Source organism: Ochotona princeps, chromosome 2, assembly GCF_030435755.1.
Source record: "Ochotona princeps isolate mOchPri1 chromosome 2, mOchPri1.hap1, whole genome shotgun sequence".
NCBI lineage: Eukaryota > Metazoa > Chordata > Mammalia > Lagomorpha > Ochotonidae > Ochotona > Ochotona princeps.
The window spans coordinates 17,282,461-17,353,046 of NC_080833.1; the positions used below are offsets into that span (position 1 = coordinate 17,282,461).

A 70,586-nucleotide genomic window follows, 5' to 3' on the forward strand; every position below is an offset into this window, starting at 1 on the left:
TAAGACAACCCACCAGACCACACTGCCGTGGGATAGTTCACTTCTATCCAAGAGGCTTGCCAAATGAGGACATTATCCCACAGGATGCAGTGCCATCTAGTGACTCCAGTGTGAGATTCAGAAAACCCCAGAGTGTATAAACAGGTGGAAATCTCATGGTTCCGCAGCTGTATATATTGAAGATAAATTCACCCAAACTTTTCCTTCCTCTTAGCGCCAAGAGAGTTCTGGCCCTCATATAGTTAACCTAGGTGAATTTGATCTCTATTAATTGCAAAGCAACAAGGAAAATGTCAAGCAATTAGCATTGACATTAGAACACAGAAAACGGAGAATTAAGATGGCAGAATAGGATAAGGACATGTTTAAGATGAAGAAATATTAGCCAGTGTAAAGCTGAGAAGGCACATTCCAGGAAATAGGAGAGGACAGAACGACAGCATAGGGGTACCTGGAGACTGACAGACACGGGAAAGCAGCGGACACAATGGTGTGGTGTTGTAGTGACCAATATCCCAGCGGCATTCAATTGAGTGGCGATCTGAACTGCACCAGCAGCTGGAACTCTACCATCAACATGGTGGGAAGGGTCGGGAGCTCAGGAGGTGGACCCAGACAAAAAAACAAAAACAAAAACAAAAAAACTGCCTGTCCTGCTGGTCTGTTTGATTTGACCAGGAGCAGAGACAGAGTGGCAGATCCCAGGAGGGCAGTGCAAGAACGGGGTGGATTTCACAGTCCGCCCCCTAGAGCAGAATTGGGCACCATTTTGTGTAGGGAGACAATGGCTATGGGACAGGATTGCGCATGAACTGAGCTGGGAGTGAATTGATTCTGGCTCAGTGAACTGCAACAGCATGGAATCCTACAGCTTCCACCCCAGACAAGTCCAGGTAGCCCTCAGACCTAATGGCCAGCAGATAAAGAACTCCACGAGTGACATATCAGGCACCATTTTGTACAGTGCGGCAAAAGCTTTAAGACTACAGGGACAACAGTGAGCTGCGTATGTGCTGAGCTGGGTGAGAATTCACTGAGCTCAGTGCATTGCATTGGCCTCACAGGGAAAATAACACCAACTATGGCATTGTACGGGTCAAAATAGGTCCATGTAGCCCCCTAGACCTAACGGTCAACAGGTTCCGGCAAGATGAACACCACCAACAACCTAGCTATCTCTCTAATCCTGGGAACTGCTCCAACCAGAAGTGGGAGAAAAGTTTGTACAAACAATGGTGCAGCCTCAGCACAGTATTATAGGAGGTGGAGACTGGTGAGCCAGGAGCTGGGGCTATGGAGACCAAGGTGGAAATTTTTTTTCATTTTTTTATATTTTTGACAATCTTTACATAGTTAATTAGGGTAAAAAGGTTCAAGGGCTATAGGAAAGTAGGTAAGACTATTATTTCCATTTTGTTTCCTTCACGTATCTGAGGTAAAGGGGGATATTGAGGGAGAAGCCCCACCCAGTTTCCCACCCACCCCAGGTCCCGGATGTGGGGCATGCTCCGAGATTCTTGCTCAAGTGGTTTTGATAGTTCACCAGTTATGAATCGCTGCCAATCTCGCCACTCCAAGCACGATGAGGTCATTGAAGGATCCACTGATTGACATAGTCCATCATAGAGTCTCCGTTTGCCCAGTATTTTGCTGCCAACATATAACTGAGGTGGTTGGTTGACTTGTTCTGTCTTCTGTCTTTTCTTGGTTAGGGTTCTGAGTCCGCCATTTCAATTGGGGAGATCCCCAAAGAAACTTTGTCTGAGGTGTTTCCAGACCAGATTCTAGTATGTACTAGCAAGTACAGGGCCCGGCATAGTCCATCACCCCGATCAGCTGGTGGTTGTAATTGCTGGGTTGGTTCTGTTTTTAGCCCCGACTTCCACTGGAACCACTGGGTGTTGCAGTCCAGCCTGGTTCTACCCAGCACATTCTCGGCCCTTACATCAACCAGTGGGAGCTGCAGCCTAGTTGGAGCAACCCACAATAACCCCCTCCAGGCCCGCCCCCTACCTTGGTTTGCCAGTATGTGAATATGTGTAGCAGTACTCCACTCTGTCCCACATCCCATTCGGTTCTCGTACGTGTCAATGGGTATTAAAGCTTAGTTCCATCTAACCAGCTCAACTATCCAGCCCTCATGGATGTTGTTGGGTGTCTCTCTGTCTAGCCAGCCCAGCCCCCGTCCTAGTTTTTGTGCCTTCCCATGGGAGTGGTAACCCAAGAGGGAGGTGCCCACTATTTCCCTCCCAGGCCTCTCCCACTCCTGGATTATGCACTCTCCAGGTGGTTCTGGCATTTAACTTGACAGAATTAGCCCCCAGTGCCAGCCTCTCCCAGCTGATGCTGCGGCTAAGCCCAACCATCCCTCACCCACTCTAATTTTGTTTGCACCAGTAGGAATAATCCGCCCAGCCTGGCTTTTCCCTAATCTAGGCCACATGAGGCCCATAGGTGTTGTAGCCCTTCCTGGTCTAGTCTGCCCCCATCCCAACTCATGCTCTCCAGTGGGAGTAGCTTTCCAGCAAGGGAAACCCCCCCTTATTCTCCCTGCCAGCTCTGCCCCCTCCCTTCCTGGTTCTCACACGGGCTGGTTGGGCGCTACAGTCACATCCGGTATAGGCAACCTCACCTTGGCATTCCGTATTGTACACTGGTTTTTGTTGCAACTAAACCTGGCTCGACCCACACTCTGTTCTGGTGTTCGGATTTGCCAGTGGATGACATGAACTGATTCAGCCTGGTCTGCCCCCGACCCATGCCAAATGTATGCCATTGGGTAACTTTCCATGGCCTGCTCTGGGCTGTTTCCTTTCATGCTTCTTACACTTACCTGCAGGGACTGTGTCCTGCCAGAGGAGTTGCCCAGGCTCCTCTATCAGAACCTTTCCCAATGCCAGATTTTGCACATACCAGGAGGTCCATGAGCCAGCCTTACTCAGTTCACCTCCTGTCCTAGCAGGAACAGTGGCTTTTCCTGACTGCCATTCAAACCAAACTGATTCTTGTTGGATGTTTCAGCCCAGCCACAGCTCATCTCTATCCACATACAGCTCACACATGGCTCAGTAGGGATTGAGACCTAGCCTAGTCCATCCCACATCTACCCTGGTCCTCCAAAACACCACACGGTGTTGGAGTCTGGCCCAGCTTGGTACATCCATTCCCAGTCTACACTTGTGCCAGGGGAGACTACAACCATTTCCTGATTAGAATGCAGCCCCCACTCCAGTCCATGCACCCTTGGTGGGAACCTCAACCCAGTTAGGGTGTCCCCTTAGCTCCCCAACTGGGCCTGTTCCCAGCCATAGATCACGCGCATGCCAGTGGTTGCTCTGACTCAGCTTGGCTCATCCCCTCACCTGTCCCGACCTCTGCCTTAGACACTGTGGCTTCGTGTCCCTGACTCACGCAGACCAGTAGGTGCAAGAGCCTAGCTCGACATGACCTGTGTTCCATCCTGGTTTCTAGTTTAGCTTGTGGGCTAAGGTATGCTCAGTACTGTCTGGTACACCCTGTTCCATTACCAATTCACAACAGCCAGCTGTTGGAGCTACTTTGCCCAGCTTGTCTGACTCCCAGGTCTGGAGCACATGTTCACCAGTGGGAGCTATGTCTCACCAGGGGAGTTTCCCAGGTTCTTCCACTTGATCCACTCCCAGATCCAGTTCTCATACATGCCGTTGGATTTTAGACCAGTGCCCGGCTAAGTCTGGCCTTCCATTTAGCCTTGTATGAGCTGGTGAATGTTGCAGCCCGGCCCACCCCACACCCTATTCAGGATGCACATTCGGGTGCTGCTGCCTTGACCAGTCCAGACTGTCGTCAGTTCCTTTACCTGTGAGTGATGACAGGCTCCTGGGTCACACCTAACTTAGTCCATCACCATCCCAGCTCTTGAGCTAACCAGTGGGGTTAGAATTTCTACAGGGTTTGGCCCACACATCCCCCACAGAATCTACCCCCGGATATGGTTCTCGAGTGCTAGTTAATGTCATGACCCTGCCTAATGTGACACGTCTGCTGATCCATCATCATGTCAAGTAATAGGATATGATCCTGCTGGACAAGCCCCAAGCCTTAGCTTTTGCATGGACTGGTATTCGGTGCTCAGCATTGTTCAGTGATTACAAGTTCTTCAAAAGAAGAGTAACTGTCATTGGGAATCTTTAGGATTGATTCACATCCCAGAAGCACAGTGGATTCAACCTGGAGCTACCTAAGCAGCGATTCAAAGAACCAAAACCCCAGAGCTCCCAGCCGGGCGGCCAGCAGGCAGAGCCTGGCGCCAAATGGCACCCGGGGACAGCTTACGACATGCACATGGTGGCTGGAGTCAGGGATCCCAGCATGAGATGCCCCAGCCTGAGACCCACCAGCAGCCAGCAGGCTGCAGGAAGTTTAAACTCCCAAGCCCAAGGTGGTGCCCCTCCCCAATCCCATCCACCCCTCAATGAGGGCGGCAGGTGGGCCCCAGGCCCACCCAGCCCCGGAGACTTCCCCCCTCTTCCCCCCCTTCCTTCCCTCACTCTGAAGGGAGCAGCCCCTGGAGCCCAGGCAGCCCATGCACGTGGTGGCTCCAAGGTGGAAATCTAACATAGGAACCCAGACCTGGAACTCGCTGGAACTGACTGTGAACAGAGTCGTGTACCAACCACAATAAGTAAAATCGAATTGCAGACCTGTGTGTGACACAACTTGGAAACCTGCCCCAAGGAGAAGACTCTGCTAACCAGAAGTACAAAGACCAAGAGCAAAAGAAGAGACAGAGGCACAATGAATATTACTGAAGACTCCCCTGTAAATGAGAAAAAGCCTTTGCCAACTTCAGAGTTCACTGAGGAACATATCTAGAAAACGGGAGATACAGAATTCAAAAAATTTGTTATAAAGCTTCCTATCAACAATGTGAAGCACGTAATATAGGAGTTTAAGGAATTTAAGGAATATGTCACACAGGAAATGAATCAAGTGAAACCTAATATATCAGAAATTAAGAATACAGTGGACCAAATTATAAGTACAGTGGAGAATCTCCAAAATAGAATGAAGGAAGCAGAAGAAAAAAAATCTCAGAATTGGAAGGTATTTCCTTATCACCAGGGGGAAACAAAAAAGCTGGAAGCAGAGCTGGGTCGAGCTAAAAAAAAGTATTCAATAATTGAAAGACACTATTCAAAGGCCAAATATAAGAGTTATGGGAGTCCCAGAAGGTGCAGAAAGATAAGCTGGGTTTAAAAATTTATTTAATGAGGAGGGCCCGGCGGCATGGCCTAGCAGCTAAAGTCCTCGCCTTGAACGCCCCGGGATCCCATATGGGCACCGGTTCTAATCCCGGCAGCTCCACTTCCCATCCAGCTCCCTGCTTGTGGCCTGGGAGGGCAGTTTAGGAAGGCCCAATGCTTTGGGACACTGCACCCGCGTGGGAGACCTGGAGGAGGTTCCTGGTTCCTGGCATCGTATCAGCCCATTGCGGCTCACTTGGGGAGTGAATCATTGGACGGAAGATCTTCCTCTCTGTCTCTCCTCCTCTCTCTGTATATTTGACTTTGTAATAAAAATAAATCTTTAAAAAAAATTTATTTAATGAAAAAATAAGGGAAAATTTCCCTAATCTAGAGAAAGAATTGGGAAACAAGATCCAGGAGGGGCACAGAACTCCCAACAGGGATCTTCACCATGACACATGTAATCAAACTCTCTTCAATAGAACATAAGGAAAACATCTTTAAATGTGCATGTGAAGGGCCCGGCGGCGTGGTCTAGCGGCTAAAGTCCTCGCCTTGAAAGCCCCGGGATCCCATATGGGCGCCGGTTCTAATCCCGGCAGCTCCACTTCCCATCCAGCTCCCTGCTTGTGGCCTGGGAAAGCAGGAGAGGACGGCCCAAAGCTTTGGGACCCTGCACCCGCGTGGGAGACCTGGAAGAGGTTCCTGGTCCCGGCATCGGTTTGGCGCGTACCGGCCCGTTGCGGCTCACTTGGGGAGTGAAACATCGGATGGAAGATCTTCCTCTCTGTCTCTCCTCCTCTCTGTATATCCGGCTTTTCAGTAATAATAAAATCTTAAAAAAAAAAAATGTGCATGTGAAAAAAATCAATTGAGATATAAAGGAATGTCAGTTAAATTCATAGCTGATCTCTCACAGGAAACTCTATAGGCCAGAAGAGAATGGAGCAACCTATTCTCAAAACAAAATATTGTTGGCCCATGATAATGTACCTAGTAAAGCTTTCCTTTGTCTTTGAAAATAAAATAAAATTCTTCCACAGTAAATAGAAGTTAAAAGAATATGCCTCTTCCAAGCCTGCCCTACAAAGAATACTTTAAGTATCCTTGACAGAGAAGAGGAATACCACTCACCAAAACCAAAGGCAAATGTAAAAAACATCCCAGTAAAATAACAGTTGACTAAATAAATTAACCCATTGCTAAAATGACAAGACCAAATTACCACCTCTACATATTAACCCTGAAGGTAAATGGATTAAGCTCATCAACCAAATGTCATAGATAAGTAGACTGGATTAAAAAAAACAAAACCCATCTATTTGTTGCCTACACAAGACATATCTCATCAACAAAGATCAGTGGAAACTATATCGCATGGATTTTGATTTTTTTTTAGTTTCATCTCTTCAAAACACTTTCTTTCTCATTAAATTCTTCACTGACCCATATATCATACAGCAGCATTATTTTCTTCAAGAAAGTTCTTGATTTTCTTTTTGATTTCTTCAGTGACACATTAGTCATGCAGTAGCATGTTATTTAACTTCATGGTGTTTTTATTTTTTTCTCTTTTTTTTTTTTTTAAGATTTTATTATTATTGGAAAGCCGGATATACTGAGAGGAGGAGAGACAGAGAGGAAGATCTTCCATCCGTTGTTTTTCACTCCCCAAGTGAGCCGGAACGGGCCGGTGCTGTGCCAATCCGAAGCCGGGAACCAGGAACCTCTTCCAGGTCTCCCATGCGGGTGCAGGGTCCCAAAGCCTTGGGCCGTCCTCGACTGCTTTCCCAGGCCACAAGCAGGGAGCTGGATGGGAAGTGGAGCTGCCGGGATTAGAACCGGCGCACATATGGGATCCCGGGGCGTTCAAGGCGAGGATTTAGCCACTAGGCCATGCCGCCGGGCCCTCCTCTTGTTGTTGATTTTGTTTTGTGGCTTTTTATTTAAGAGGCTGTACAGTAACTGTGTAATGGTGACTATCATATCCAGAAGCATGTTATTTAACTTCATGGCATTGTAAATTTCTATTTTTCTTCCTGTTGCTGATTTTGTATTGTGGCTTTTCATTTAAGGGGATGTAAAGTAAATGTGTAATGGAGACTATCATATCCAGATGTGAGGCTACAATGCAGTATGTATCTCTACTTCCAGATCAAAGATGAACTCCCAATGAAACTGTTAACTATATCTTGACAATAGGATGCTGGGCTCTCTGCCATTGTCTATGCCCGCAATGATGGACAAATGACTGTTTATGAAGAACTATACTATCATAATAATACAGGGGAATTCAGCGTGGGAGGGGACTTAGGATGGGGGAAGGGAAAACTCAAGGTCTATGGAACTGTATGATAAAATGATAATAATAATAAAAAATGAAGTAAAACAAAACAAAACAAAAAACACACAGGAGGCCATGAGAAAATCAGGAAATCTAAAGCCTCTGTTGAACAGGTTGTGGCTGCACAGTGCCTGCAGGAATATTCCTCGGCTGTAAAACAATGATTACTAACCCTGCACCATAATGCTAGACTGAAGCAATTCAGCTCAAGGCTTTACTCATACCTGTTGTTGGATGCCCACACTTTCCTGGATAGAGGTATATTCTTGACCTGCACAGAGGTCATGGCCTGGAGGGTAAAGCAGCCGCCTGGGATGCTAGCATCTCATATGGACACAAGCTCATGCCCCGGCTGCTCTGCTTTGGCTCTAGCTACCTATTAAGGCACCTGAGAAGGCAGCAGAATATGGCCCAAATTCTTGGGCCTCTTCTACCCACGTGAGAGACCTGGTTGGAGTTCCAGGTCTGGCTCAGCCCGGACCATTGCAGCCATCTGGGGCATGAACCCGTGGATAAAAGATCTTTAATTTATCTATCTATCTATCTATCTATCTATCTATCTATCTATTTGAATGCTGGGAGGAGGTGGGTGGAGAGAGATCTCCCATCTGCTGATTCACTACTCAAATGGCCACAATGGCTGCACCTGCATGGGTGACAGGGGCCCAAACACTCCAGCCATCATCTGTTGCTTTCCCAGGTAGATTAACAGGAAGCTGAGTCAAAAGCTGAGCAGCCAGGACTCAGTATTCTGAAATTGGATGCTGGCATCATGAGCAGCACTCTAACAGCTGTGTCGCAACCCTAGCCAGATCTTCCGTTCTGATGGAACACCAACACCCCTCACTGTTGCATTTGTCCAGTGCGTGTGCTGCCTGCGTAGCCTCTTAGAACCTATTTGTCAAACTCTGAGGACAAAAAACAAAGAGAAACATGGTCTCTGCTTTTCAAGAATGTATCCTATGAGGTAGAGAAATATACCATGGATCATAGGTAGAATAAGGAACCCTGTTTCCTATAGGGGGATAACTAAAAGATATCAGGCTAAAGTACTGAGTCACATCAAATGAAACTGCTTCCTGGAAGAAGTCACTTCCAAACCAAATTCGAAAGGAGAACCAGACCTATCCAGACCCAGAGTTGACGGTGCACAGGCCAGAGGAAGGGGGCTGGCAAGGAGGAAAGAGTGGTTTCAGACTAGGCAGACAGAAAACGCATGGCCGACCCACAGAGAGAGAAACAACACAGTCCCTTCTAGGTATAGATGCAACAAGCCACTGACTTCGGTGTTTTGAATTCACACTTACATTGTGGCCAAATTCCCAGATGTCCACTGTCCCCTACCCCAGATCCTCACTGCTAGCATTCATATCCTGGTGTCGTCCCCTCCACCACTGAACAGGATAATCTGTGTGGTCACTAGGATGTTGTGATAACTCTGGTGTGTGACTTTGGGGTGTCAGGTCAATGAAGAACCTGGTGGTTTTCAGGTTGTTTTCTTTGGGACCATTTGCTCTGGGGGAAGCCAGCTGCTAGTCATTGTGGGCACTCCAGCGACCCCATGGATTGGTCAATGTGGCAAGGACTTGACCTCCTGCCAGTTGCCATGTGAGTGTATGTCTTGGAAACATTTCCCAGCCCCCACCAGACTGCAGCTGTGGCTGCATCCTCCTGACAGACTCAGACCAAACTCAAATGACCCCGACTCCTGATGCACAGAAACAGTGTGAGACAACAGATACTTGCTTTGAGTTATAAAATTGGGGGGGAGGGGCAATTTATTACACAGGAGTAGGCGACTGTGACACTCACTTATGTGCTTTCAAAAGCATCCTCCAGAGCCAAACACAAGTTTCTACCCACCAATCATTGTCATAACAGCTACCACATTACTTGGTAAGATCATGCTCCATTTTTGAGGTGTTTCATTAAGATGGTTAATTCTATTACATCCAGGAGTCACAAAAGCAAAGTTGTAAAGGGGCAAGTGGCAGAAACAAAACTGGAGACTACAAAGAGGAAAGTGGTTTACAAAATTTATGAAAACATGGCCTGGCATGATGGCTTAACTGGCTTAATCCCCCCCCCTTCAAATGCGAGGATCCATTATGAGTAGTGGATCATGTCCTGGCTGCTCTACTTCCCATCCAGCTCCCTGCTTGTGACCTGGGAAAGCAGTGGAGGATTGCCTGGGTCCTTGGGCCCTGCACCCATGTGGGAAACCCAGAAAAGCTCCTAGCTCCTGGGTTTTGATCAGCTCTTTGGCCATTGTGACCATTTGAGAAGTAAACCAGCAGACAGAAGATCTTTCTCTGTTTCTCCTCCTCCCTGTAGATCTGCCTTTCAAATAAAAATACATTTTAAAAAAATTTCTAGCTGAAGACAGCTGTTTAAGTTGCCTGTACCTAGCCAAGTATTAAACTGCTGGGAGAAAAGTAGCCAAGGCTGATGGGCATTTTGGGTCTGGTTAATGCTAAGTTTGTGGCAGCATAATTGCCTATTCTATTTTATTTATTTATTTATTTGTTTATTTATTTATTTATTTTATTCCAAAGTCAGATATCCAGAGAGAAGGAGAGACAGAGAAGAAGATCTTCCGTCCAATGATTCACTCCTCATGTGGCCACAATGGCCAGAGCTGAGCCAATCCAAAACCAGGAGCCAGGAACCTCTTCCAGGTCTCCCATGTGGGTTCAGGGTTCCAAGGCTTTGGGCCATCCTCGACTGCTTTCCCAGGCCACAAGCAGGGAGCTGGATGGGAAGCAGGGCTGCCAGGATTAGAATCAGCGCCCATGGGGGAACCCAGCACATTCAAGGGAAGGACTTTAGCCACTAGGCCACTGTGCCGGACCCTCTGTTTTTTTGTTTTGTTTTGTTTTTGTTTTTGTTTTTTTGTCTTTTATTTTCATTGGAAAGTCAGATATAGAGAGAGGAAAGGCAGAGAGTAACATTTCCTATCTGCTGGTTCACTCCCCAAGTGGCAGCAATGGCCAGAGATGAGCTGATCTGAAGCAATAAGCCAAGAGCTTCTTCCGGGTCTCTAGGTCTCCAGGTTTCCTGTGCAGGTATAGGGTCCTGGGGCTTTGGGCCATCTTTGACTGCTTTCCTAGGCCACAAGGAGGGAGCTAAAAGGGAAGCGGAGCCACTGGGACACGAACAAATGCCCATGTAGGATCCTGGTACATGCAAGGTAAGGACTTTTGCCATTAGGCTATTGTGCCAGGTCCTCATTTTTTTTTTTTTTATATGTGGGGAAGGTGGGCAACACCCTGACGCTACATGTCACCTGGCCCCAGACATGGGGACTGCAGATTTCCCTGAGAAGGGAGTCTGGTGATATATAGGAATGGGAATGGCTAAGGGCATGTTTGACAGGGATGAATGACTTCTGGGGGCTTCCATAGATTGTTCCACTGCACTCACAGGTAGGTGAGAGAGAGCTAAGGCAGGGTGGTTTAGAGGGGGAAAACCAGGCCCGGCGGCATGGCCTAGTGGCTAAAGTCCTCGCCTTGAACATGCAGGGATCCCATATGGGTGCCGGTTCTAATCTTGGCAGCTCCACTTCCCATCCAGCTCCCTGCTTGTGGCCTGGGAAAGCAGTTGAGGACGGCCCAGAGCCCTGGGACCCTGCACCCGCATGGGAGACCTGGAAGAGGCTCCTGGCTTCAGATCGGTGCAGCTCCAGCAATCGTGGTTGCTTGGGGAGTGATCATCGGACGGAAGATCTTCCTCTCTGTCTCCCCTCCTCTCTGTATATCTGACTTTGCAATAAAAATAAACTAAATCTTCAAAAAAAAAAAAAAGTAAAAAGAGCCAGGACAGTGCAGCATTTTCATCAGAAGAGACTTACTCTGTTAGCTTAGCACAGACACCGGACAGCATTGGTTCAGCAGCAACGAGAACGAGCAGGGCTGAGCGCCTGGCACAGGATATGGTGACCTCCCCCGTGGTGGCAGCAGGTGGAGAATATCACCAAGCATGTGTCCTTCGTGAAAACAAAGACAGGGCTCTCGAGGCTGGCCAGAAGACTTTGGTGAGGCGCAGAGTTCGGTCTGATCGTGCCAAGTTCTTGGCGTCTCCCAGGTGTCCGCACGCAGAAGGCAGCTGGCCTCCATCTTGGTGAACTTGAAGTTCAGGACAGGCACTGCCTGTGGCACAGCACCTGACACTTGTAAGACCCCCAAGTGCAGGTGGAGTCCTGCCTGCCCCTCTTCCCATCCATCTCCCTGTTAATGTGCCCTCGAGCCAGGGGAAAGCATGGGATGATGGTTCCAGTCTTGGGCCCCAGTCACCCACGTGGGAGACACGGATTTGCAGGCTCATGCTGCGGCCTGACCCAGACCTGGCTGTTGAAGGCAACTGGGAAGAGAACCATCAGATAGGATTCTTTCTCTGCATTTCGACATATGTATATAGAACATCTGTAATAAGTCAGAAGCCTGCGATGGAAGCCCACAGGGCTAACGGGGCACTTAAGGCCCCCAAGGGTGGCACAACCGGGGCCAAGGGAGCTCAGTTCTGGCGGTTATTCTCAGAAGACGGCCGGAGAAGGCGTTATGGGAGAGGAACACAGGCTTCCTTGGAGTAAGAGGCCAGAAGCCCCAGTACTCCTAAAGGCTTCTGAGGTGGCAGGGCTGGGGCTCTGCAGGCCGCCGTTCAGTCACCGCTTGTCACAGCCCCAGGACCGCGGGCCTCACTCGCCCCTTAGTTATTGGGCATTTCTAGTTTTTATTTACACAGCTCTGCTCCAACCCTAGTAACCGTAAACACGCCCAACGCACGTTCTCTCAACTTTTTACAAAGACGGCGGAAGGCCTCGGGCTCCTAACTTGCACGCAGGCCGCCTTTCCAGCGTCACTCTGAGGTAAAAAACCTTTTTTTTCCTTTCCCCTTAATCGGTCTATGGAACCACCCACCTCCCCGGGCGGGAGGCCTCCTGAGCTACGAGTCGGACGATGGGACAAGTCACACAGCGAGAACAAGGCTGATCACGCGCCACAAAAGGATTCGCGGGAGGGACGACGCGGCGACGCCCCCTAGGGCTCCCCATTGGCTGCGGCTGCCAGCTCGCCGCTCTCATTGGCTGCCGGGGGAGTCTCGCCTCAGTAGAAGCCCGCTCGGCCGGCCGCCGGCGTGCGCACTGAGCAGGCGCGGCCTCGTGTCGGCGGCGGGGGCGGACGGCGCGGCGCGCGCTGCGTCCGGGCGCTCGGCTTTTCCTCTGCGGGTCCCGCCCTCCGTCGCGCTGGCGCGGTGCAAGCTGGGATAGGGAGCGATCTCCGAGCGAGGCGGCAAGATGGACGCGGGATTCTTCCGCGTAAGTAGAAGCGCGGGGATCTGGGGGTGGGGAGAGGAGCGACGGGTCGGAAAGCGTCGGCAGGAGGCTTCCACTCGGGGGCTGGGTAACCTGCCGAGGGAGGCTTTCGGAAATCCGGAGGGTTCCCGGTGCCGCCGGACGCTCCCCCACACTCAGCCCCGCGCTGCGGCGGAGACCGGTGCGCCCCTGCGCAGTCTCCTCCTCCGGGATCGTCCCCCTCCTTTACGCGGTGGCCGGAAAATGGCGGCGGGTATGGGTTGAAGCGCTCCGTCGCTGCCGGCGAGTCCCGGGCCTGCGGGCCGAGCCCCTCGCCGGACGCCAGGGCCTGGGGCCTAGCGGCGCCGCGAGGAGGAAGTCCGTAGGGGGAGGCCCGAGGTGACCGGCGACGGGGAGGGACCCGGCGGGTGCGGCCTGGGGTGGCCCCGCAAGCAGCCCCTGGGTGGGGAGAGCGGAGCAGGAAGCCCCGTGCAGAAGTGGGGGATCTTTGCTTGAGAAAAGCGGGCGTCTCTTCCTCCCGATGCTGATCCCTCGCGAAGGCGCCGGGTCAGAGTTCGCGCCAGCTCCCGCCCAATTTGATAGCCCGGCGGGCAGGAGGATTGGGATCGTCTGGAGTGGGACCTAGGAGGGCGGACGGTGCAACGGGCGTGGATCGGCGCCTTCCCGGGACCCTCCTTCCCAGTCCCCTGCAGGCGGGACGGGGACCTCGTTCTCGGGCCCAGCTCGTCGTGTTTGCACCGACTTTGCACGGGGTCTGCAGGCTCCCCCCCCCCCCCCCGACTGTTGTTGAAAGCCAAGATCTCCCACTTTGTGTCGTCTGGGGTGGCTCTTTCCAACCCCCTGGCGGCTTGTACTTTGCAGTTTGCAGTTTTTAAAGGAACAGTTGGAGAAGGGGAAGCCGTCACTGCAAAGGGTGCTTTGGAACTTTAACTAGCTGTAGCGTCCCAGCCGTTTTCTCATCAGAAGCTGCAATATTGTTCCCGGCCTTGACCCCGAGCCCGTTATTTGAATGGTCTCAGGTCCTGTAAACAGCCATAGTTATTTATGGAATGATGATTTTAAGGGTGCTTAACAAATCCCCCCCCCCCCCCCCGCTGATGGGGCGGGGCCATCAGCTATCCATTTTGTAATTCCCATTAGAAGTATTTTGTAGTAAATGGTCAGTATTTCCTGTGGTGTAAAGTATTTCAAAACAAGTAAAAGCCCGTTTTTTTTTTAAGTGGCTAAGTAAATTCTAAATTGAGTTTGCTTTTGAGATTGTAAAAGCTGTGAAAGTGGGTTTTTTTGGTGTTCGTGTTCTGTGTGCGGCATACCTGAATTTACATGGAAGGTTTTGGGGCAGCTGTCTTTCTAGTCCACTGTCAACCCAGATCATAAACTGATGAGTTAAGATCAGTGTTTTTTTCCATTTCCTATGTTCCTGTCACACATCAGGTACCTCACATGTATCATTTCTGGTGGACAAAATGGCCCTGCAAGATAGATTTCAGTGTCCCTGTTTTGGCAAATCAAGAGATGTCCTCAGGTTAAGTAACTTGCTCTGAGAGGCTGTGGCTGGTAGTGACAAGCAGGGATTCTAATCCAGGTTCTTTTATCTTCCCAAACTCTGTTCTTGATCACTTTCCAAGAAACTGGTCAACTCAGTGAACCGGTCAGTACCTTCCTGATCACATAACCAGTAATTAACATGCTTAATGGGGCCAGAGAAACAAGAATGACAGAAGACTAAATACTGATCGCTTGATGATCTAACATTTACCCAAGTTCTTCAGTGTGATTGGGTTCATTAAGGCAAAACTCATGCTTTCCGTGCATTTCGAATTCTTGGAGTAGCAGAAAACAGGGTGCTCCTTTAATTCGCGTTGTCACAGACACGTGTGCAAGCGTTCTGCTGGCTTCAGAAGAGGAGGAAACTTGTTTTACATATTTAAATTAAAGCTTTGCATATCTTATTGTAGACAAGCTGTGAAAAGTGTTTGCTGTAGCCACAAACTGCTGTGCTTGTCTTTTTAATTTTAAAGTGGTCTGGCTTTGAAAGTTGGGGCAAGGTACACATTCTGCATTTATGCATATTATGTGTTGGTATTTTTTGATTGTGAAAGTCCTGGCCATTGTTAGTTGATAAAAGGCTAGAACTTGACCTTGTACCCTTAGGAAATTGTGTTTGTATTCCTGCAGGGGACAAGCGCGGAACAGGATAATCGATTCAGCAATAAACAGAAGAAACTACTGAAGCAGCTGAAGTTTGCAGAATGCCTAGAGAAAAAGGTATCCTTCTGGATAAGACAATTTTTCCTTAGTTGACTAACACATTTTGGGATTCTTGGAGATGCAGTGTTACCTGAGTACTAAAGAGAAAATTCAGTGCTGAACATTTGCCATCTTTACCCACACAGACACTACCAGTCAAATAAGAATGTGCAGGTTGTACCATAATAAACAAACTTTTCCTAAGCTCTAAGGAACTGTGAGTGCTTGAACTTTCTTTAGGGTTGGGAACAATGTACTCAATGGCTGTTTGCATATTTCATCAGGTGGACATGGGAAAAGTAAATTTGGAGGTCATAAAGCCTTGGATAACAAAACGAGTAACGGAAATCCTTGGGTTTGAAGATGATGTTGTGATTGAGTTTATATTCAACCAGCTGGAAGTGAAGGTACTAATACACAAATGGTTCTTATTTCTGAATATGTGACATAATTTGTGAATCTATGAAACTGAATTTTTTCTGTGGAGTACAAACATAGGAGGGTTATTTAACAATGTTTGTTGTGAAAAGAATTCACTTTGTAAACAAATATTAAGGCTGGAAGTTTAGTGAAGGTGCATAGTTTTGAAAGCTACACAGGTGAAAAATCAAACTTATTGTTTGTAATTTTGCTGTTACATGTTAAGTTACTTTGACAGCAATTTTCTAATGATAATGTGATTTATGATTTAAAAGGCCTGAACCAAAATGGAAGTTATTCCTTGCGTCTGAAGTATAGCACCATCACCTTATTAGGTCACAGCAGAGTGAGTGCCCCAATGTCGCTCTGACCCAACTCCCTTGATGATGCAGTGTGTGTTTGGAGGTGAGTTGTGTAAAGTGGCCGAACATCAACAACAACAACAAACACAAACAGGAAAGAGCAATTGGGTAAAACTGTACACTGCTCTTTAAAAACACTGTTATGAGCTGGACGTTTATCTAAAGCATGAGGGGCAATTCTGATTGGTTTGGATGTTTTTAAAAGGAACTGAAGTCTGATTGTAGCTGCATGTCAGCCAGTCGATTACTTTTAGGCACTGGATTTTTGTTTATAGTTAAACTTCAGACAAATAAATTGGCAGCATTGTTCTAGCCAGTTAATGTAATTGTTCCTTTGCTCAAAGATGAGACCATGGTAAAAATGCTGTTTGAAGGCATTTTATTCTAAGATGCTTTGCTATTTTGTCACGGCAACTGAAAGACAGTTAAGATGTGCCATGTGACCCTTTTGCAGCTATGCTAATGTGAATTTACTTTTACATTAATCCTCTTCCCAAAGAGTTCGCCTCTTGTGTTTTGACAGAACAGTTGACATTTCAACTGATAAGGTATTTCTATTTTTAAGTAATTTGGTGTTTACATTTTAAATATTTGTAAAGAATAATCTTAAGAAAGCACTTCCTGTAAAGTATATAAATGTTACTTAGAAAACCAGGAACATGGGAGAAAAATTTTGAAATGATAATTAAAGATAGATTTTATTGGAGAAATGCTTTACTGATTTGTGTTTTAGTGCTTTTTTAAAACCTAAGTAGTAATCCCCTTGTAGTGAGCATGAGATTAAAGTTTAGAACATTTTTTTAAACAATCTTTTCCTTTTCTGTGGTTGTGTACTCATTATTGCTTGTTCGTCTTTTGCAATTTAGATAAATGATATAACATTAAACTCAAGGTGGTTGAGTTGCAGTAGGGAGTCGGAAGCCAGCCAAGGGACCATCTTTCTCTACAGGGGACTTGGCGATTCCAAAGCCCCAAGGTTCCAAGAAGAAACTGAAGACACCTGGAATCTGTACTTGCTTTGTGCTGTTGAGCTGTGCTTGTCATACGGACTTTGTTGCTTGACCAACAGATGTAGTATTTAAGAACCCAAAGGTTTTTGAGGAATCTTGACCTCTTAGCCCTTTGTGGACAGTTAGAATAGAATTTGAGGCATTGTTATGATAGATTTTCCTTTTGTAGAAGTGATGCTTTCAGTTTAGCCTTCAGAGTTACAGAATGCATGCATAACTCCTTAGTTTTCTTGCCAGGGCAATAGATAATTTGTAGAAGGCTGTCTGTCTATAGTATTAGAACAGTGAATAGTTAATTATGTACCTTTCCCATTTCTCACTGGGGGAAAATTACTAGCCAAGTACTTTCTTTTCAGTATGTGCAAAAATTTGTGGGTATCCCATGATGGTTTTTAGTTAATGTATGTAAGGCCCACTAACAGCCATGTTAGTCTAAAAATACTTAGGAAATCCACAGAGGATTAACAAGCTGCTCTGATGCTTTTGGTAGAGTGAGAGAGAATTTGGCAATCTGCTAGAGATTATAATGTTGAGCTACTGTAGATATTTAAGCTAGTAAAGAATATTTATGTGCCTAAGCCCCTATGATAGAATTTTAAAATACTAATTTAAATGCAGTTTTGGTTGATTGGTTTGTTCCAGAGTGACCTGTAGTTCTTCCTGTCATGTCTTTTTGCAGAATCCAGACTCTAAAATGATGCAAATCAACTTGACTGGGTTTTTGAATGGAAAAAATGCTAGAGAGTTTATGGGAGAACTGTGGCCCCTGCTGTTAAGTGCACAAGAAAACATCGCTGGGATCCCCTCTGCTTTCTTAGAACTGAAGAAGGAAGAAATAAAACAGAGACAGGTGATGGCGCCTTTTTGAGCTGTTGATTTGTTTGGGGACTGGGGTGCTTCAGTTTGATGGGACTCACCCAGGATTGTTTATTGCTTGGTGTTGCTGAGCTGAGTAGCTTGGAACATACATTAGGCTTGGGCTCACCACTCTTTTCTTCAACCCAGATCCCAGTCAGATAGTAGATTTTTTTAATTGTTTACCTTTCTTTGGCTTTTAAAGGTTTATTTATTTTTATTGGAAAGTTAGATATACAGAGAAGATCTTTCGTCTGCTAATTCACTCCTCAAGTGGCCGCAATGGCCAGAGCTGAGCCGATTCTAAACAGGAGCCAGGAGCTTCCTCCAGGTCTCACATGATGCAGGGTGCCGAGGCTTTGGGCCGCCAGGATTAAAACCAGTGCCCATATTGAATCCCAGCCTGTGCGAGGCTAGGGCTTTAGCCACTAGGATACTGTGCTGGGGCCTTTTCTAATTCTTTTTAAGGTTTATTTATTTTATTTGAAAGGTAGTTATAGAGAAAGAGAGACAGATCTTCCACCCACTGATTCATTCCCCCAAATGGCTGCAGTAGCTGGGGCTGAGCCGATTTGAACCAGGAGCATAGCAGTTCCTCTGTTTCCCACGTGGGTTCAGGAGCCCAAGGATGTGCACCATTTTCTGCTTTCCCAGTGCGTAAGCAGGGTGGCAGATCAGAAGTGGAGCAGCCAGGACTAGGACTAGAACCTGGCGTCTATGCAGGATTCTAGTGTTGCAGGTAAAAGAATAACCTGTTAAGCCACCACATGGGACCCAAATTTTTTTTAATTAGTATGAATACATCCAGCTTAAGATAAATGCAAAAAGTGCAAGCTGTTTATTCATTTGTGAACAAAAGGCTGTAGTACTGCTTTTTTATAGATACCTGTAGTGTGGGTGACAATCAGTTTTGTCAAAAGCTGAGACTGATGAAGAAATAATGGGAATCATGGTGTTTGTCAGGCTTGGAAAATCGTCTTTCAGTTTGTGTGTTGTTGAATGTTCCTTTATGTCTACTTTGAAAACTCAACTTTTGCAGATTGAACAGGAAAAATTGGCGTCAATGAAAAAACAAGATGAAGACAAGGATAAGAGGGATAAGGAAGAAAAAGAAATCAGCAGAGAAAAAAGGGAGCGGTCTCGGAGCCCGAGAAGGTACCCTCCAAAAGATACTTTCCTAGTGTGTCATGAGCGCTTTAGCTCTTAGGAGTCTGTGCGGAAGCTTTGGTAGTTACAGGGGCGCCTCCCAGCGGCACTGTTGTATCTTCCATCATGCGATTTTCATGGCAAGCTGAGGCTTGCCTCCGGGCTAAAGACCTCTTAGCCTTATTGGAGATGGATCGCCTGACTCAGATGATTGTCTCTAAAATCTCACTGAGCTATTCAGCTTGATTCCTAAATCAAACTCTTAGAATATTCTTCCTTATTGCTTTAGTTTAATATAGCAATGATTTTTTTTAATGTATGCTAATTCAGTCTTTCCTGCCATTTCCATTGTATTAGAAATCTATACTCATTAGCTATTCACATAGTACTTACCTAATCCCCTGTTCTGCTTCTCTTAGATGGTTGTACTGAAACCAAACTGCAGATCATTTATTTGTTTTCCTCTTCCTTCCAAAGAGACTGTTGTTAGGTTCACATTTTAAAATCCTCGACTCAGCCTCTACTATATTTATGGTGAAAGGTGAGAATTCCATTAGGCTTTTCCATTTTTAGGGTTCTGCTTATTTGGCAGTTCTCTACTGGAATTTGTAAAGACAGAAGGTGATTTCTTTGTCCCTTTCATTTATATTTCATACTATATTTCAGCCTTCTTATGGAAACCACATTTCTAGGGTAAAGCGCCAATCATCATAGTGATAACTCCATGACTGGAAAACTCATGTTGTCTGTTTGCATCATGTGAATAATTTAAAAATCTTGAAGTTAGGCAGATTCCTGTTAAAAAGGAAGAAGGGCCTCTACTCTTCCAGAAATAGAGCTATCTTGTGCAAATTGGATGTGTGTCTCCACTGAAGAACCAGTCTTTGATAGGAGGGATCTTTGTTTTGGCCCCTGAGTGTTTATCTGATGAATCCTAATGTAATCTGTCTAAACGCTTTAGTTTGCTGGGGTGAATCTGTCATTAGGGAAATATCACTGTTTTAAACATCCTGTTTTTCTCTGAAAAGTTGGTTGTTGAATGATCCCTTAGTTTGGAGTTCCAAGTTAGTGCTTTACTCTCAGAGCTGATGGAACTTGAGAATGGTGTCTTTATTTGTTGCTTTTCTGGTTTTCTCTTGTACCTTTTCCTCATGTATGTGAGGAAGGGCATGTTACTTCCAAAAGAGACGTTGCAGATAGAAAGACAGTGCTGTTACTCCCTTTGACCCTTCGCCCCAGCCATGTTGTTCAAAAACCTGAAAAATTGCTTTCATTCTAGACGCAAATCCAGATCTCCTTCCCCTAGAAGACGGTCTTCCCCTGTCAGGAGAGAGAGAAAGCGCAGCCATTCTCGGTCCCCCCGTCACAGAACCAAGAGTCGGAGCCCTTCTCCTGCTCCAGAAAAGAAGGAGAAAACTCCAGAGCTCCCAGAACCTTCTGTGAAAGTCAAAGAACCCTCAGTCCAAGAAGCCACATCTACTAGGCAAGTGCATAAGACTCAGTTATGAGCGAGTGCAAATGTGATGGCTCTGAATTTTAAATTTTAGAACTTTTTTCTTTCAGAATTAGCTAAAGGAAGATAAATTGAAATATGGGAAAGTAAAAATACACAAAAGATGACCACTGTTGTATGTTGGTTGTACAGTTTGACATATTGTATATACTGTGATTTGATTTTTTTTTTCTCAGTACATAACTGCACTTTTTAAAAAACTGTGGGGACTCCCACTTGCCATTCCAGCATCCCATATGCTGATTCACTCCTTAAATGGCCACAATAGCTGGAGCTGAGCTGATCTGAAACCATGAACTTCTTCCAGGTTTCCCATGCTGGTGCAAGGTCCCAAGGCTTTAGGCTGTTCTCCATTGCTTTCCTAGGCTGAAAGCAGGGAGCAGGGTTGGAAGTGAACTAGCACCCACATGGGGATGCCAGCACTTGCAAGGGAAGGATTAACCATCTGAGCCATCATGCCCGGCCCTGGCAGGCTAATTTTTTTTTTTTTTAAAGATTTATTTATTTTTTTATTACAAAGTCAGATATACAGAGAGGAGGAGAGACAGAGAGGAAGATCTTCCGTCCGATGATTCAATCCCCAAGTGACCGCAATGACTGGTGCTGTGCTGATCCGAAGCCGGGAACCAGGAACCTCCTCCGGGTCTCCCACATGGGTGCAGGGTCCCAATGCATTGGGTCATCCTCGACTGCTTTCCCAGGCCACAAGCAGGGAGCTGGATGGGAAGTGGAGCTGCCGGGATTAGAACTGGCGCCCATATGGGATCCCGGTGCTTTCAAGGCGAGGACTTTAGCTGCTAGGCCACGCCGCCGGACCCTGGCAGGCTAATTTTTAAGTTGATCATTTTGTATGGCCTGCATCTGATGTTAAAAATACCCAGTGGCCCTTGGAAGACAAACAAAAAAATATTCCCCTCTTCAGAGATAAAATCCTGTTAACTTTATTGGATCATTGTATTATGACTTGGTAGTCTGAATAGAAAGAAAAACAAGCTTTCATTTCCACAGTGACATACTGAAAGTTCCCAAGCCTGAACCTATTCCAGAACCTAAAGAACCTTCTCCAGAAAAAAATTCCAAAAAGGAAAAAGAGAAGACCAGAGCTAGATCTCGGTCACGTTCCAAGTCAAGGTCACGGACACGGTCTCGCTCTCCTTCTCACACTCGACCTAGGCGGCGCCATAGATCCCGATCGAGGTGAGTTGTAGTTTTAAGGTCAAAAAAGTCTTGTGTTTTGTCTGTTACAAATGTTGGATTTCCACCAAAAAATTGTGTATACTACTTTGTACTGTTAAAATCCACGCAAATGGAAAATTGTGATCTTTGAATTTTTTTTAATTGTGGTCTGTTAGGAAAACAATCAAAGGACTTGTGGTTCCTGATTTAGTCAGATCCTAATTGTTTCTTGTGGCAGGTCCTACTCACCTAGGAGGCGGCCAAGCCCAAGGAGGCGACCATCTCCTCGGAGAAGAACTCCCCCCAGACGGATGCCGCCTCCCCCGAGGCACCGGCGGAGTAGGTCTCCGGTCAGACGGTGAGACTTGGCTTTTGTGTAGTTGGGCAGCAGCCTGTATTCAAAGCTACTCATAGTCCACCAGGAAGAAAGCACTCGAGTATATAGAGAATGGCTTCTAAAGAATCAGTTTGATTTTCTCTGTGCTAAGAAAAATGTCTAGTCCGGCATTGGAAGATCAGAAACATTTTTTAAACATCATTTTTTCTGTTAATTTTTACCAATTTAAGACTACCATGAAATCTTACTAAGTGAGGGAATTGATTAGCTTCTCTTGGGCTTCAGTTTGCCACTGGCTTCTGAAATTTAGGCTAGTGAGCTGCTTATACAAGCATCAGAATAGTCCATTTGCTGCTGTACTAAGGCTTTTTTTGCATTGTAGGAGTGATATTTATAAGTAGTTATAACATTGAATAACAGATTTGTGGTTCTTTTAGAGATTAGGTATAAATCTAACCCTGCCAATACCAGTGTATTTTTCCCCCTTAAAATCGCAGCCATGTGGTAAAATGTTTGAATCTTGAATGTATCCATCACTTAACAAGAAGGTTATAGCTAAATCTGCTCAAAAGTGAGGCCTCGTACGTACCTCACTAACAGTTCTGGTGCTGCCTTGACAATAAAATTCTCCTGTTTTTGAAAAGAACTTAATCTTCAGGTTATTCTGTGGACAGGCTTGTTTGAGTTTAAAGAGGGAGAGCATCAAATCACCATAAAGTTTTCTTTTGTTTGTTTTTGCTTTACATTCATGTTTTCAGTCTTGCGCCAGGTTCTAGTCCTAGTCCTGGCTGCACTTTTTTGGGGGATGAAGGAATACAAGGTATAGCAAACTGTTATTACCAGTATTAATGCGCCACTGAGGAGGAGATCCGTCATGTAAATGATGTCGATTGAGGCACCGCCCTTTCTAAAGCTGGTTACTGCTCTTGGAGGAGAGCTGCTGCTTGTCTCGGACCAGACCTGCGCAGACAGCTCTGCAGACAGCGTGTTGTAGTTATACTAAGCCACTTTCAGATTGTGTAACATTCCCTTTCAGCCAGTTTGTATCTCACACTTAAGGTAGGGTTTCTTTTTTTCAGGTTCTCAGGAACTCTTCTGCCAAAGGTGAATTCTGCAGGTACACGTAATTGCCACAGAACATAACACCAATTTTGCCGCAGAATTCGAGAGGCCCCTGCTTCTAAGTTTACATAGTTATATGAATTTCTGAATCTTCCACATTTTTAAATCAACCTAAGAGTTGCTTCATGTTGTGTTACTACATGAAAGATACTTTACCACCCAAACTTTGTGTGCAAACTCCAGAACACCAGGATCACTCTTAAGGAAGAAAGATTAGCAGCATTCCATTGCAGAACTTAGCCTTGCAAGTTTTGTTACTAGAGACAAGCAAAACACTACTTAGCCTCAGAAGTAGCTGTTTTCCTGTTGTTGGTTTTAGTTTTTGTTTCCCCCTTTTTTCTTTTTTTTGGGGGACTCACTGTGTGCATAGTTACATACACTCAGAAGTTGGGTGAAAATAGTTGTGTTTTCACAAAAAGCGTCCATGCCTGTGAGGTCACATGTTGTAAGTATGGGGTCAGTGATACGAGTCCTTTGTTCACAGAAGGCGGCGTTCGTCAGCCTCCTTGTCGGGGAGTAGCTCATCATCTTCTTCATCTCGTTCCCGGTCACCTCCAAAGAAGCCCCCCAAGAGGACATCCAGTCCCCCTCGAAAAACTCGCAGGTTGTCTCCTTCGGCAAGTCCACCGAGACGAAGGCACAGGCCATCGCCTCCTGCAAGCCCACCCCCCAAAACTCGCCATTCCCCGACACCCCAGCAGTCGAGCCGCACAAGGAAGAGCCGTGTTTCTGTGTCTCCAGGGAGGACTTCAGGTAAAGGTAAAGCTCTGGTTTGTGAAGCCTGGCTCTAACCCCCAGCCCTCTCAGGGAGCAGAACGGTTGTTGTCAGTTTCCTGCTTTGCTGTGTGTCTCCGGGTGTGTTGAGGTAGGCTCCTGTGCCACTCACTGAGGGGCAGTGTATCTGCTCCAAGGTCTTTTTTTTTTTTTTTTTTTAAAGATTTATTCATTATTTTTATTACAAAGTCAGATATCCAGAGAGGAAGATCTTCCGTCCGATGATTCACTCCCCATGTGACCGCAACAGCCAGTGCTGCACCGATCCGAAGCTGGGAACCAGGAAACTCTTCCAGGTCTCCCACACGGGTGCAGGAGTCCCAAAGCATTGGGCCGTCCTCGACTGCTTTCCCAGATCACAAGCAGGGAGCTGGACGGGAAGTGTAGCTGCCGGGATTAGAACTGGCGCCCATATGGGATCCCAGCATGTTCAGTGCTGAGATTGCACAGGAGGGAAGCTTGGTATCTGTCGTGGGTTGTTGAGTTGGAGCAACTTATTGAGGTGGATGTTTTTGTGTCAAGCTTGCACTTTGTGACTCTGAGGCTAATTAACTTTTTGCCTCCCAGAATTTTTATTTGGTATTTTATTTGAGGACTTTATATTCTCTCTCAGTTCTTCGTGGCAACATTGTGCTCTCAAGGGAAAGACATGGTGTGGTCATCAGAGCTGGTTTTATTTTAGTTTAGGCCATCAGCAGGGTGCTTCTGAATCTTGTCCATCCTTATCCTATGGATTAAGTTTTGAGGAATTGATGATCTGTGATTTTACCAGGCAAGTAGACTGCCATGCTAGTCCGAGTGAAGCATATGAGTTGTGGGATTACTCTTTCGCATGCAGTATACTTGGAGAAAAACTCCAGGACTCATTGCTAGTGAGCCTTGACTCTTAGGGCTGGTGTAAAACAGACACTGTGAAAAGGGAGTCGTAGGGAAGCAGTAGAGAACCTCCAAGGCTGCTGTAGTTACTGGATTTTGAGGCAGACCACGCTGAAAATTTCAGGGTAGGAACAACAAATAGGGGTGGCAGATTTCTGACCATGTATTTTAATGAACTGGATGAGACCAGAGTTTCTAATGGTTTGCAGTCTTCATCTGTAGATTACTACTTTCTTAACTTAGCTTTTAGGCTAATGGGGTGATGTATGATTAAGAAGAAGCCATGTTTCTGTGTTGACTCTAAGCTTAGCTGAGTAAGAGAAGCCTTTGGAACCCATAGCGCATCAGGCAGTGTACAGTGCTTACGCGGCTGGAGGAGCCTTCCACTGGCAGGTTCAGACTAAAGTTACATGGGGGGGCTTTGGGATCAGTGGCTTTATAATTTTTGTACACTGTAACTTTTTTATTGAAATTGGCAGATATTAGTCCACCCATGGCTTCCCGTCCCTGTCCAGATCTGATTCCTAGTGCCCCAGTGTATTTTGCCTTTCCCTGTGAAATTAGCATTTAGGAATGCTTGTTTCCTTTGTCTGGAACCAGAAAGCTCCCTAGAGAAAGTATGAATATGCCCACTTGTTACTTGGCAAACACAAGTTACAATTTTTTTTTTTAAATAAATAGTCAGTGAGTCTCAAATACCTGCACAGAAGGACTGAAATTTTGGTCACACTGTTAAGAACCTTTTCAAAAGCAGGCTTAGTTGCCATCTCCCTCCCTTCGGTTGTATGCTTTTTGAAACAGGACACAGTGGACACATACATAGATAAGTTGCCCAACCAGGCACCTTGTGGACAATTGTCAGAGGCTGCCTGCTATGCGCTGGAGAGAATACTGGTCCGAGACACTCAGCAAAAAGTCTCTCTGAGTGTGTTGAAATGATTGCAGCCCTGTGATGAAATTTTGGGTTAAGCCCAACTACCCAGAAATACAGGATGTGATATTTCATTCTTAATTAATGTGTACTTTGCCTAGTTTTCTCATCTAGGATGCCTCTGACTGCTGAAGGAGGGAGATGGGAGACAGGGTATAATTGTCTAACTTAGTGTCTGGCATCAGTGTCAGAAATGGCTCTGTGACGTTCTAGGCTCAAGAGCAGGGAGAGTCCTGAAATGTGACAGGTACATGTCATCTGCATTTCAGGTAGTGGCCACTGATCCTGGCTTTGGGCCCCTGCTATTGACAGTGGGCCATTGAAGGGAAAGGAGGGAGGAAAAGTTTTGGGGAACTTACGGGAAAATTACTTGGAACATACTGCATCGACTCCTGTGCCTTAGGGAAGCGTCATGGAACCATTAGCAGTTATTATCTTCATGTATGTGGTGGTACTTTGACTTCCTGGGAACAGTCAGTGGAGATGTTAACAGGAACTGTATTTGAGGTGGTACTAGCACTTTTCAGTTTATTTTGGTTAATTTGGCTGTATGGATTATGCTATGTAGACAATGGTTATTTTACATTTCTGGTCACAGTGAATTTGTAAATAACTGGGCAAGTCTGAATGATCAATAGTTAAAATAGAACTTGAAGTAAACTTAAAAATCTGGTTTTACAGTTGTCTTAGATTTCAGATGATTGTGCTGCTTGAATACTGAAAACATGTAGCATAAGAAATGATACAAGTTTCAGGCCTGGTGCGATAGCATAGCAGCTAAAGTCTTCTCCTTGAATGCACCAGGATCCCATATGGGCGCTGGTTCTAATCCCGGTGGCCCTGCTTCCCATGCATCTCCCTGCTTGTGGCCTGGGAAAGCAGTCAAGGAAGACTCAAAGCTTTGGGTCCCTGCACCCACATGGGAGACCTGGAAGAGGCTCCTGGCTCCTGGCTTCGGAACAGTACAGCTGCAGCCACTGCAGCCACTTGAGGAGTGAACCATCAGATGGAAGATCTTCCTTTCTATCTCTCTTCCTCTCTGTATATCTGCCTTTCCAATAAAAATAAATCCTTTAAAAAATTGTATGTTTCAAAAAACCAAAAGCCTGAAATGGCACTTACGTTAATGCTATAACTCAGTCATGTAAGAGTAGTAGTTGTAGTAGGTACTTGTCTGAATATATAACTTGCATTAATAGGTGAAGACCATTTTATCTAAGCCGTTAGTGAGAGATTGGATCAGGATAAAATATGTAGCAGTCACAGTCCAGCTCTTACTAAGTGAACATGTACTGACTGTCTTGTGAGCATAACCACATATTTAACAAGTCTTACTAGAAAATACATCCTGATCCAAAGTTGTGGAACTGGTTCTACAGAGTGATAACATGGACTTGAGGTTTTATAGATGATTGGATGTGTTAATATCTTGTCAGGAATTGAAGATTAAGTGACACTTGAAAGTGGAGAATATAGATTATAAAAATAGCTTCAAATGATGAAAAACATTTGTTTCAGTTATTAGCAGTTGTTAGAATAGTTTTAAATACACTTTAGAAAAAAGGTTCACTTGCTGTTACTAGAAAAGCAGATTTATAGAGAGGAGGAGAGATGAAAGTCTTCATTTACTGGTTCACTCCCCAAATGGCCACAATAGCCAGAGCTGAGCTGATCCAAAGCTTGGAGCCAGGATCATCTTCTGGGCCTGCCATGTGAGTCCACACTCCCAAGGCCTTGGACCATCCACTGCTGCCACAGGCAGCGAGCTAAATAGGAAGTGGACTAGCTGGGACACCAACCAGCACCCATACAGAATGCCAGCACTGCGAGGCAGAGAGCCAGTGTGCTGTGCCCATTACTTCCCATCATTCATACTAATTAGATGTTTAATAACTGTTCTTTAGCCAAACCACTGATTGGTCCAAATGGCTTGCTAGGTGGAATTGTTGATAAGATTTTGATCATTGAAGAGGTACAGTTGATTCTCTTTAGCAGGATTGCTATGTTCTGTCAACTAGTTCTCTAAATTTACTGCCCGTTCGATTTTGCCTTTAACAGAATTTTAGCTGTGAGCATCTCTTAAATATGAGAAATGTTTGCGTACATGGCCAAATATTCCATGGGTGTTGTTTCAGTCACACGAAGCATATACAGACCATAAGAGTTCAAATTGTTTATGGTTTATTCTTTAAAAGGGTAGTCTCAAATAGTATTCCCAATTCATTCATGGTAAAATCAATGCTTATATCTGTGTTTTTAAAGCGTAAAATTTGGATACAGTAGTGGATGAGAGGGGAGTTATTGGGAATCAAAATGCAGGCCCCTGATCATCTTGGATTCAGTTTCTAGCTTGTCTGTGGGGCTGTGGTAACTTTGCATGTCTCAGGTGTCTCCTGTGGACCTGCAGGGGTGTGGGAGGATGTGAGAGTGGCACTAATGCTTAAGCAGCACTTGGGAACAGCACGCTCCCAGAGGTTGCCCAATGACCATTGGCTGATTTGTGAGACACCAACTTCTGTCGTATCTTACTGGTAGAGCTCACTCTTTCTGTTTTCAGAATTTGGGGAAGAATCTTTCAGTCTTAGTATTTAAAATTTTTACCAATGAAAGCTTTGGGCCTCTTGGTGGCCAGTCATTCCTGTTTTCCAGACTAAGTCACAGTTCTCCTGGACCCTCCTGTAGTAGTTCCTCACTGGCTTCTGTGTTGAGGTCTCTGGAGTTGTGTGCATGAGTTTTAGGTTGGGAGGTTCAAGTAGCATGTGAGTTTACTTAACTCAGTGTTACGTTCCACACAACTTGATATTCTAGTTTCTCTTTCACTGTTCGTTTTCTTGTGAGAAGATCAGGATTTTAAACTCAACAGAGTTTTCACCAGACATTTCACTTTGTTGCTTCTGCTTCAGATAATGGCAACAAGGCCTTACAGGAAACAAAATCTAATTGCTTTCGTGCATAAGTGTTTGTAATATCAGAAAGGCATTTTATGTGCCCTGCTTTGTATCTAAGTGTTTTCCCCTTGTTCTTTTTTAGTGACAAAACATAAAGGTCCTGAGAAAAGAGAGTCTCCTTCACCAGCACCAAAACCTAGAAAAGTTGAATTATCCGAATCAGGTAAGTTTTGGTTTTGGTTTAAGATTTATTTGTTTTTATTTGAAAGGCATATTTTTATAGAGAGGAGAGATAGAAATGTCTTCCATCTGCTGGTTGACTCCCCAAATGGTAGCAACAGCAAGAACTGAGCTGACCTGAAGTTGGGAGCCAGGAGCTTATTGCCAGCCTCCCACATGAAATGGGACTGGGGGGCTCTGGCCTCAGGTGGTCCTCCACTGCTTTCCCAGATCATAAGAAGAGGGTTGCATCAGAAATGGAGCAGCCAGGGACTGGTACAATGGCTCAGCTGGCTGATCCTCCACCTTGCAGCGCCAACATTCCATGAGAGTTCCGGTTGTGTCAGCTCCCTGCGAATGGCCTGGGAAACAGTGAAGGGTGGCCCACATCCTTGGGACCCTGCACTCACATGAGAGACCAGGAAGAGGCTCCTGGCTTCAGTTCAGCTCAGCTCCAGCCATTGCAGCCGGTTGGCAAGTGAACCCACAGATGAAAGATGTTTCTGTCTCTCCTCTGTAAACCTGCCTTTTCAATAAAAATAATCTGAAAAGGAAAAAAGGAGACGGAGAAGGAGCTTTCCCACCTGTTATTCACTCCCCCAGATGGCCGAAGCAGCCAGAGCTTTCCCAGGCCATAAACAGGGAGCTGGATCAGAAGTGGAGCAGCCATAGCACTGGCCCTCACCCCTTTTTGGTGTAATTATTTCATCAGGGTCACTTCTTTTATCTCTGAAATTTGGCAGTTAATAATGTTTTTAAAATGCCTGATATCTTAATTGCCTTGAGAAAAATGTCTTAGCTAAATCAATATTGGATTTGGCATTTTAAATTCTTGTGTAAAAATTATAGTAGTTACTGCTTGACCAAACCAAGATTCAAGAGACCATCCTTCGCAGATGTCTCCGACCTTCCTTCGGCGTCACTAAAGCAGCGCTTTGTAATGTGTCTTTCAGAAGAAGACAAAGGTGGCAGGATGGCCGCAGCCGATTCTGTGCAGCAGAGGCGTCAGTACAGACGGCAGAACCAGCAGTCTTCATCGGGTAGGGGCGCTGCTTGTCCTCTGTAGTCACCGATTTAAGAGTGCAGGTTGAGGAATCCTTATTCTAGAACTCCAAACTCTGAAGCTTTCTGAGTCCTGGCTTAGACGAAAGGTTGAAGATCACCTCTGCTGGGTCACATTCTGAACACAGGCCCACCAAACATACTGTTGATGGTTACTTTGGGGCTGTGATAACAAGCATCCATGAAACACAAGTGAAATTTTCTTGTAATTTAGAATTCAATACCATCTCCATCTTCATTACGCATGTAAATATTCCTAAATTTGAAAAAAAAAATCCAACCATTAAAATACTTATTGTCCCAGACATTTGGGATAAAAAGTGGTCAGTCTATACTTAGCTGCAGTCGTGTGTGTGTAGCGAGTGAACCTGCTTCCAAAAAGTAGTGCATCTGCTTGCTAGAAACCTTGGCAGGCAAGAGTATCTGATGCTGTTTGCCTTTTGTTTTAACTTTGTTTTAAGTAATGACATATTGGTATAAAATTTGAAAGTGTGACTCTTTTCCAGATCCCCCAGTTTTAGCCCCTAAACCTTGGATTCAGAAATGTTTTATGTACCACTCACATTCATGCTATTTTAAGCCTTCTAATATGTCATCAACACTTTTTTTGGTTAATCTTATGGAATCTACTTCCTTTCTTGCTTGCTTGCTGGCTGCAACATTTTCCATAAAAATATACCACCAGTTTTTTAACTAGTTGTGTTTTTTATGGTTCTTAGGTGATTTCTGTGTTTATGCAAGTTTATCTTCAAAGTAATAGTTGAAATTGGTATTACTCGGGTGACATGATATCTCAGTTGGCTAATCCTCTACCTCCAAGTGCCAGCATCCCAAGTGAGCACAAGTTCATGTCCCAGCTGGTCCACTTCCCATCCAGCTCCCTGCTTGTGGCCAGGGAAGGCAGTGAAGGATGGCCCAAAGTCCTGGAAACCTGCACGTGGTGTTAAAAAAAAAAACAAACAAAAAAAAAACAGAAGAAGCTCCTGGCTCCTGACTTTGGATTGGCTCAGCTCTGGTTTAAAGATTTATTTTATTTGTATTGGAAACTTAGATATACAGAGAAGAGGAGAGACAGAGACGAAGATCTTCCATCTGATGGTTCACAGTGGCCGCAGTGGCTAGAACTGCACCGTTCCAAAGCCAGGAGCCAAGAATTTTTCCTGGGCTCCCACATGGGTGCAGGGTCCCAAGGCTTTGAGTCTTCCTCAACTGGTTTACCAGGCCACAAGCAGGGAGCTGGATAGGAAGCGGGGCAACCAGGATTAGAACCAGTGCCCATATGAGATCCTGGTTTGTGCAAGGCAGGGACTTTAACTGCTACGTTATGCCACCGTGCCAGGCCCTAAATAAATATTTTCAAAAAGAGCTGGAATTGTGTTGGATTAGTTTGCACAGAAACCTGGTTTTAAATTGTGTGCTCTTCTTCAAAACTTGTGGCTGTATCTAGACACAATTAGATTTTTATTTGGAAGAGTGACAAGCATGGAGGGGTTCTTCCACCCACTGGTTTACTCCTCAGATGCTGCAGCACTTGATTCTGGGCCATGCTGAAGTCAGGAGCTTGAAACTCCATCCCGGTGTCAGGGATCCAAGGACTTGAGTCATCTTTTCCTGCCTTTGCAGGTGCATTAGCAGGAGGCTGGATGGGAAGCAGAGTAGCCAGGGCTTGAAACTGAGACTCCAAAATGGGGTGCTTGTTACACCCACTGTGCCACTACCTTAGCCCCTTTATTTGCTTTTCATTTATAAAATTCGATTAAAAATGAAATAACTGACCTCCCTGGATCGCGTCTGGAGAGTCCCCAGTGCTCTGCCAGCTTCGGAAGCGGGAGGGAGAGCAAAGCCGCAGAGCTGCCCATTCCAGTCCCAGCTTGCCCGGTGGCTGGTGCCTGGAAGATACTCTGCAACAGAGCGTGTGCCCCGAGCGGACACTCCTCACTCCAGGAAATATGGGTTAAACCTATGGAGTCCACTGCTTCCCTGAGTTGATTTTTAAGCTTCACATAGCTATTTAGAAAATGATTGACTTTCCTAAGAGATATTTGTATCATCTTGTTGGGTTGGATTGGAGCATGGAAATGGTTTGTCTTCTGTGATTTGCTTTACACCTGTGCGGCCACTACCGTGCAGAACTGGTAGCTTGTATGTGTGCTTATGTATGCTCCATCTGCTTTGATTCAGAAAATTTTGGACAGCCTCTTTTAAAGCATGGGCCTCATGTAATTTTTCTTTGCTGTAAATTACAGACTCTGGCTCCTCTTCCTCCTCAGAAGATGAGCGACCCAAGAGATCTCACGTGAAGAATGGTGAGGTAGGCAGGCGGCGGAGACATTCGCCTTCTAGGAGTGCCTCTCCCTCGCCACGAAAGCGCCAGAAAGAGACCTCCCCTCGGTAACACTTCCTTCTGGGATCTTCATGGGTGTTCGTGTGTTTAATGTCACCCGTGGGTTGCGGGGCTGTTTGAAAATGAAGAGTGCCTTCACTTCAGACACTTTGGAAAGATGGTGGGGTGGGGGAGGGGTGTTTTGTGGTTTTGTTTCTTTGTGGATGACTCATGTTTATTGAGACCCACCATGTCATTTGTATGCATGACTAGCAAAATAATTCATAACATTAACTCCTGAGTATCTTTGAACACTTTAAAACCTAAGCATCACTGATACTTAACTTCCTCAAATTGCATAAATTAGTGAATGGAATTCTTGACATTTGTTTTTCTCCACTGCTCTCAGGATGCAGATGGGAAAACGATGGCAATCGCCAGTGACCAAAAGGTTGGTTAGACACAACTTTGTGAAGGAGGGCTCCATATCAGAACTTGTAGCAGCTGGATTCCCTGTTGTGCCCTTTTCCCGTTGTTAGATGCATCATGGTTGTGGAGACATTCCTAGGTTGTCTTGACTTGGTTTTCTTCCACATCATCAGATAAATGATAGGGTGTGTGCAGGGATGTTCACGGAGACTCAGAGTGTGATGATCTGGGTAACACTCCTCTTCTGATTTGCTTCAGTTTGACCTAAAACGGCTTTAATGAGATCTGGAAAATAATTGGTCCTTAGACTTACTGGATAATAGAGACTGTGGTGGCTTCAGGGCAGCAGTAAGGACAAGGAGAACAGAGTGGGGAGGAAGGAGCAAAGAGCACAGGCTTGGCCCTGTGGCTGTTTCCGTGGCTGAGAAGGGAGTTCTTAACTGCGCTGAACTTTCTGATCATTGTCTATATACCCATAAAACAGGGGCATTCTAGAGACATCATAATCTAATTCATGCCTGTAAGCCTTGCTGAAACTAGCCGTTTGTTCCCTTGATTGCTCAGTTTTAAAACTGTTTTGGCTTTTCAATATGAGTGTTTTCTTGGAATGGCCGTTTGGAACTAGTTGGCAGTGTTTGCGTGAGAGCAAAGTTCTGGGTATTCGCACTGTGGAGTAAACTGTTTCTTGATAATAATAAAGTATAGAAACCTACACCAGTTTTATTTTCCCAGCAGTGAATATGCTAATAATCTTGCTTCTTGACTGCTCTGGGCTGTTGTCTCCTTGTTTGAAAACTGTGCTGGTCCTTTCAGGTTTATAGCAGCAGTAATTGCCATCAGATGTCTGGAGTTTAGAGATAGAAGAATGATAGTTTCAGTCTTGGGAACTGAGCAGAGACAGGAGTTTGGGGATTAGCTTCATTTCCTTCTCAGAGCTTTCATTAGTTTCAAAGGGGAATGCAGGCTGTCACTCCTGTCTTTTGTTTGATTATCTTGTTAATGTAAGCTCAGAGGGTGTCAAACCATCTTGGCATATGCTTTGATAATTTTATTTTGAGTTTGCTGGTGATTTATCTGTCAGATGAGCTTTTTGTGTTAAGTGTATAATGGGGCTCAGAATGATAGGGCTCTGATATTGACTAGATTATTCCCAGGATAAATTCAGTACTGAATACACTATTCAGTCAGTTTTGATCTGTCATCTTTGGGATAGTGTTTTTAGGTAACAATGCATAACTCCCAAACAGTAGAGATGAATGTTAGAAATGAAGTTCTTGGAGCAGTGACACCAGGATTTGGGTCATAAGCTGCTGATGAGTAGGGACTTTGAGATTTCTGTGTGAGGCTTCAGTGTGATCTTTGCCTAGACATTTTCCACTTAGCCCAGAAACCTTGGATGCCGTTTCTGATTGGCTTCCTGATGGCTCTGATATGCCTGCAGGTTACAAAGCAGTGCTGTCAGATGGTGGTTTCTGTGTGCTACTCAGAATGTTATATATCATGCCCTGGGACACATGTTAGTAGGTCCTGAAACAAAAATTTCACATAGCAGTATTTTCCCTTGGACACAATAGAAGACTTAATTTCCTATTATTTCTTTGGTGGTGCTGTTGGGTATCTTTGCTACTGGTCTTGACAGAAAACATTGCTGTGAAACAGGTAGTGGCCTTTGCTGTCCTTTAGATCAGTGGCTGAAAGGAAGTCTTACGTGCCTGTAAGTGCCATGGACTCAGTCAACTGTGTTCTCTTGGTTTAGTGGTAGACGGAGGAGAAGTCCCTCCCCACCACCCACCAGAAGGCGGCGCTCTCCTTCTCCTGCTCCGCCTCCCCGTCGGCGCAGGTCTCCAACCCCACCACCACGACGAAGGTACATGTCACATGTGCTTCCAAATAGCTCATTGAAGTGGCAATAGTTGGCCAGTAATGAAAGACCTCAGTTTATATGAAATGTTTAGAACACACAAATCTATAGATAGGCAGATAGATGGATGAGTGGTACCTGGGCTAAGGTAGGGGGTGGTAATGGCAACTATGAATCAACTAAAACTGTTGACTTGTGGATTTTAATTGGGTCTATTTTATAATATATTTAAATCATATGTGTCAAGTAAAAGGTACTGTGATAATAAAAAAAATACTAGGCCCATGCATTGGCTCAACTGACTAATCCTCCACCTCCAAGTGCTGACATCCCATATGGGTACCAATTTGAGTCCCACCTGCTCCAGTTCTCATACAACTCCCTACTTCTGGCCTTGGAAATCAGTGGATGATAGACCCAGAGTCTTGGGACCCAGCCACCAGCATGGGAAACCTGGAAGAAACGCCTGGTTCCTGGCTTCTGATGGGCTCAGCTCGGCTGTTGCAGCCATTTGAGGAGTGAACCAGCAAATGGAAGATAATTCTGTTTCTCCTCTGTAAATCTGCCTTTCCAATAAAACATAAATAAAGCTTTAAAAGAAAAAAGAAAAAGGTACTATTATATTCAAGACTCCTGCTACTATCTTCAGTTGGTGTCTAGGTAACATGTTTATTCATTTACTTGGGAGGCAGAGTAACGGGGAGAGAAATCTTAGAGTTTGGACTTTTATAGCATAAATTCAATTGATTTTGTAGCTTTTCTGTAAGTCTAAAATGATTTCACAATAGGAATGGAAATGTGGAAGCTTTGGAAGGATTGTTTTGCGTGTTCTGTTTTTAGATTTATTTATTTGAAACGCAGATTGAGGAAGAGATATTCCATTAATTGGTTCACTCCCCACAATGGCCTTGGCAGCCAGGAGCTGGGCACTCCACCTGAGTCTCCCACGTGTGTGAGCTCAAGCACTCAAGCCATCATCGTCATCCACTATGGAATACAGGCCCAAACAGTGGTTTAACTCATACTAGAATGCCTCCCTCCCCCAAAAAATGCTTTAATGACATTTGTCAAACTTGACATTGTAGTGACCGCTACTGCTTCTCGGTGCCTACGATGCTCAGCAAAGGGCTGGGTACTTTGTGTGCCGAAGTTGTGGTCATCCTGGGACCTTGCTTTGCAGGACTGGGGGTTTAGGTACTAGATTGTGCCCAGGTGCAGCAGTGGAAGCGCACCTTCCTGCTTGGTCTCCAAAGGCTTGTTGCAAAGCTGCTGCTGGCGCAGAAACTCCAGCTCAGAGCCTGTAAGAGCAAATTAGGCAGCGGGGCCTAAGCACTACATTGGCATCCTAATTCAGGAAGTAGGTCAGGGTTGTGTAGATGAAGCGTCAGGCTGGAGGCAGTAGAGGTGGTCAGCTCTGGTTGAAAGTGCTCCAGAGCCACAGCTGATCAGTGAACATCAAAGCAATACAAATTCCTCCATTTACCAGAATGTCCTGTTGTGCAGTCATCTGAAATAAACAAATTTACTGATTTGTTATTTGTTTTATATGATATAAAAGGGTTAATGTGTCCGCTTACAAATAACCTTGCTTTTGCCTAGTGCTAATTACAGAATAGCTTCTCGTTTGGTGTTCAGTTGTCAGAACCGTTCAGCTGACTGATGTGTCTCTGCCCTAGGACTCCTTCTCCGCCCCCTCGCCGGCGCTCGCCTTCCCCACGGAGGTACTCCCCTCCAATCCAGAGGAGATACTCCCCGTCCCCACCGCCCAAGAGAAGGACGGCTTCTCCTCCACCCCTGCCAAAGCGCAGGGTGTCGCCGTCTCCACCGCCCAAGCGGCGAGTCTCCCATTCTCCACCACCCAAGCCGAGAAGCTCCCCAGTAACCAAGAGACGGTCGCCTTCCTTGTCGTCCAAGCCTAGGAAAGGCTCTTCCCCAGGCCGCTCCGCCCGGGAAGCCCGCTCACCACAGCCGAACAAGCGGCACTCGCCATCCCCTCGGCCTCGCGCTCCTCAGCCCTCCTCCAGCCCCCCGCCTGCGCGGAGAGCACCGTCATCTTCACCCCAAAGAAGGCAATCTCCGTCTCCAAGTACTAGGCCCATTAGGAGAGTCTCCCGGACTCCGGAACCTAAAAAGACAAAAAAGTAAAAATATTTGATGCTTTTTGGTTAGGGATACTTTGTATCTTTCATGTTTAGCAGCTTGCCACTGCCCCCATCCCTGGATTTTGGGTTTCTGTTTTTTACTGAGAAGAAACAGAAAAGCATGAGCTGTGACTACAAACTTACAGGGCAGATTTTAGATGTTATTCACAGGTTCTTTTCAATTTTCCAGATACCTTCTTATGGCATAGATTAGGTGCCCTGGGATTTTATTTGACTTTTAGTGGTATCCATTTTTCATGGTGGATGTGTGACTTTGGCCCCAGCAGTCTGAAATCAAGTGTAGGGAGTTGCAAGCAGTGTCTCTAACAGAACGGGTACACAGCTGGGGAGCTCGAGTTGTGTTTGTTCTGGGAGATTTGGGAGTTGTGGTTTATGTGTCAGTAGAGCCAGCTAACAACCAGTGCTCTGACATATTTGGAGGGTGTAACCTGGCGTGTATTGTTGTGGGTGGTTTTGTCCTGGGCAGGGAGGTCTGTTGTTGGAGCTAAATGTTTTTTTTCCTCTCTCTACAGGACTGCCTCTCCGAGCCCCCAGTCTGTAAGGAGGGTCTCCTCCTCCCGCTCTGCATCTGGATCCCCTGAGCCAGCAGCTCAAAAGCTCCCGGCCCCATCGTCCCCTGTCCAGTCTCAGTCGCCCTCCACCAACTGGTCACCAGCGGTACCGGTCAAAAAGGCTAAGAGCCCGACACCGAGCCCATCGCCGGCAAGGGTGTGTGTCCAGCTAGTTGTAAACAGGTCTTGTCAGTTTGGGTCTGATCAGACTGAAAGAGCACCATTAAATAGAGTGTCATCTTGCTCAGGTTCTGTGTTCTGTGAAATCAGTGGTTAGGCGTCTGTCCTTAATTAGGTTGTCTGAATCATGCAGGACTTCTTAATTGCTTAGAAATACTGAAATTTTTAAATTGCATGCTAGATTCAAAGAACCTTTTGCCTGAATTTGGCATGCAGCTGTTCTTAATTGAAGTAGGCTTTCTCTTGGGCAATTTTGCCCTACCATTGAGTAGTATAAGTGGTCTGAGAACTTTGAAGATATGACAAGCTAAACTATAATGCTCAGTAGGTTAGGTGTACTGAATGCATTTTCTTCATATGCTGCTCTCAAGGTTTTACAGTATTCATTAGGCATATAACCCATGGTGAGGCAGGGTTCCTCCTGCGGAGGACAAGCCACCCCTACTCTATTCCTGTTAGATGCTGACTAGAGACTTGACATTAAGATTTATTTTTATTGGGAAATAAGGTCACATTTACAGAGAGGAGAGACAGATCTTCCATCTGCTGGTTCACTCCCTAAGTGGCTGCATTGGCTGGAGCTGAGCTGATCCTCTGCTGCTTTCCAGGCCACTAACAGGGATCTTGTTGGATCAGCCAGGACACAAATTGGTGCCCATATGGAATCCTGGCACTTGCAAGGCAAGGATTCAGCTACTGAGCTATCACACAGGCCCCAGGGACCATTTATTAAAAGCCTGCTACATACTAAGCCAAGTGTTGAAAACCTGGCTTAATGTGAAACTAGTTGGGGGAGCTCTAGCTTCACTTAGCTTGAAGACCCTTTGCTCATCTTAAAAGCTGTGAACAGGCCTTTGGTGTTTGTGTGTCTCCCACCTCCATGGCCGTGGATACTTCATGCTGGGCGGGGGCGGCTTGTACCTTTTCTTTCCCTAAACCCGAATGAAATCCTGAGTCCTCGGCAGTGTACTGTTCAGTTGACGTTTAATCAGGCTGATGATGTTTTCCTGAATTTCTAGAATTCAGATCAAGAAGGAGGTGGAAAGAAAAAGAAGAAAAAGAAGGACAAGAAACACAAAAAGGACAAGAAACACAAGAAGCACAAAAAACACAAGAAGGAGAAGGCTGTGGCCGCGGCTGCAGCCTCTGCTGTGAGCCCTGCCGCCGCCACCACCGCCGCGGCCACATCCGCGCAGGAGGAGGTAGAGGCAGCAGCGTCGGAGCCCAGGAAGGTGTGTGGGCGCTGCTTGCGCACGTGCTGTCACCTGTCTACATGGTAGAATCAGTTTTGAAAAGGCACAAAATTGGGGGTTTTATTCATTTGCTTTTTTTTTTAGCCATTCTGATGATACTGATACGTTTCCCTATGACCCGCCAAGGACAAGAATTTGCCAGGACCAAAGAGAATGCATGTGTCTATCGAGAAGCTCTCTGTCATTTTCTGCTTTTGTTGTCAGTTCTTGATCATCCATTTACTGTCTTGCATCTTACCTGTGACTGTTCTGGCTTTTGCAGGAGACAGAGAGTGAACCTGAGGATAACCTCGATGACCTGGAGAAGCACCTCCGGGAGAAGGCCCTCCGATCCATGCGGAAGGCGCAGGTGTCCCCACAGTCTTAGGTGGAATGTTCGTTACGATGTAAATTTTATTTGGTTTGTACGCAATTCAATTTCAAAATTGCTAAAAATGTGTTTGAGCTTTAGACTATAACATTTGTTGTAATAATTGCTAGGTTGAAGTTCACCATGTAAAAAAAGGGCATGGATTTACATTGCAAAAGGTGTCCACAGTGTATTAGTGACATTCTTTCATTGACAGCTGACATAAATTCATTTAGAGTGAAATATTTTAAGCCAAAAAAATTCCCTTTTTAAAAAAGGGGGTTCAAATACTGTTGGCATTCTTATGGTTCCTTTAATTGCCCCTGGCTTTTCCAAAGGGGTTTTTCTCTCCCTCTTTTTCTTCCTTTCTTTTTCTTTCTTTTTTTTTTTTTAATTTTTCTCATTTGAGTCTCTTAGCACTCATTTTTAAGTTATACTTCCAATCTCATGATTTATGAGCTTGCCCAGAAATAAGACCACTGTTTAGAGAGAAGTCTACATGAGTGTCTTAATGCCACAATCTTCCTCCCAGTTGCCTGTGGAGTCTCTGCTGAAGTGAATCAGAATTGGAGCTCTAACGAGAGATAGCAAGGAAAGCCGGTCCTCTGCCAGGACTCTGTGGGTCTCTGTCCATGTGAAACAAGTTGATTTGGAACACTGGAATTTCGTTCTATTCTGTTCTAGGGTGTTCTTTTTGTTTGTTTGTTTGTTTCTCTTGTAAAGGCAATTAACGAGTCCCAGGAAGGATCCTTCAGTCATATAATTTTTTTTTTTTTTTTTTTGGTGAATTGTCATGGCTCCATTCATATTGTCTTGGTCTTCCACGTGGTACATACAGCCTCAGAGTGCTGGTGTTGGGAAGGCTGGAAGGACTCGGACTTGGAAATAGTGTCTTGGTTTCACTTTTTTTTTTGTTTTGTTTGTTTGGTTGATTTTTTAAAAAAACTAAAGCTATATAAAGCTTGTGGATTAAACAATAAATTTCTAAATTTAAAAATGTGTGCTGTTCACTTTTAGTTATTTTCTCATACTGCAGGAAGCTTGCTTTTCTTAGAAATCCTGTGATGCGCACTTTATCCCTTTGACGGGGTGGGAGTTGGACAAGGGAGTGAAGGATGGTAGAAGGTTTTGCTGTGGAGTGCAGCAGAGGCCAAGGGCAGGGTGCATTGGAGCAGGTGCAGCAGGCAGAGTTGGTGAAGGCTGAGGCTGCTGAGCCCCTGCAGCAGAAGCCTGGCACATCACGGGGAGTGAGGACTGACCACAGCCTCTGGGGTTTGGCTCTCCAAAACTCGGTTGATTTTACATATGAGATGTTGCGGAGCCAAGTATAACATGAGGAAACTGGAGAATTAAAAGGGGGATATTTGACACCAGGAACCCCAACTGGCAAATGGGTGATTTGATGATGCTTCAGCAGTTTAGGGCCAAAAGGGAAAGGAAAATGCCTCAAATGTTAATTTCAGGAAAACCTAACAGTCCTCACAGGTTTTGTTTGGTTTGGTTTTCTCTTTTTGTTTTTGTTTTTTTTAGTAATTACAATTGTATTATGTGACACAGTTTCATAGGCTCTGGGATTCCCTCCCCCACCCCTCCCCAAACCCTCCCCGCATGGTGGATTCTTCCACCTTGTTGCAGTATTACAGATCAAATTCAGTTGAGATTCTTTCATTGCAAGCATATACCAAGCAAAGAATCCAGCATCTAATTGTCCAGATACATTCAACGGTTTCTTGGGGAGATCGTCTCTGGTCTGAAGGTAGAGCTGGCAGAATATCATCCTGATCAATTAAAAGCCCCAACTTAATATCAACGACAATTTACAACATTATGGAATTAATTGTCATGGTATTGATTAACCAATATGTTACAAGAAGCAAGTTCTTAACCACATCCTGTGACTGCTTCATTGACATTTTGATTTTAGTTTATATACAACCAGCTTCTATACACCTTAAAATGGCTATAGGGTACTATTCAGCTGTCTTGTGTCTATCCTCATTTTAGTATTTAGCAGTCCATAGCGTTGAAGCATAATTCTACTGAACCTGGCAGATTTTAGGATAGTCTAAACTGGATTATAACTCTGACAAGGCATATGTCAACAGTTGAGGTGTAGAACTACTTTAGGAGGGGTGTGCAGAGAAATCTTCCATTTCCCAGTGAGGAGTGTCTAATCTCTGTGTCCTACCTAGTAAGGTATAAGTGAATCCACGCTGACCGTTTCCTGTCTGGTTCTAAGCTTTCCTTGTTTTCTGGTTTTAAACCTGGAGCACGGACGCAGGAACCAGGAGCTTACCCTTCCCTGTGCTGAGGCATGGTTACATGCTTCACCCCCTCTCTGCTGGCGTCCAGCTCTAGCCGAGTTTGGAACTCAAGAAGGGTCCGTGGATGAGGTACAAAGAGGAACGAAACGGACCACTACAATTCTAGGATCATAATGGACAGTGCGAGAAAGCTGTCCCCTTTACCTATACAGAAGCAATCCTAAGCCCTGGCATAGCCTTTTGACATCATGGTCAAGTGGGTGTATCCAAGGATAATTCTGCCGTATGTTTCACCTAAAAATTCTAGAAGTTCCTGCTACAGTTCTTATTCTACAACTCAATCTTGTATCACAAAGGAAAGGAGAACCTAAAAATCAAGGGAAGAATGAAACCCTAAATACAGGTCCCTTGATTAGCATAAGATCGATGGGGACAGCCAAGACAGCATGAATAATAGAAGGCCCTTTTTGCAAGACATGATTGACATTAACCTCCAAGCTCACATTGAGTAAAAGGCCAACTCCACAGCAGCAAACAATGCCTGAATGGATTAGAGTTCTTCCACAGGGTGGTCTGGTGTTCATGCAAAGGAAGGTGGAGCTGCGTTCAGGTGGTTGTGGAGACATCCGCCAGGCCCTGCCATACAGCGGGAAGTTCCTTGCGGCCCTGTGTGTAATGGAACAATACTCTTCACACCTTCGTGTCCCCCACATTCACTGCATGGACCCCAGCACTCTCCACACAGACCCTTAAACCTGCTGGTGCTCGAGACCCAAAGGGCCTAGGAGGGACACAGGCCACACACCCTTCTGTGCCTAGCACACTGTTTTCAATAACAATAAGAAAGTCCTTATAGAGACAATTACTGTACTCCTCTTGGATATGGATCCCAAGGATGAGGGGGCTGACGTGCTGAGGAGTTTGATGTGACGTTTTGAGGCAGAAGCGTGATGGAGCTTTGTATAGGGACTGAGCTAAGAGTCCCCAGGTGGTTGTTTCCAAGGTGGAAGTTGGCTGCTTAACCTTTCCAGAACACGCCAAGCAGGGACACTCATTGGCATATTTGCATCTGGCCAGCCAACCTTCATTTCATTTCCTCAGTTGACTTTGGTTCTTCATTTGCTCACTAAAGTTGCCAGTTCCTCTTGGCTAATTTGAATAGTACCATTTGTTGCTGGACTTCAACAGGCTATGGCTTAAGCTCAGCTTTTGTCACAACACATTCTTCACTGGAGTTTATGTAGCATTACTGGTTTAGTTACTGGACAAAGCCCTACTCGTCCCACCTGGCTAGCTGCCATTTGACTCTGGTGGGTCCTTTTAAACATGAAATGGCTTTGCTTGTGTCTCTGATCCAGACTTCTTGAACTACTGTCATCTGATGTCCACATGAAAATGTCCTTTGTGTTTAAAAGGCTTTGCAAAATGAATCTGCCCCAAACTAGGGTTATTCTTACACCGTCTTCTGGTCTTGGAGCCTGTAAAATTGAGGAGTTAGCTGCTGCCTGTCTTGGTACTTCCTGCAGTCAATGTATGCACGTGTCTTTCCCTCTAACAGCCCAACGCAGGTCAGAGCTTTCTGGAATCCTCAAATAGTCCATGGCTATGCTGTGGTTTAAGCTTCTACCTTAAGACTGGAATTCCATACGGGCACTGGTTCACTGCTCACTGCCTATTCAGGTCCCTGCTAATGCCTGGGCAAGCAGCAGAAGAGGGCCCAAGTGCTTGGACCCCTGCCACCCTCGGGTCAGTTCTAGGCCCCTGGGTTCAGCCTGGCTGCTATAGCCACTGAAAGAAGTCAGCTGTGGCAAGATATCTGTAATATTCAAGCAGGTTTTGTTTGTTGTTTATTGGAAAGGCAGATTTATTGAGTACGAGAGGCAAAGCTGTCCACTGGTTCACTCCCCAAGTGTCTGCAACATCCAGAGTTAGGCCAGTCGGAAGCTGGGAGCTTCTCCCATGCAGGTGCAGGGTTCCCAGGCCTTGGGCCATGCTTTCCCCAGGCCACAGGCAGGGACCTGGATGAGAAGTGGAACAGCCACATGAGATTTTGGTGCATGCGAGGTAAGGATTTTACCCACAGACTATTGTGCCAAGCCCCTCAAGTAAATTTTTTTTCAATTTTTTTAACTTTTTAAAATTGGTTTTTGATACAATATAGTTGGCACTGGGCACTCAAGTAAATTTAAAAAAAAAAAAACTTTTAGCTGTACTGAGCTCAGAATAGAATTCCAGGTTAGGATGGCCCCCTCCAGTGCCTTTTTTTTTTTTTTCATTACGAAGATGTACAGAGAGGAGGAGAGGCAGAGAGGAAGATCTTCCGTCTGATGATTCACTCCCCAAGTGATCACAACGGCTGGTGCTGTGCCGATCTGAAGCCAGGAGCCAGGCGCTTCTTCCAGGTCTCCCACGGGGGTGTAGAGTCCCAAAGCTTTGGGCCGTCCTCGACTGCCTTCCCAGGCCACAAGCAAGGAGCTGGATGGCAAGTGGGGCCACTGGGACACAAACAGGCACCCATATGGGATCCCGGCATGTTCAAGGTGAGGGCTTTAGTCACTAGGCTACTGCACTGGACCCTGGTGCCTTGTTTCTATGACCTAATTTGCACAACCATGCCCTTCCCTGTGTTTGGTACGTGACAGTTCTCATTACCTCCAGGAACTTAGTCTTGCTCTCTTGAGTGTCCCCAGTGTCACATGGCAGAAGCACAAATATTTGATGAACCAGATTGAAGAGATGTTAAGTAACTGTCCCTGTGCTTGTGGGCCACCCTGGGGTGGAGTTGGAAGCAGGTGAGCAGACACGGCCTCAGCCCCACTGTGGACTGGCTGGGCCAGCATTTCTGCTCCAGCTCTCCGCCGTGGGATTGGGAAGCTGCTTTGTCTTGACTTGGAGGAGCTCCTTCAGCGTTGTGCTTTGCAGCACATGCCCATCCTGTAATCACAGCAAATGTCAGGTTAGATGACTAAAAGACATCTAGATTTTATCTAAAATACAATTCACGTGCCATAAAAATCACCATTTAGGGCCCGGCGGCGTGGCCTAGTGGCTAAAGTCCTCGCCTTGAAAGCCCCGGGATCCCATATGGGCGCCAGTTCTAATCCCGGCAGCCCCACTTCCCATCCAGCTCCCTGCTTGTGGCCTGGGAAAGCAGTCGAGGACGGCCCAATGCATTGGGACCCTGCACCCGCGTGGGAGACCCGGAAGAGGTTCCAGGTTCCCAGCTTCGGATCGGCGCGCATCGGCCCGTTGCGGCTCACTTGGGGAGTGAATCATCGGACGGAAGATCTTCCTCTCTGTCTCTCCTCCTCTGTGTATATCTGGCTGTAATAAAATGAATAAATCTTTAAAAAAAAAAAGTTACCATTTAAAGCTTTTTTTTTTTTTAAAGGGTTTTGTTTTGTTTTGTTTTTGGAAAGGTAGATTTACAGAGAGGAGAGACAAAATGATCTTTTGTCCACCTCACCTTGACATTTGCGCGGAGGCGCTACATCCTGGGTCAGCCCAGCTTGCCCCCATTTCCAACTCATGCTGGTATACACTGCAGCCTGACCCATTCCTGCCAGCCCTAAGTCCCAGCCTTAATGTGAGCTGGCTGGTGTTGTGGCCCAGCCCATCCTGTCCTGCACCCATCCTGAATTCCATGTCTACCAGTGGGTGCTACAAGCTGGCCCAGCCCAACCTGCTCTCAGACCTGACCCACACGTACACTGGTAGGTATCATAACCTGGCCTAATTTGGACTGCTCCCAGCCTTGGTTCACACCAATGAGGACTGTGTCCTGACAGTTCCCCAAGCTCCTCTATCAGGTCACTTCCCAGTTCACACCAATGACGACTGTGTCCTGACAGTTCCCCAAGCTCCTCTATCAGGTCACTTCCCAGTTCACACCAATGAGGACTGTGTCCTGACAGTTCCCCAAGCTCCACTATCAGGTCACTTCCCAGTTCACACCAATGACGACTGTGTCCTGACAGTTCCCCAAGCTCCACTATCAGGTCACTTCCCAGTTCACACCAATGACGACTGTGTCCTGACAGTTCCCCAAGCTCCACTATCAGGTCACTTCTCAGTTCACACCAATGAGGACTGTCCTGACAGTTCCCCAAGCTCCTCTATCAGGTCACTTCCCAGTGGTAGGTCTTGTGCACACCAGTGGGTTTGTGGCCCAGCCTGGCTTGGCCCACCTATCCTGGCATTCACTGGCAGGTGCAGTGGCCTTGCCTAATTGGTCCACACCCATTCTGGCTCTTACTAGTGGGTGCTACAACCCAGCCCCGCTTGGTCCACCGCTAACCCAGCTCTCATTTGGTTCAGCAGGTGCCAAAACCTGACTTAGCCTGTCCTACACCCACTCTGGCTCTCCCAAGCACCAGTGGGTACTGGTGCCTCGTCCAGTCTGGCACATTCCAGACCCAGCCCGTGCTCATGCCAAGGGATGCTGCAGCCATGTCTAACCAAGTTTGCTGCCCCGACTCCAGCTCTCGTACTTACCAGTGGGAACTGTAGCCCAGGAGGGGCATTCCCTTAGTTCCCCAACCAGGCCTGCTTCCAGCCACAGATATTGCGCATGCCAGTGTTTGCTCCAACCCAGCCTGGCATGGCTTTTGTGAATGCTGGTGGATACTACATCCTGGCCCATCCCTGCACCCAATTCTTGGGTGCATCTGCGGATGCTGCAACTTGGACCAACCTGGCCTACTCTGAACTCCAGTTCCCATGAGTGTTGTTGAGTTCCATGGTCATGCTTAGAAGTCCCACAATGATGAGCCCACAAATTCCCCCATAGACTCTACCCCATGACCAGTTCTCATGTACTGGTGTCATGGCCCACCTGCTAACCTGATACTCAATGCCAGGTACCATGGCTTAGTCCTGTCGGGCAGGCCCCCAGCCCTAGTATTTGTGTGTGTCAATGGACTATGATCAATGCCAGCTAGCTGAATCCAGGTTTCCCACAGAGGCAGGTGTTCTGATCTGACCCAGACATGTCTTCTGGCTTACCCTTCTCCAAGCCACCCAATTGCAGCCCCCCATTGTCCTGCAATTACAGTGGCTCTGTCCGTGGAAATCCCCCAGAAGTTACTCCTCACCTGTAATGTCCTTCCTCAGTGGTCCTGCCACCCACACCTAAACTTCCCTCCAGGACAATGCACAGCCACCAGTCTGAACACACAGCCACCATGTCTGTGGCTGAATCAGCATGTGCCCCAAGCCTAGGGCGCTAGTCGCCTGTCTGCAGTCTACTGCCTATTTATGCTTCTATTAGAATAAACCTGCTAGGGAATATTTACATGTAAGTTGATGGGAAGGTGTATGTTTTTTTTTTTTTTAAGATTAATTTATTTTTATTGGAAAGGCAGATGTACGGAGAGGAGGAGAGACAGGAAGATCTGTGCAATGATTCACTCCCCAAGTGGTCGCAACGGCCAGTGCTGCACCGATCCGAAGCCAGGAGCCAGGAATTCCTTTCCAAGTCTCCCACGCGGATGCAGGGTCCCAAAGCTTTGGGCGATCCTCCTGCTTTCCCAGGCCACAAGCAGGGAGCTGGATGGGAAGTGGAGCTGCCAGGATTAGAACCGGTGCCCATATGGGATCCCAGCGCATTCAAGGTGAGGACCTTAACCATTATGCTATCAGGCTGGGCCCAGGTGTATGTTTTCATAGAGATACATACACTTCCTGGACATGCTCGCTCTTCAGTTCAGCCCAGCTCTGGGCCTTGCGGCCACCTGGAGAGTGTGGCAGTAGACGGAAGATCTTTCTGTCTCTTCTCTGCCCTTCCACTAAAAATAAATGAATCTTTAAAAATATGTATAGCTGAGGGCTCGGCAGCGTGGCCTAGTGGCTAAGGTCCTCGCCTTGATCCCATATGGCCGCTGGTTCTAATCCCGGTGGCTCCACTTCCTCTCTATCTCTCCTCCTCTCAGTATATCTGACTTTGTAATAAAAATAAAATAAATCTTTAAAAAAAAATATGTATAGCTGAATATCTGTGTTTCCTAAGTTATCTGTATTTTTAGAGCTAGCAGCTCAAGCGGAATCATGTGGGGGTCATTTAATATAAATTCCTGACCCATCAGACCAAGGTGGCACTTCCCAGGAAGCATTTTTTTTTTCGAAGATTTGATTTTACTGGAAAGTCAGATATACAGAGAAGAAGGTATTGTATCTGTTGATTCACTCTCCCAAGTGGCCACAACAGCTGGAGCTGCACTGATCCGAAGCCAGGAGCCTCCTCCAGGTCTCCCACACAGGTACAAGTTCCCAAGGCTTTGGGCTGTCCTCGACTGCTTTCCCAGGCCGCAGGCAAGGACTTGGATGGGAAGCAGGCCTGCTGGGATTGGAACTGCTGCCCATTATGGGATTCCGGCATGTGCAAGGCAATGGCTTTAACCGCTAGGCTACCATACAGGGCTCCCCCAGGAAGCATTTTTATTTTCTTTTGATTTCTTTTGGTTTTTGTATTAAGATTTATCTGTTTTACCTGAAAGTCAGAGAGAGAGAGAGATCTTGCATCTGCTGGTTATTTCCCCAAATGGCCACAATGGCCAGAGCTGGGCCAGTCTAAAGCCAGGATCCTGGAACCTCTTCTGGGTCTCCCGTATGGGAACAAGACCACGAGGCCTTGGGCCATCCGCTGCTGCTTTCCCAGGCCGTTATCAGGGAAATGAATTGAAGTGGAGCAGCTGGGACTAGAATCAACTCCCATGAAGGATGCCAGTACCACAGGCAAAGGATAAGCCTGCTACACACTGCGCTGACACCTGTGATTCAATTTGTAAGATTAACTGTTATTAAAATACAATCATTTAAGTGTGTGGTGTTAATTAACAAAGTGAAGAAACAGCCAACAGAATGCAAGTGCATGCAGCCAGGATAATTGCTTGGTTATAGGGCAGTTCCGCAGTTTAGCAAGTCCCAGGCTATCCCGAAGTAGCTATTCCATTTTACACTCCCACTGGCAGTTCTGAGGATTCCAGCTCATTCACACTTGCTCTGCTCTGTCAGCGTGGTTCTAACCCCCCGGTGGGTGCTAAGTGTCAGCTCATTCAGCATCACTTCTGGTGCTCAACACTTGGAGCTGATTGATAAATGCTGGTGAGGGCCTAATGCAATGGCTCAGTGGCTCAATCTTCATTTTGCAGGTGCCGGGATCCCATGTGGACGCTGGATTGTGTCCCAGCTGCTCCACATCCCATGCAGCTCCCTGCTTGTGGCCCAGGAAGGCAGTGGAGGACGGCCCAAGTCCGATGGAACCTGCACCCATATGGGATTACCTTTCCACATCACTGCACCAGTCCCCCTACAAGCTTTTTGTAACCTTGTATTACCCAGCACACAATGTTCCTGTATAAATTGTCTCTCGGTTATTTACACATAATCCCTGATGTAACCCATATGGTGTGTAAATATTTGTTACGCTGTGTTATTTAGGTAATAATAACAATGCCTGGATATATTCAATATGTATACATTTTTGTGTTTGCAGCAAGTTCCATCTGTGGTAGGCTACATCTGTGGACGTGAGCCACCTGTACTCTGAGATCTGTTTGTGGAAGTTAGTTAACTATGACCTAGCAAGAAATGGTTTCTATTTTGAAAAGAGTATGGCCTTTTAAGCTGGTCAGTGCAAATGTAGTTAATGTCATGCCTCCTGCCATGTTGGTCAAAAACTCAACATTTGCCCTGTGTCCGTTGTCTGGTTTCTCTTCTTCCAACAATCCTGTGAGATAGCAATGCAGAAACTGCAAATAGGTGTGGCTATTGTAAGAACAGGACCTTTCTGATGTAGCTTGTCAACCTGGCAACCTTGATGAGAATCCAGAAAATGCAAAGTCCGTCAGACTGTTTGCCTTCTCAGCACTTACTCGCAGAACTCTCCACACTGGGATCCAGGAGTGGGTTGGCAAATCTGACGGCTCACAAATGGTGCTACAAGTAAATCCTAGTGTGAGTGGATGGCATTTAGTAGGCAAGGCATTATTTCAGGGAAAGCATGCGTATGTGTACTGGGCTGCAATGTAAAATGCATTTGTAGGCCCAGCGCAGTGGCCCAAGTAGCTAATCTTCCCCTTGCAAGCACCAGCATCCAGTATGGGTGCTGGTTTGTGTTCTGGCTGCTCCACTTCCCATCCAGCTCCCTACTTGTGGCCTGGGAAGGCAGTAGAGGACGGCCCAAAGCCTTGGGACCCTGCACCCACCTGGAAGACCTGGAAGAGGTTCCTGGCTTCAGATTGGCTCAGCCATGGCCATTGCGGTCATTTGGGGAGAGAACCAGCAGATCTTCCATCTTTGTCTTTCATTCTCTCTGCAAATCTGCCTTTCCCATTAAAAAAATAATTTAAAAAAATCTTAAACAAACAAAACATGTGCATGGAATTAAGAGTGTTCAGGGTCTAGTCCACCATGTATTTTGTGTCCTTCAGGGGGTGCTGCGGTTCTCTGTAGTGTCCTGGGAATGTGAAGGATCCAGGGAGGTGACACAGGGGTGCCTCTTGCAAGTGCTTGACTGTTTTGTTCTCCATCTGAATGTAGGGAAGCAGGGCTCCTTGGCTTAGCAGTTAAGCTAAGGCTTGGGGCACCTGCCTGATTTAGGGTTCCCACTCTGGTTCCCATCTGGCTGCCTGCTAATGTGCTCTGGACGGCAGCAGATGATGGGTCAAGTACCTGGTCCCTGCCACCCACGTGGGAGATCCAGATTCAGTCCCTGGCTCTGGGCTTAGGCCTCACCTAGTCCTGGCTGTTGGGCACTTCGGGAGGACTAGCAGATGAAGAGCTAACTCACTCTCAAATAAAACTTTTTTTTTTTCTTTACGATTTGTTTTTCCAACCCAGTACAATAGCCTTGTGGCTAAAGTCCCTGCCTTGCATGGGCTGGGATCCCATACAGGCTAAGGTTCATATCCTGGCTGCTTTACTTCCCATCCAGCTCCCTGCTTGTGGCCTGGGAAAGCAGGAGAGGATCGGCCAAAGCCTTGGGATACACCCACATCGGAGACCTGGAAGAAGCTCCTGGTTCCTGGCTTCAGATCAGCTCAACTCCAGCCATTGTGGCCACTTAGGGAGTAAACCAGCAGAGGGAAGATCTTTCTGTCTCTCCTTCTCTCTATATCTGATTTTCAATAAAAATAAATAAATCTTTAGAAACTAGAAAGAAATTAAAGAAGCAGATATTTAGTCCCACATCAGAGTCCCTGGGTCAGTTTCTGGCTCCAGCTTCCTACTGAGGCAGCAGCTTGGGCTCCTGCTCTCTCCACAAAGACCTAGATTATCTTCCTGGCTCCTGGCTTCGGCCTAGTCCAGCCCGTCATTGCGGGCATTGGGAAAGATGCCTACAGAGGAGAACTGATGGGCCCGCGGTCCCAGCCTCCACCCCAGCCACCTTCCTGCCAGCCAGCTGTCAGTTCCATTGGAGTGGAAGGAAAGGCCAACCTGGGGAGGTTGACCAGGTGCCAGACACAGGGCAGAAGTAGCTCTGCAAGGTTGGTGGTAAGATGGAGGGGTAAGCCACACTGGACAAGACTGGGTAGGAATGGCCTTAGAAGCACCAAAGCCCAGTGACAAGGCACTGCCCAGGGCACAGCCAGCAGAGATGGGGCTGGGCAGGCCGGTCTCGGGGCACTGAGCCCAGCGTGCTGCCGGGAACCATCTGCACCAGGGGTTGCCAAGGGTGTGCTGGGGCTCAGGTCCCCTGGTTCCTCCCCTACTTCCTGCTGTTGTTTTCTATTCTCTACGAGCAGTGTCCTTGCTTGTCACATAGTACCCAATTCTTTTTTGGATTTTTATATTTTTTTCAAAGATTTATTTATTTTTATTGGAAAGGCAGATTACAGAGAAGAGACACAGATCTTCCATCCACTGATTCACTCCCCAAATGGCTGCAGTGGTTGGAGCTAAACTGGTCCTGAGCCAATCTGAAGCCAGGATCTTCTTCTGGGTCTCCCACACAGGTGCAGGATCCCAAGGCTTTGGGCCATCCTTCATTGCTTTCCCAGGCCACAAGCAGAGAGCTGCATGGAAATGCAGCAGGTGGGACACGAACTAGGGCCCATACTGGATACGGGCACTTGCAGTTGGAGGGTTTGTCAATTGAGCCATCGTACCAGCCTTCTCTCTTTCTTTCTGTCTCTCTCCCTCCATCTCTCCCCATGTTTTGGATTTATGAGTGAATTAAACACAATGTTTGTCAGGCTCAACTCAATGGCTCAATTGGTTAGTCCTCCCCTTGCAAGTGCCAGGATCCCATATAGGTGCCAATTTGTGTCCTGGCTGTTCCACTTGCCATCCAGCTCTCTGCCTGTGGGCCTGTGGAAATGGTTGGGACGGTCCAAAGCCTTGGAATCCTGCACCCTGTTTAAGAAACCCAGAGGAGAGCCCGGTGCGATGGCCTAGTGGCTAAAGTCCTCACCTTGAATGTGCTGGGATCACATGTGGGCACTGGTTCTAGTCCCGGCAGCTCCACTTCCCATCCAGCTCTCTGCTTGTGGCCTGGGAAGGCAGTCCAGGATGGCCCAAAGCCTTGGGACCTGCACCCACGTGGGAGACCTGATGGAGGTTCCTGGCTCCTGGCTTCAGATCGGCACAGCACTGGCTGTTGAGGCACTTGGGGAGTGAATCATCGCACAGAAGATCTCCCTCTCTGTCTCTCCTCCTCTCTGTATATCTGACTTTGCAATAAAAATAAATAAATCTGTAAACAGAAATAAAGAAAGAAAGAAAGAACAAAAGAGAGAAAGAAAGGAAAAGAAAAGAAAAGAAAAGAAAAGAAAAGAAAAGAAAAGAAAAGAAAAGAAAAGAAAAGAAAAGAAAAGAAAAGAAAGGAAAAGAAACCCAGAGGAAGCTCCTGGCTCATGGCTTCAGACTGGCTCAGCTCTGGGGCCACTTGAGGAGTGAACCAGTGGATGGAAGAGCTTTCTTTCCACGTCTTCTCTGTAAACCTGATAAGGCTTTCCAAGAAAAATAAATAAACAAACAATACTCGGTTTTTAGAGAACTTGAAACGTACAAAAATGAAGGAAAAAAATTATCAAAAGTAGTACCACACAAGTATAACCAGGGATACCTGTTGCGGCTCTGTGTCCTACCTGACTACCCCCATCCTGCACGGAGGTCCCCTGCCCCCAGGATATGGAATGAACCAGGAGGACAGGGCTCAACCTTTGCCTGGCACACCCCAGGGTCTGTGCCAGTGCTGGTGCTGACAGCATCAATTCCTGGATCCGAGCAATGACAGATGAACCCGGGACACCCGACCTATAATGAGACACAGTTGACTTCAGAGGATCAAATGGCTGCGAGTGATGGAGATGAGTCAGTCTACGTTACACAGGGTGGCACTGCTCAGGGAGGCCAGGAATCCTGCAGCTTGGGGTGTGGACTGGGTTCCTCTTCTCAGACTTCTGTCTCCCTCCTAGCTTCGTTCTTGCTCTGCTCAGATTCCTCCACTAGGTGGCGCCTGGAGCCTGGGTAGCCGCCGGAAGGATGGGCACAGTGGTTGACGCGCTGGACACCCTGGCTCCCCTCTGCCCTCTCCCCTCTTTTCCGTGGGAGACTTCCCGGTGGGGTTCCAGGCCTTGAACAACAGCCTGCAGGGTGGGGTGTGTGGCTCAGCGAGATAAGGTGCATCCACGGCTTAGGCCCTCGCTTGGGGGAAGCAGGTCTTCAACGCATGTTTCTGTTGTATCTACCCACAGGCAATCCTGCTTTTATTATCTGCAAGTTCTCCTTCAGAGTAAATTTGATCCTGAGCCCTGAAAGTTCCTCTCCTGGGCCCCTATCTCAGCTCTGATCCCTGAAGCCACAAAGAAGAAACCCTCCACCTTCCAAATGACTCAGCTCCACCTAACACGCACCTGTAGTCCCCAGAGGGACCCCTCATCTGCCCAGTAGCAGGCACCTAGACTCGGAAGCAGAACTTGGACTTGAACTCAGGCCCACCCTGCGATACAGGCTGTGGACTATCTCCAGCACCCACTTCCTTGCTTCCTGGGGAGGGAGCATTAAGAGTTGGTGGATGGGCTCTAAATCACCAAGGGAGGGGCCCAGATCCATGCTAGATGAAGTGCTGGCCCGAGGCCCCATTGCCAAACATGCAGCTGCACGATGGGTAACTCTCCTGATTGTTTTCTTATTCAAAAGGCAGAATTATACAGTGAGAAGGACAGCTGAGCTGAAGCCAGGAACCAGGAGTTTCTCCTGGGTCTCTCACGTGAGTGCAGGAGCCCAAGCACTTGGGCCATCTTACACTGCTTTCCCAGGCACATTAGCATGGAGGGCTCTCCGGCTCAGTCCTCTTCAAGGGGGCAGAGAAGGAGGGGGCTTGGGGCACCGGGATCACATGGTGCAGAGGGTGGCACGCCCACTGCGCCTGGCTGAGTGACTTTGAGCAAGTCCCTGCTATGGGACCGAGCAGCAGAAACCAGCAGACAACACCTTTGGGCTCATTCCCAAACCCTGCTGCCAGCAGCACAGTGACCAGGTGCGGCAGCCCCAGCACTTCACCTCCACATCAGGAAGGGCACAGGTGGGGCTGGCAACGGGGCACAGCATATTAAGCTGTCTGTGAAGCCAACATCCCACTAGGTGTCAGTTCAAAGTTCCAGCTGCCTCATTCCAATCCTGTTCCTACACCTGGGAAAGCAGTGTAGGATAGCCCAAGTCCTTGAGGTCCTGCACCCATAAGAGAGAATGGATGAGTCTCCTAGCTACCAGCTTTGACTCGGCCCAGCCCAGGTCATTGTGGCCAAGTGGGGAATGAACCGGGGATGGAAGACCCACCTCCAATCCTGCTCTGTAACTCTGACTTGCAAATACATCTTCAAAAACAAAAAAAGGGGGGCCCGGTGCCAAGGCCTAGCAGCTAAAGTCCTCTCCTTGAATATCCCAGGATCCCATATGGGCGCCAGTTCTAATCCTGGCGGCCCCGCTTCCCATCCTGCTTGCGGCTTGGGAAAGCAGTCGAGGACAGCCCAAAACCTTGGGATCCTGCACCCATGTGGGAGACCTGGAAGAGATTTCTGGCTCCTGGCTTCAGATCGGCACAGTTCCAGCCATTGCGCTACTTGGGGAGTAAATCTTCAAAGATCTTCCTCTCTGGCTCTCCTACTCTCTCTATTTTATTGCAATAAAAATAAATCTCCTATTAAAAAAAAAGGAGGACACTTTGGTCGGGCTTCCAGGGATGGCCTAGGTCGTGCAAGTGCTGTGTGGTGGGGCTCTCAGCAGGCTGCCCTGTGGTGTATGACACATGGTAGCAGCAGGTGTAACTCTGTGCCATCCCAGGCCACAGCAATGCCGGAGTCTGGGCCCCACTGTGCCACGGACCGTGCGATCTTCAGGGAATAGCGTCTCCTCACTGCCCAGACCATCCTGGTCTGCAGTAAATAGGTGACTCTCTGCAAGCCGCCCAGCCCTGTGGGTGTTACTAACTCTCCCACGGATCTCTGGACAGTCAGGCATTCCTGGGAACCGTTGCGCAACCAGAAAGCATGAAGCCCCAGTGGTGGAATTTCAGGCATCCATGGAGATGACCTCGGGTGGGGCTTTATGTGGCTACAGCAAGTGGAAGCACTCATACTTCATGGAGGAGCCCCCAGAGCCTGCGCACGCAGCTCTGACTGCATCCTGCTACCCCCCAGCCTTTGCTACCAGGAGGCCATGGAGAGCCTGCTCTGGGAGCAGAGGTTGGTCACAGGCACAGTGTCATTCCCTGGGGGAGGCAGAACCTTGGCGCACCCTTGACCCTGTGGATGGGACAGCAGACAGGGACACTGGGCAGACACCAGGTCCCCTCCCAGGCTACAGTTTCCATGCCCTAGCCTGGCCACCACAACCACCTGGGAGTAAAGTAGTGGATGGAAGATCTCTCTCCACCTCTTTCAAATTAATTATTTTAAAAAGGGGCAGCGCAATGGCCTAGTGGCTCAAGTTCTCGCCTTGAATGCGCCAGGATCCCATATAGGCGCCAGTTCTAATCCCGGCGGTCCCGCTTCCCATCCAGCTCCCTGTTTGTGGCCTGGGAAAGCAGTTCAGGATGGCCCAAACCCACGTAGGAGACCCCGAGGAGGCTTCTGGCTCCTGGTTTTGGATTGGCTCAGTTCCTGCCGATGTGGCCGCTTGGGAAGTGAATCAGCAGATGGAAGATGTCTCTCCTCCTCCCAGTGTATCTGTCTTTCCAATAAAAATAAATAAAACTTTTTAAAGAAAGAGATGAATTTGAAAAGCAGAGGGCTGGAGAAAGAGAGGCAGAGCTAGCTCCCAGCTCTCAGCTCCCTTCTCAAATGCCTTCAACAGGCAGAGTTGGGCCAGGCTGATGCCCAGAGGAGGCCAACACTACAGCGCAGTCGCCCAGCTGCGCAGCAGGGCCTCCTGTGCCACCCTCAGGTGCTCAGCCACATGTGCTAGCTCGGCCTGGAGGGGCCTCTGGACAGCTCGCAGAGCAGGCCACGCCCGCGAGTTTGTGTACGGCTTTCCCTGCAAGCAGAGAATCCACAACCCCAATGTACACACGGAAAACACAGAACTCAGGGGACGGCTGCCCAGAGCCACGCAGGTGGCCACCGTCAGAAACGCGGCAGCGCTGTGTCCAAAAGGGGCAGTTAGCCGGAAAAAGGTGGAGGGACGCAAGGAAGGAGAAGAATAAGCTCCGTGAACAATGAACAAAGACCTTGGGGTGGGGGCAGGAGCTCAGGGAACTGGCTCAGGCCCAGAGAGACTCAGGCTGAGTGATGCCAACACTCACTAACACCACAACCAAAAATGGGCTCCAACGCTAGCTGCCCGGGAATGGGCGGGGCCCAAGCCTCAAGCTGCCAGGCCACAGGTTGGCCGGCAGCCAATGGGAGAGCTGGAGGGAACGTTCTGGCCAACAGGGGCGGTCCTGACAAGCTGGCCGGCGGCAGAGCCAATCAGATCCTGTCTTTTATGGAGTTTTCAGAAGCTATAAAAGTTGTTGATAGCTGCCCAAGAAGGCGGACGGTGCTTGGACTGGAGCTTGCATAACTGCTGCTGCCTCAGACGCTCTGGCTGAGGAGGGGTGGTCGAAGGGCCTCCGGCGGCCATGAGTCATGAGGGACAGTCGGGGACGGTGTGCCGGTGTGGGTAGAGAGTCCCATCAAGGGGAGACAGACAGGACTGTCTATTTGGGCCTTCGGGCTTGGGAAGGAGTGGCTGCCCGGAGTGGGCAGGCCTTGTTTCCTCGCGGTGTCCCCACCCACACTGTGAGCCTAGAGGCCCTGGAAGGTGGGCGACAGGCCCTTGACCCGGCCATGGCTACCCCAGCTGGCGGAACAGGTTCAGGCTCCCAAGAAGTTGTGACCGAGACCTGATGCCCAGGCCCTAGTGGGAGTTTGAACGGCCTGAAGCAGCCAGCAGCCCTGAAGGAGAGCTGAGTGGCGGGCAGGGGAAAGGAGCAGCCTGCAGACGTTGGGGACACGGGTGAGGGCGGGCAGTGGGGTTCAGGACCATGCTGGGGACTCAGCTGGGTTGCACAAGGTTCCCGATGGTAACATCTGGCCCCTCCTAGCAACGATTTATGCCTAAGGAGGCTGAGTGGGTTTGTAAAGTGAAGTGTGTGTGTTAGAGAAATGAATTAATGCCTAGGGGTGGGGCTGGCCTTTGCTGTTGCACTTTGGAGGGCCTGGGTTCCATTCCTGCCTTCTGCGAATGCAGACCCTGGGAGGCAGCAGGTGGTGGCCCACGTTGTTAGGATCCTTCCAGCCACATGGGAGATGTGGGTTGAGTTTTACCTCGCAGCTTTGGCCCCGCCCAGCGGGACTCTGTCTCTTGCACCGCAGGGGGTCCGTTTTGCTCCTGAAGGTGATAGCTGGATGCTTGACTGTGGACAAGTCACGTGCTCCAAGCCAACACCAGCTTCTTGTGGCCTGGGCCTTTGCCTGCTATGCCATGCTACCTGGTCCTCCCCAATTCCCACTGCTCCCCCCACTCCCCCCCAAAACAAAACCTACATCCCTTTGGTGAGTCAGACAGTCATGTGGGCAAATGTTTGTTGAGTGACACATGCCAAGGGTTGCTCTAGGCAACAGGATGAGGCGCTGAATGAAACAGAAATAAACAAAAGCTGAGGCTGTAACTGCCTTAATTTCCCTGTCTGTCAAATGGGTCATTGAACCGAAAACTCCTAGCCACGGTTTGGAGCTGTTGGTGTCTGGAGTGTGGTGAGCATATGTGGCCCACTGCACGTGAACCTGAACCAGTCCAGGCCTCTGGAGTGGAAGGACAGGAGACCCGGAACCTGAGAGGCGAGGTGAGTGGCCAGGGCTGCCTGGATTAGGTTGCAGGCTCAGCCACGCTTGCCAGCTGGTGTGGCCCCCAGGCCTCTCAACCCCCCAGCCTTGGCCTGTTGCTGCTCCTGGTTCTCAGTGTGGCCTGGGGCTGTCCCATCCATCCTCTGACTCACAGCCTGAGCCTCCTGCTGTGTTTCCTGGAGCCCTGGGATCCCAGACCACCGGGTGGGGCCGATCTGCCATTGTGTGGCTGCAGGACCTCCTTTTAGCTCCTAGGTCATGGGATGAACCCATGGCTGGCTCCATAAGTTCCCCCCTCTGGAGTGGCTGTCGCTGATGACACACAGAGGAGCACCGTTATCTCCTCTGCGGAATGAGATGCTGGGGTGATAATAGGCCAGGCACTCAGCAAGGGGACCTTTGCTAGTCACTCCCTCTGAGGTCAACTCCCTCTTCCTAATGAGTCAGCCCACTCAGCTCTGTTCACCCTTCCCACACCCTGGCCTGCAGAGGTGGATCTTGGAGGGTCTGGATCACATGAGGTAGGATGGTTCTCATTTCCCCACCAAGCCAGGGCAATGAGCTGGCAGCCACTGGGAAGGTGTCTGTTAAAAGGCAGGGCTGAGGCAGACAGGTTCAATACCTGACTCGGGTTTCCCCGCCAGTGTAGACCCTGGAGGCAGCAGTGACGACTCACATGGTGGAGTCCCTTGCCACCCACACAGGAGACCTGGCTCCGGCTTAGGATGCTGTCAACTTCCTTAAATGGGAAAGGCATCCACCTGACAAGAAATCCAAGATCTAAGTTTAGAATGTTCCCGATCAGAAGGCCCCGCCCTAGCTGCTGCAGGCACCTGGGGTGGGAACCAGTGAATGGGAGTTCTCTCTGTTGGTGTGTCTGGCTCCCAACCGATTAGAAACGTTTTGAAAGTGGTGCCATGGGAGGACAGGAGGAAGCCTACGGGCGACCTGTGGCCCCTGAGGCAGCCACAGCCCTTCTAGAACTGTCAGGAAGGGAGAGGCAGATGTACAAGGGGGGTGGGGGCAGAATAGGCAGCGACAAGGCAGGCCCTGTGTCCTGAAGGCCCCATGGGGCCCCAGAGTCATGCTCTGCAACTTCCTAGGTTGACAACTCTAGTTTTCTTGTCAGGCAAATGTCAACCATTGAAGCCATTTTCAGCAGCTTTTCTGTCACAGACCCTGACCCCAGACAGAATGGTAACCTTGAGAAGATCCTGGGCCCCCCGTTTCCCTGCTCTCTCAGAGGCAGCTGGGGGCCTGAGTTATGGCACAGCACATTAAGCCACTGCCTGGGACACCAGCATCCTGTATGGGAGTGCCAATTTGAGTCCAGCTGTTTTGCTTCCGACCCAGCTCCTTGCTCAAGTGCCTAGGAAGGCAGTGATGATGGCCACTCTTGTGGAAAGTTCCTAGCTCCTGGACCTAGGCTTAGCTGTCATGGGCATTCGGGGAATGAAGCAGCAGATGCAAGATTCTCTCCCCTTCCCTCCCTCTCTATGATGCGTTACCTTTCAAATGAATACATCTTAAAAAAAAAAAAACAGCTATGACAGTTGCCACCTCACAAGGCAACTGTGGACGTGTTGGGGGAGAGTGAAGACAGCCTCTCCCAAAGACAAGGGCTTCCCCTGTTCTCCCTGCCCAGGGACCAGGCGCATCCCAGAAGCACGGCTGACTCACTTCCTGTCACCTGTGCCCCCGACTACCCACAGTGAGTCCCATGGCTCGGCCCCATCAGAGCCCACCTAGAAGCCAGAGCTGGGGTCATGAGCCTGCCTTGCAGAGGCAGCCAGCCCTTGGGGTGGAGACATGCTGTCTCAGGTGTGTGTTATCAACAGCTCCTTCGCCTCTCGGGTCCTCAGCTGTTTTGTCTTAAATGGAAGCAACAAAGGCCCCTGCTGGGACGATGCCAGTGAACACAGGTGGTACTTGCCTCTACAGGACACGGCATCCCTGGTCCTTGCCTCCCCCAGCTTGGTGTTTCCCCCACCCCCGGCTTCCAGGCCTCTGAAGCCTGTGGCTCCAGACATTGCTGTTCCCTACAAGTGGTGCAGCCTCTTCAGATCAACATCTGTGTGCCGCATGGTCAGAGTGGCCGTATCTGAAGGAGCTGAAATGTGCAAACCACCCAGACACGCATCCACAGTCCAGCTATCAGCCAGCAGTGGCAGACCAACATGGTAGGGCACCATGCGGCAGGCAGAAGGAGTGACCGATTAAAATGTGGATCTCAATTACCTGGAGCCTGAGAATCCAGACACAGGGCCAGCCTTGCGGCCCAGCTGGTCAAGCCACGGGTTGCAACCCCAACATCCTGAATCAGAGGGCCAGCTTAAATCCCTCTACTCTACTTCCGATGCAGCTCCCCTGCTGATGTGAAGGAAGGACCCTGCTGCTCATGGGGAAGACCTGGACGGAGTGTCTGGCCCTGAGCCCAGCCCTGTTGGTTGTGGGCATTTGGAGGGTGAATCAGAAGATAGGAGTGTGCCATCTGTCACTCAACCAAATGTGTCTGCTGTGCATCAGCTTTGCCTTGAGAAAGCTGTGCAAATACCTCCCACTAAAGCTTCCATGTGAAACACCAATGTATAAAAACTGCAAGTAGGGGCCAGCATTGTGGCATAGTGGTAAAGCTGCCACTTGGGGCACTGGCATCCCATGTCGGCATTGGTTCAAGTCCCAGCTGTTCTACTTCCCATCCAGCTTCCTGCTAATGCACCAGTGGATGGCTCAAGTCCTTGGGCCCCTGCACCCATGTGGGAGACCCAGAGGAAGCTCCTGGCTCCTGATTTCTGTCTGGCTTAGACCTGGTCATTGTGGCCATTTGGGGAGTGAACCAGCAAATGGAAGAATTATCTCCACCCACCCCCCCTCTGTAATTCTGCCTTTCAAATAAATCTTTAGAAACAGCAGCAGCAGCTGCTGCTGCAGCCTGGAACAACTCTGGGTGTTAGAGGGTTGGAGCTACAATGTACAAGCCACAGAGAGCCTGTGGGAGCCAGAGCTGGAGTCGGGGTTCCTGCCGCTGTGGACACTCCGGGAGGTGGAGTGGATGTTCAACTGAGACTCCAGCAACTAGGCTCTGAGCTCGCTGTGCCATGAGGGGAGCCCAGGGCAGGTCATGTCCAGCAGATTGTCCCAGAGTTCTCAGGCCAGTGCGGAGCAAGAAAGATACACTCAGAAACACAGTCAGTGAGATGGGGCAGGCGTCCCACTTCACAGCGCCTGACTTCAGTTCCAGGCTGTGGCTTCCAAATCCAGCTTCGTGTTAAGGCAGAACATGGGAAGCAGCCGGTGAGGGCTCCAGCGATGGTATTGTTGCTGCCACTGTGTGCTGCACAGGGTTCCTTGCTGGCCCAGCCCTGGCTGAACCAGCACACAGGAGCCCTCTTTTCCTTTCCCTCTCTCCCTATCTCTTCTAATTAATCAGCTTTTAAAAATTACACAGGACCTGGTGCAATGGCTCAATTGGTTAATCCTTCCGTCACAAGCGCCAGGATCCCATATGGTACTAGTTCGTGTACTGGATGCTCCACTTCCCATCCAGCTCCCTGCTTGTGGCCTGGGAAAGCAGCAAAAGACAGCCCAAAGCCTTGGGATCTTGCACCCACACAGGAGACCTGGAAGAGCTCCTGGCTCCTGGCTTTGGATCATCTCAGCCCCGGCCACTGCAGCCACTTGGGGAGTATACCAGCAGATGGAAGATCTTTCTGTCTTCTTTCTATACATCTGCATTTCCAATAACAGCAAAAGGAAAATTACACAACGGCTGGCATTGTGGCACAGCAAGTTCAACTGCCACCTGCAATGCCAACAGCTCTCTGCTAACGCATCAGGGAAGATGGTGGAAGATGCCCAAGTGGCTGAGTCCCTGCCGCGCCAAATATTGTGCCGGATTTTGAAATCCCCAGATAATCATCAAGTCTGAAGTCTGTGCTAAGGCATAAAGGTGGTTTATTTAAAGTAACCTAGGTTTCCCAGCCACCTCCCCCAGCCCAGCATGGCTGGGCAGGGGAGGGGCAGCCGCTGCAGGATCGCAGGAAAGGCCAAAAAGCTAGCGTGGGAGCCAGAGAGAGCGAGCGCCAGAGAGCCCAAGCCCCCCCAGTTTTTATACATTTTAGGCTATTAATTATACAGCCATGATTTAGCAGGCTTCTATTGGTGGATTTGAAGCAAACAACTTTTAAAAAGTACAAAGAGCTGAGCTATAGGGCGGTGAATCTTATCTAACACTAGGTACCTCCTTCCTGAGGAGTGGTCTGCCTACGTGACCTGTCAGGTGTCCTGCTGGGTGTCACATAGACTATCAGGCCTCGAGTTCACACAGCCCCCAGCCAAGCCATTAAGGCAGTATCACAAAAGGCAGAAAACATCCAGGTTCTTCACTATACATCTGCATTTCCAATAACAGCAAAAGGAAAATTACACAGGGGCGGGCATTGTGGCACAGCAAGTTAAACTGCCACCTGCAATGCCAACAGCTGTCTGCTAACGCTTCAGGGAAGATGGTGGAAGATGCCCAAGTGGCTGAGTCCCTGCCGCACCTGTGGGGACTGAAGTGGAACTCTAGGCTCCTGGCTCTGGCCTGGCCAGGCTCCAGCCATTGTGCCCTCTTGGGGAGTGAGCCAATGGAGGGAAGATCTCTCTTGGTGCCCTTCCTTCTCTCTGTGTAACTTTGCCATTCAGATAAATAAATAAATCTTTTTTTTTTTTAATTTTACACAGATGACGTAAGTGCCACCTCCCTGGGCAGGAGGGCAGCTCCCTATGATAGGACAAGACTCCTGCCCTTAACCGCAGAAGGTTACTGCCCAGAGGCTGGTCTCCTCCCACGTTGTCATTGGTCTCCCAACACTCAGCCAAGTCCCACCAAACAATGCATTCAGTTAAAAGGCAGACAAGCAGGCAGATAGAGCTCACATCCACAGGTCTATCCACCAAATGCCCAAAATAGATGAGACTTGGAGACTTGGGGGGAACTGGGGTTCAGACCCAGGCAGTCCGGCACAGGCTGCAACACCTCAAGAAGCTTTGCCACAAAGCAGCACTCTGCCCAGCCAACAGCCTGCTTCCACAGGGGCAGCCCCGGTGCAAAGGAAGTAGACAGACAAGACCAGAACCTCACCCCCCTACTCTGCATTCCAGCCCTCAGCCATGCTGCCCACCTGGTGTGTGGGAGGGCTCAGCTGTGGCTGGTGTTCACCGCTGGAATCTGACGGCCCTCCACGGAGGCTGGGCTGAGGGGGCTGGGCCTAGGCTAGCTCCTGGGGAGAGGCAATGGGGAGGAAGGAGCTAGGCTTCCCATCTCGCCTCTTCCTGGCTGCTACTGGCTGCGGTGCTGACAGATTTCCTCCCTGCTGAACCCTCTGGAATGCTTGGAACTCGAGGGTGACAATCCAGAAGTTTCTTTGCCCGTGGCGGGCTCAGGCCTAGAGGGAAAGTTCTAGATAAGGACCTAGGGCTTGGGCCTTTTCTCCCACCCAGCCCTCCTTTTTCCTGGAGATTCCACATCCAGCTGAGGGTGAAGAAGGTCACCCTGGGACACCCGGATATCCTGGCCCCCCTGCCTGCTTCCTGCCCCAGGTTCTGCTGTAGAACTAAGGAGTGCCTCCTTGGTTGTTCCCACGACTTGAAGTGGTTTTCCCCAATCCTCACGGTTCAGGTGGGACCCTTAGCCCCACTTGACAGCTAGGGAAACAGAAGCCCACAGGGATAGGTGCAGAGCTAGCAGGTGTCTCCCTGGCCGGCTAGCTTTTCCCCTCCCTTCCCTAGGCCTAGCCTCAGTTGCTATCAGTTCCAGAAGAGGGTGGTGGAGACAGATGTGCTTTGGAGACATTCCAGCAGTTGCTGGGCTCCTGGCTTCCTCCGGCAGGGAGGGAACAGGGAGGAGGTGACAGTTACCACCCCTGGGTGGTGATCTGTCTCAGGACAGGTTTTGTAGGGGCAGGGCAGAACAGTGAGCATAGAACAGCTGGAGCCATAGGCGTGTCTGCCCCGGAGCCCTCACTGCTGGGCCTGGATTCTCCCTGACCCTCGCTGGCTGTTGGGAAGACCCAGGGCTAAGGGCATCAAGTTTGTCCCTGGGCCCATGCTGTGACGTAGTAGGCTAGGCTGCCACCTATGACACTAACATTCTGTAACAGAGGGCTAGTTTTTAAATTTCTTTATTTTTCTTTAGAGATTATTTTTATTGGAAAGGAAGATTTACAGAGAGAGGAGGGAGGTCTTCTATCCACTGGTTCATTCCCCAAGTGGTCACAAAGGCCAGAGATGAGCAGATCCAAAGGAACTTCTTCCGGGTCCCAAGGCACTGGGCTGTCTTCTCCTACTCTCTCAGGCCACAAGCAGGAAGCAGGATGGGAAAGTAGAGCAACCAGGACTCAAACTGGTGCCCACCTGGGATCCTGGTGCATGCAAAGCAAGAAGTTAGCGACTAAGCCATCGTGCTGGGCCCTAGTTTTTAAATTCCTGCTGCTCCATTTCTGATCCAGTTCTCTGCTAATGTGCCTGGGAGGATGGTCCAAGTGCTCAGGCCCCTCCACCCACACGGGAGACTCTGAAGAGGCTCCTGGCTTCAGATCAGCCATTGTGGCTATTTGGGAAGTAAATCAGCAGATAGGAGATCTTTCTGTCTCTCTGTAATTCTGTCTTTCAAATAAAAATAAATCTGAGCACACACACACATCTGCTAAACTTGAACAACTCTGAGACCCAGGGCCTCCAACAGCCCACCTTCCCCCTGGACTGACGAGAGCTATGAAAGCCTAAGATATGTGCAAATAAACCAGCTCCCGGGTCTGGCACAATGGTTCAGTGGCTAAATCCTTGCCTTGCACATGCCAGGATCCCAGATGGGAGCCGGTTCATGTTCCAGCTGCTCCACGTCCTATCCAGCTCCCTGCTTGGATTTCTGGCTCCTGGCTGGTACAGGCTGCCTTCTTGGTGCATGCTGTTAGCAGCCCCATGTCCCTCCCTGCACCTGTTTGAATCTAACTGCAACACCAGTCTACAGGTGGGAAGACGAAGGCTTCTACTCTCCTGCTCCGCAGCCAGGCCTGAAGCCTCCCTGCCTGGATTTCCACTGATGAGTGGTTGGAGCCTGAGGCCAGAGGAGAATAGCCAGCCAGTGCACTGGCCCTGGCTAACTCAGAGGCCTTGAAGTTCATTTTGCTTTTTTTTTTTTTTCAGATGTAAGTTTTGAATCCCTGATCTGTACCATAGCAACTGTGGGACCTTAGATAAGTCCTTCCATCTCCTCAAAACCTAACCTCCCTAGACTGCAACATAAGGAAAATACATCTTCTAGGCCTGGCACAATGGCTCAATGGGTCAATCCTCACCTCGTAAGTGCCAGGATCCCATATGGATGACACTTCATATCCTGGCTGCTCCATTTCTCATCTAGCTCCCTGCTTGTGGCCTGGGAGAGCAGTGGAAGATGACCCAGAGCCTTGGAACTCTATACCCACATGGGAGACCCAGAAGTAGTTCCTGGTTCCTGGCTGTGGATCGGCTCAGCTATGGGTATTGTGGCCATTTGGGAAGTAAACCAGCGGATGAAAGATCTTTCTTTCTGACTCTTCTCCTCTCTCTATATAAATCTGTCTACCTTTCCAATAAAAATAAGTAAATAATTAAAGAAAATACATCTTTCTTATCGATATGGGTCCGTAGCAACACAGTTGTTGATCAAAGCACTGAGTGGATTTTAGCATTCACATCTCTTGCACCACTGGCTGAGTTCCTTTGTAGAGTGAACAACCTGGGCAAAAGTCCATGACAACCCTGAGGATGCTCCTTGCCTTATCTGACTGTTGGAAAGACAAAATGAGATAGTTCTTGGCACTGTGCCAAAGTGTTAAGACAAGCCTCTGTGACTGGTAACCCTCAGGCTTAGTCTGGAAGGCTCTGATCCAGCAGCAGATCCCCACCTCCAGCCTGTAATCCCTGTTCCCCATTGTCCCTGTGCTCCTGCCTTTTCTTCCGGGGACCAGAGAGGGTTGACTGGGCTATGGAGAACAGAGTTCCAGCACCTTCTATCACACTGTAGCTTCCAGTCTGGGTAAAGCCTTGGGTGACCACCCACCTGTTAAGTCCTTCCTGCTCCTAAGTTCCCAAGTTCCGTGAGTGTGCCCTGCTGTCAGTCTCCTCTCTCAGACCCCAGGCAGGTGAAAAACCCAGAGCAGCTGGTTGAGGTCCTGAAGTCCCCTGGAGCAGCCCAAGCCCTTTCCGTCAGGCCTCCTTCGGTCCCTGCGGGTGGGCCCAAACAGAGCTATGGGGTGGTGGCCCCTCCAAGGAGAGCCACGTGTGCCAGCCCAGAGCCTGCCAGCTCCCCAGCAGACAGCACAATGGCTCCATTCACAGGCAAGGCGCTGGCCTGCCTGCAGCCCTCAGAGAGATGTTCCAGGCCCCAGGGGCACGCAAGGCAAGTCAGAAACTGGGCAGGGGCTCAAAGACTGGGACCAGGACAGGAGCTCAGCGCCCCCAAGAAGGAGATGACCACCACAATGGGCCTCAGGACAGGTGGGTCGTTGTGGGGGTAGAGAAAGTGGCAGAGTTCGTCACGGCGTTCCAGAAGCAGGCAGGGAGGCGGGGCCCTTGGCTCACACTATGGCTGGCATCTGCAGGCCCAGAGCCAGGGGGTGACGTGCTCTCTGTTTGCCCTTTTTCGTAACCACAGGGGCAGCCCAGCCGGTGCCTCCATGGATGACTCCTTCTACCCCAGACCTGCAGGGGCTCCCAGGCTGCTCTGTCCCCCTCCACTCTCCTCTACATCCCAGTCCCAGTGGCCCAGTCCTCAGGGTCATGGCCGGGCTAACTCCCCGCTGGTGTGGACTGTCATTTCTCCACGCAGCACCCAATCCTTTTCTGTCTGAGTGCTGGCTCTCCTCACCCTGGAAAGCCACTCCCTGCCCAACCACTCTCAGACCACGTGGTTTGGGCAGGGTGCAGGCCTAGAGATAGATATGGACCAATCAGAGTGCTCCATGCACTAGTCCGCCATTTAGTGATTGGCTCAGGGGTAATCATGTGACCTAAATTTGTCCAATGAGATTTCATTCCAGAACCTGCCATATAAAGATTCTAGAAACGCTTCCTTACATGGGTAGAGGAGCTGGTAGCTTGTCTGCAGTTAGCTGTACCGCCACTTGGAAGGGGGTTGCTGCTCTGTGAAGCCAACATAAGGAGAATCAGACAGATGGCAGAACCAAGTCTTGATGGTGTTATCGGAGCCCCTCGCTCCTGAAGTAGAGAAACTGAAGGTTTCAATTTCTCCAGGAAATTCACTTTTCCTCTTAACCTCTCAGAACCGGGTTTTATGTCTCTTGCAGCCCCAAGAGCTTTTAAATTTGTGTTTTTCGTTTGAAAGTCAGAGGCACAAGGAGAGATTGACTGACACAGAGAGATGGAGATGGAGAAACAGAGAAAGATAGTAAGAAGATTTCATCCACTGGTTCAATCCCCAAATGCCCACAGCAGCTGAGGCGAGCCAGTTCAAAGCCAGGACCCAGGGACTCAAACCAGACCTCCATGTGGATGGCAGGGACCCGAGGGCCTGAGCCATCACTGGATGCCCATCAGCAGGAAGCTGCATCAGAACTGAAGGCAGAACTCAAACCCAGTCCCTCTAACATGGAATGTGCGCATCCAGGCTGTGTGCGTGTTTTATTTTCTTTTCTAAAACTTATTTATTTTTATTGCAAAGTCAGATATATAGAGAGGAGGAGAGATAGAGAAGATCTTCTATCTGTTGACTCACTTCCCAAGTGGCTGCAATGGCCGGAGCTGAGCTGATCTGGAGTCAGGAGCCAAGTCAGGGCACAGTGAGACTCTAATTGTCCCCTGTACTGGTCCTTCATGGAGCCCAGTGCCCTGAGTGTGCATGGAGAAGGCTGCTCTGTAGTTGGGCACACGTGAGTTCAAGCCCTGGATCTCCCACGTGGTACTGATGCGATATGTGTGTGATGTGATATGGTGTGGTGTGGTATGATGTGGTATAGTGTGGTGTGATGTAGTGTGATATGTTGGATGCGTTGTGGTGTAGTGTGATGTGATGTGGCATGGTATGATGAGGTATGATGTGATGTGTAGTGTGGTATGTGATGTGTGGTGTGTGGTGTTGTATGGTGCGATGTGGTATGGTATGATGTGGTGTGTTGTGTGGTATGGTATGATGTGGTTGGTATGGTGTGATGTGATGTGGTATGGTGTGGTGTGATGTAGTGTGATGTGGTACTGATGTAGTGTGGTGTGGTGTGGTATGGTGTGGTGTGATGTAGTGTGATGTGGTACTGATGTAGTGTGGTGTGATGTGGTGTGGTGTGGTGTGGTGTGGTATGGTATGAGGTGATGTATTGTGGTGTGGTGTTGTATTAGGTGTGGTGTGATGTGGTGTGGTGTGGTGTGGTGTGGTATAGTATGAGGTGATGTATTGTGGTGTGGTATAGTATTAGGTGTGGTGTAGTGTAGTATTAGGTGTGGTGTGTTGTGGTGTGGTATGGTATGATGTGGTTGGTATGGTGTGGTATGATGTAGTGTGATGTGGTACTGATGTAGTGTGGTGTGGTGTGGTATGGTATGAAATGATGTATTGTGGTGTGGTGTTGTATTAGGTGTGGTGTGGTGTGGTGTGGTGTGGTATGGTGTGGTGTGGTGTGGTGTGGTATGGTATGAGGTAATGTATTGTGGTGTGGTATAGTATTAGGTGTGGTGTGGTGTGGTGTGGGTGTGTCCCATCATTTCCTGGACCTCTGTTTCTAAGATGACAAACATACAGGTCCCTTACATGCCATGTACTGTCCTGAGTGGTTCTGTCCTCCGCCCTGTGAAGTGGGGCTGCTATACTGTGCCTCCTCCTGGAGAGCAGGACTCTGAGGTCCAGAGAAATGAGGTGTGGCCCCAAGCCATGCGCAGGGCCATGCACAAAGCCATGGGCAGAGCTGGCGGCCTCGCTGGGCCTGGAGCCCAGGCAGCCTGGCCCTGGGAGCGGGGCTATTTCCACTCCACCATTCCACGTCTGTTCCAAAATGGTTGAGGTCCTAGAGCCCCGGCTCGCTGGGATTCTGCTGTGGCTCAGCGTCCCCATGCTGTGTGGGGAGGGCCCAGGAGAGGAGCCCTTGTCCACCCAGGCTGCCCAGAGAATCCTGGATGTCAGGAGTGGGCTGGAGGGAGGGAGGGGCCTGTGACTGGTCCAGGACAGCATCCACAGGGCGCTGGCTGCTTGGCAGGAGGACTTGGCTCATAACGCTCATGTGTCCTCCAATGGTGGATTGATGACTTTGCAATATGTGCACACACACGCCAGCACTGATGGCACAGGGATGGCTGGGCCAGGCTGGGAAGAGCCAACTGGGAATTCAGAGGGCTGGGACACTGGAGAACCTGGTGCCAGGAAACCCTGGCATTGGTGCTCCTTACTGGTGAGAGTAACTCAGCCCCCATCCCAGGGCCTCAGTGCAGTGCGGCCCTAAGGGTACAGCTTCTAGGGGCTGGTATTATGACACATCAGGCTAAACCACCACCTTGGATGCTGACATCCCATAGAGGTGCTGCTTCTCTTCCCGCCTGCCCCATTTCCAATCAGGCTCCCTGCTAATGCTTCTGGGAAAGCAGCGAAGCACAACCTAAGTCCCTGGACCCCTCCACCCCAGTGGAGGACTCAGACAGAGCTCATGGTTTCTGCCTTCAACCTGGCTATTGTGGCCATCTGGGAGTGTGACCAGTGGATGGAAGATCTCTGTCTCTCCCCTGCTCTCTGCCTTTCAGATAAAATAAATGCATCTTTTGTTGTTGCTGTTGTTGTTGTTATGGTACCCATGTCATTGGATGGGAGACTGTGAGGGTGAAGATGACATATCGGATCTTGCAGTGCTTATCACTGTCAGTCTGCTGCTTGCTCAGCAGGCCTGCCTGGGGTCCAGTATCAGTGCTGTCATTCTCCAGCAGTGTGACCTCAAGCAAGTTACTTAGCCACCCTGTGCTTGGCTCTTCACTTGTGACCTGGGGACAATGGAAAAAACAGGAAGATGACGGTGGCACCTGGCACACGTGGAGCACTGCGGTATTCCCACTGTCCAGCAGCAGCAGCCCCCTCCCCCACCTCTGTTTCCTGTGCTCAGAGAAATGTAGACATCTTTCTCGTTGGTTTACAGTTTCCCTGGCTTTGCCCCATGCAGCTGGGCAGCTGCCGGGTCCATCCCCAGCACCTGGCCTGGGCTGGGCAGTGGTAGGCCGTTAGTCAATGTTTGCTGAACTTATATTTTTCCTGCAAGGTAGGATCTAGTGTCTTTGCCAGGTACACATCTAAGGAGTCAGCAGGAAGAAATTTATTTAGCCTTTCACTGTCTAGGGGCAGTGACAATTGTTATCCGAATCCTTCCCCTTCAGTTAGTTTTTACAGATGTGACAACTGAAGCAAAGTTAAAGGTATGGGGCAGGGATCAGCCTCTGACTTCTGTGACCCAATCCCCTTGTTCAAGAGTTGGGGTGCACCTGGAGCACCCAACCATCCATTCTATCCTAGGGCAGGCTGCTGTGGTTGTGAGCCATAGGGAGCTGAGCCACAGGCCCTAATCTGCTGGCAACTGCCACTCAGCCAAGTGCAGAAAGGGCCTGGGTGCAGCTCACATCCTGCTGTACTTCCGGAGCCTGCGCTGGAGCCGAGCACAGGAAAAGGCCAGCAGGGCGGCTGTCCACAGTGACTCAGCGGGCCGGGCCAAGGGAAGGCCAAGGGGGAGCAGGATCTGTCCTCCACTCCTCAGACCCTTGCTGGGTCCTAGAGGCACAAGCTGGGCTCCAGACCATTGCCATGGTCATTGCACTCCTCCAAGCAGAGGAGGGCACTGCATGGCTAAGTCGCTGCTGCCTGTCCTCTGCCCCGCTACCTGCAGGGCTGGAGCCAGGACCCTGGGCAAGGAAATGATTCCAGGAGGGGGCAGCTAGAGCCCTGAATGCACCAGGAAAGATGCAAGCCGAGGAGTGGTGGCCAAAGACAGCAGAGCCCATCCCTGGGGAAGGGCAGTCCAGGAGGTCTCCCTGGTGGGGATATTTGCTGGGACCTGAAGATCGGGGATGTTGAATATTAGAACAGTTGCCACAACCTTTCTGGGCCATTTGCCACAC

At 48.5% G+C, this 70,586-nt stretch overlaps 1 protein-coding gene and 1 non-coding gene across 12 annotated transcripts; both read left to right on the plus strand.

Moving 5' to 3' along the window:
• Window positions 1-12,653: 12,653 nt before the first annotated feature.
• Window positions 12,654-39,930, plus strand: SRRM1 (serine and arginine repetitive matrix 1). 11 transcript variants are annotated; one of them, XM_058676944.1, is made up of 19 exons: window positions 12,663-12,886; window positions 15,062-15,151; window positions 15,418-15,540; window positions 17,605-17,775; window positions 18,820-18,935; window positions 20,206-20,409; window positions 21,448-21,636; window positions 21,854-21,973; window positions 23,559-23,833; window positions 28,686-28,766; window positions 29,716-29,802; window positions 32,071-32,215; window positions 32,557-32,598; window positions 34,333-34,443; window positions 36,114-36,264; window positions 36,295-36,578; window positions 37,112-37,307; window positions 38,350-38,562; window positions 38,846-39,930. In XM_058676944.1, the coding sequence occupies exons 1-19, from the start codon at window positions 12,866-12,868 to the stop codon at window positions 38,948-38,950; spliced, it is 2,724 nt and encodes a 907-aa protein (XP_058532927.1). In that variant the 5' UTR covers window positions 12,663-12,865; the 3' UTR covers window positions 38,951-39,930. The 11 variants fall into 11 exon arrangements, with proteins under 11 accessions (XP_036350297.2, XP_036350296.2, XP_058532924.1 ...); XM_036494404.2 differs by having other exon boundaries at window positions 12,654-12,886; window positions 20,296-20,409; window positions 29,719-29,802; window positions 36,114-36,578; XM_036494403.2 differs by having other exon boundaries at window positions 12,657-12,886; window positions 20,296-20,409; window positions 36,114-36,578.
• LOC118758752 (small nucleolar RNA SNORA7) lies at window positions 31,598-31,736 on the plus strand. Its single transcript, XR_004995834.2, has one exon. It is a non-coding gene; the product is annotated as a small nucleolar RNA SNORA7 (small nucleolar RNA).
• Window positions 39,931-70,586: the final 30,656 nt, after the last annotated feature.

Excerpts from the sequence above, each read along its gene's own strand:
- SRRM1 (XM_004592241.3), top strand. The coding sequence starts at position 12,866 with ATGGACGCGGGATTCTTCCGC. Across the intron at positions 32,216-32,556 it reads CAGAAAGAGACCTCCCCTCG|GATGCAGATGGGAAAACGAT; the intron begins GTAACACTTCCT and ends CACTGCTCTCAG. Across the intron at positions 37,308-38,349 it reads CGAGCCCATCGCCGGCAAGG|AATTCAGATCAAGAAGGAGG; the intron begins GTGTGTGTCCAG and ends CTGAATTTCTAG.